The sequence below is a fragment of the Augochlora pura genome, chromosome 7 (genome assembly GCF_028453695.1).
Source record: "Augochlora pura isolate Apur16 chromosome 7, APUR_v2.2.1, whole genome shotgun sequence".
Lineage (NCBI taxonomy): Eukaryota > Metazoa > Arthropoda > Insecta > Hymenoptera > Halictidae > Augochlora > Augochlora pura.
In genome coordinates this window covers 37,682,805-37,754,893 of record NC_135778.1, presented here as the reverse complement: position 1 = coordinate 37,754,893, position 72,089 = coordinate 37,682,805, and the positions used below count along the sequence as shown (strand labels likewise).

The window sequence follows — 72,089 nt, the reverse complement described above, 5'->3', positions numbered from 1 at the left end:
ACTCGGTACCAAGGACGTGAAGAAAATCCCGAGAGCCAAACCTGTGCAACCACCAAAGATCAGAACCAAGGTGTTCAACGACACCTCGTGGGCCGTGGACTCCAGCTGGGAGTTTATTGGTTGGTTCCTTCACTTTAAATCCAACCATTTTGTCATTTAAACTTAACATAACCTTGTCATTTGTAAAATCATCTGCTATTTAATCTCATCCAAGCAGTTATTGTAGTTCCGACTGAGAATCTTTTGACACCTTTGCTAAATTGTCCAATCAATAACTATAAGCTGTAAAATACTTCTGCCTTTGTCTTCACATATTTTTGAAATATTCTATTCTTATAATTAAGAAATTGTAATGAAACCGATATTGATAGCAACAAAAACTAAATATTGATGTAACAAAAACTGATTATATTAAAATTATTGTTATAAAGTTCGCGAAACTTGCGACCAGAGGCGTCTCAAAGGCAGATTAGCTTATCGCCAATACTGTTTTTTAATTCATTCCGCGGAGGGGGCACTTGAATTGTTATACGTTTTTTTTTAAATTCATTCCGATAGATAATTTGTCCAATCTGAGTTTACTTTGACCTTTCGACAATCGTTAACGGTACATTTACACCGCGACAACGCCGTTATATGGACGCTTATCGGTTCTCGCCACTTTGAATTGCGAAGTAGCGGAGAGAAATATTTTAATTTTATTTAACGCGCGTTAAAATTGATTGATAGCTGGAATAACGTGATATACCGGTGAGATAAACGGTTGATTATCTTGTTTAGGGAACGAAGGGGAGGACTGCGATGCAGACTACGACTGTGATGCGGATTACGAGGGCGATAACGTTGCTAGAACCTTCCCGGACGAGGAGTGCGACAGGGACGTTGTTAGGAACACTTTGACCGTTCAGAGTATCATTCTCCAACGGTGAGTCGACGACGTTTCTCGTTTTGAAAGATCATTAGAATGATTTCGATACGGAGGGTGGTTTATGCTACTTATACACCTCCTGCGATTTCCAAAATATATATGTGAGCAAGAGATTTGTTAATGGAAAAGTCGCGTGGCATTCATACGTGCCACATTTTATTTTACTTAATATGTGTTAAGTAGAATACTATGCTTTTTATGTATATCTGAATATGGAAGGATAATAAGCCAGCTTTATTTTCGAACAATTTTTTATTATTATCTTTAAATTATTACATTAACTTTCATCTGCTCCATCTATTTTTTCTTCACAATTTACGCCACCGTTCCAATAAGGGGCCACAATTGGACGTTGTTTCATAATAGGTACTTTTACTTCAACAGAGTGCTAAATTGTCGCGATTGGCAGATAATCGCCGGCTGAAGTAGTTACTACTTGAACGGAACTTGCTATGCATCGGATATCACAAAGATTAAATGCGTTGAGTTGACAAAGATTAAAAACCTCTTGATAAAATAATAATGGTTGTTGACGGGAGCTCTAGCTTTTACAATATTCTCTGTTAAATCCAAGAGATAAGAGCATTGCGACGACTTTAAAAGTCACTGTATTTGAAATAATTATCTTATACGTTGTTGCTTGATACGGCAGGTACCCAGAGCTGTTGAAGCCACCAGACACGTCGGAGTCGCTGTACAGTGACAGAAACTCCTCGTATGATAACGTCGAGAAGAGGAACGAAAGGGAGGACCTCGCGGATTCTAGAAAGGAGCAAACCTACGACTCCTCTGAATGGGAAACGCCGCTGGAGACGGACGACAGCGACGTGGAGAGGATGAATAAGAGCAAGAGCATCAAAGAACGGCTGGACTCCCTCCTGTGTGAGTATCCTTTGAGATGATAATGCTAAGTAAACGCCGCGCGCTCGAATTTCCGGGCTAATTCCGTGGAAGACGGTGATTTTATTATTATTATTATAAAGTCGTCCATCCTTTGATACGCGCTAAAAACTGTCTTCTAAAATAATACATTTAAAGTGTATGCGATAAGCATAAAAGTAACGTGATATTTTTAAACTTGCAAAATGCTTTCAATAAGTAATATTATTTGGAAAATATAAATGGAAAAGACTTGGCCTTGTCGAATTTGTTTCATCAATTTCTGAGGCTATGAAGATAAACAGTTCTATACTAAACAATACATTCTTTAATATACATTTTTTAATTGTTTAGTTTTTCTGTATCTTAGCATTTCTATATTTGTTTTAAATTATTATCTTATATTCAATGTTACATTCTTGCTGTAAACATGGTGCCAATAGTTACAAACATATTATTTTCATCTTGCATCAAAGATGATGCAATGTTCGTCATAGTTGGGGTTAACAATTGGTAAACAGTTAGAAGTTTACAACGGAGATTTATAAACAATAAGGATCTATAAAAAGCTCTTGTTGTTATGTTTACTGTCACGTTCCAAAATTATTTTTAATAGATATAGCCAAAACTTAGATTTAAAAATTGCTAAAAGTGTAACTTTTGTGAGTTTAAGAATTTTGTTCTATGAAATGGAAACACTAAAAGCTACTGAAAATAAAATACTACATATAATAAAAAACTAGACACTAAAAATTATTTTAGACTTGCAGTTGAAATGGCTTCGAGTACAAAGGGTTAATAACCATAGCATTGTACATTAATAATGGTAAATAGTTAGTTATTGCTGTTCTCGGAAAGAAGCCTCGATTTATGAGAATTTCTCTTTCATCTCCCTCTTTAATAATCAAACAATACTTATTATCTCTATTACGAGCGCACAAAAGAGCAAAGGTAGACGAACATCACGCAGCACGTAATAACCGTCGAAGCCCCGATGACGCTTTAATTAATATATTGCACAACAGTTAGCTTATCCAATAAAGTTCACGGCCGATAACAAATGCAAATACACGAGCTAGAAGTCATTGTGTTCCACGTGTCGGACTCGTGTGGAAAACAACTTGACGCTTCTCTTACTAATTAATTCTCTGATAATAAATGCAACCAATACAACTATTCAAGAAAAACGATAATTTATATATATTTAACATAATTAAAATTGAAAAAACGACGCTTTATAGAAGAACGTTAGTTCCAACAGTCGAACAAATAAATAATTTATACATTTAAAAAGAAATACTGATTTTCTTAAAATATATAGTAGTGACAAAATCTGGTAACAATATTAATAATGAAAATAATAGTAATAATAATAATAATAATAATAATAAATCAAATTTTAACTAAAATCCGCGAAGAAAGAGAATCGATGGGGTAAGACCCTAACAAACCGCACGTGCTGCCCGATCAAAACATGCAAAACATATGCAATATGCAAAACAGCAATAGCCTAACGAAGTATACATTTGCATGAAGATCCGCAGTCTAGCCGCAATTAATGTCGATCGGTGTATCTGTGAAAATGGCTGGCCGATCCGAGGGTTGCGAGAGTTCATTAACAAAGCATACGACTGAATATTTGTCCGATCTTTCGAATTGTTCATCAATGGGAGCCCTCGTTCGGCCGATTCTCCGGTACACACAATCCTCGCATTGTTTACCGACAAGTGCGCTCTCGCGGTGTGTCCGGCAGCGTGTGATTCACTCGGGAACAACACAGCGCACAAGTGCATTGCCGCTCGGAGCGTATCGGCGACTTGCATCGGAGAAGGTCACGTCGAGCGATGCACGCGCCCAACAAACTCCCCCGTAATCGTATTCGGGAAGAAAGAATCGCTGCTGGCCGACACGAGCGCGTCAGACGAGAGTGCGAAATTAATGCGCCGCGATCTCGAAACGATGATTCGAATCGGATCGATTCCGACGGGATGACGATCGAACGTCCTCGTTCCCTGACGAAAAGAGACGGCGACGCAATAAAATACGGTCACGGTTTCGCTGCTCCGATTTTTACGATTACGCTACTCGTCATCCGTGGTATTACTCGAACGATTAGAGCCTAATCGCTGCTTACTCCCGTTTGCCGTTCACGGACCGGAACAAGCTCAGACGTATTAACAAATTATTAATCGCATGCAAAATATTCAATTCTACCTATCCGTGGTGTTCGTGAAAACTTAATAATGCTCTGATCAAGTACGCGTACGAAATTAAAAACGTATGTATATATATTTGAGATTCGTATTATGATGCAATGTTCTCAAATTTGTTGTAAAGACTGCACAAAAAGTGCATTTGATATTTGTATGGTATATAGGATATTTATACATTTACATCTATTCATTTTTCTGTTCCTTTTTTCTGATACCATTGCGTTAATTTAAATTATTATATCTCTCTCTATATATATTATATTGTTACAAATATTGTTCGAAAAGATCTTTTAAGAATATTAGAACAGAGGAATCCAATATGGCGTCACGAGAAGCTACTTCATTTTAGAGTTCCTCCAACCAGACCTGCAAATGAATTTTCAAACATTAACAAGCGTATTTCCCAAATGGTCAACAATTAATGCAGGGTATGAAGAAATTATTGCTGGAGTATTGCCGCCGTTATGTCAGTTTTCATCTTAGACCCACGGCGCATTATAAAACCCATGTAACGAAGGGACAGAACGTTGACCTGCGCCATCCTATCACGTGTTCGCCTCGTGACAGACCGTTGCCCCATGGAACATTCTCTCCGGAGCGCTTTTATTTGCCCTGCTACCTCCCTAGTAAAATCGTTCAATTCCTTTCCCCGACGCAAAATGAAATCGAAAACGACGCGACAACGTTACGACGACAGAAATGACAAAAGACTCGCAGCGGAACAATGTTACGTCTCGCTGCGAATGACGCGTGATCTGCACGACACGCGTCGCGGAAACGATTTTACGCTCGTACGCGTAGAACGGGATTTATCGGGCAGGATTCCGCCGGAGGATTCATTAGCGTACTACGCCGGCCCGATCGATTTCGATATCGTAACCTCGTTGCCGCGATTTTTCCGTCAAATTATCTGCTGAATGTGGCTCATCGGTATTATTAAGTTGCGAGGGTTACTTTCCGCGTGTTTTATGACGCTCGTTGCATGTCTTGTGATTTCTTTAGATCGACGAGCATTAGGCGAAACAACAAATTATTACGCGACGCATAAATGAAACTCGGATGATTTTTATTTTTCACTTCTGCAAATACGAGGAAACGAATTAATCTCTCCGCGATGCGTTAACCTTTTTCACTGTAAGCTATTTTAATCGTAAATCTAAAATAAAATTTCGTACGTATCTATAAAACAACTATTCGATATAAACGTTTAAAGAAAGAAATATACAGCACAATTAAGAAACGCGTCCGCACCAAATGGCCGAATATCCGCAACAGAACAGGCACACCCAACGGACTCGACAAAAGAAGATCACACAAACATAACCTGACAAAACACGATCGTACATTGATTCTTCAATTATGTTAATTTCTCGCAGTTTATATAAAAATTATCTTCGAACGTGATGGAACAATTTTAGTGGTACCTCGGAGTCACCGCTCGAGTGCAAAGGGTTAACAATTGCGAGAGATGATGCTCGGCAGAAAATTCGAACGGACACTAGACACGAGTCTAATATTAAATTCATCCCTCACGGCCCCGAAATCCACGGATCGAAACTTTAGGGATGATGGAAACACCTGGGGCAACAATGCACAACAGACACGGAGCTTGATATTCAAACGACGAACGCCTCGTAAACTATTCCAATTTGTTGGCAAAGCTGGCCATTACCGTTCGGTTTATAGCCTTGTTCCGACCGTCGTATTCATGACCGAAACCGTCGATCCGCGTGCGATGTCGAATATTCGTGAAAGTTGTAACGAGCCGGTCGAATAGTTTCTTTATGTTTGTAAATTGTATAAATTGCTGGGCTGCGGATTTTCTATGCTAAATAAAACAATCAATGGTTGAATAAATTTTATTAATCCTAATAAATTGATTAATCCTAGCGTAGGTAGGATAAGCAGAGCCTTTTTATTATTATAAAATAATAAAAAATTGGTGTGGAATTCATACCGATTCGCATATTCCATTTTGATTAAATAATTATATACCGTTGACCTGAGAATGTTAGTGACATCTAGTATACTCTCGAAGTCGTACATAACCTGGCGCGGAAAGAATTTAAGGGACACCCTAATATGTACTTACATTTTATACAAGCGTATAATATACCAGGCTTAACCCCGTACCGTACTTTAACGAGTTCGACTCGAGACGAAGATTTCTAACAATAAGCTATTAGGTATAAATGTTCGTCCGTTCTTTTAAGTAGCAATCTTAATAAAACCTTTCATTAGGTCTACCATAAAATTCTGTCTACTATTAAAAATAAAGAAAACAGTAAATTTTGTATGCACCCAATATTCATTGCATTATTATAATAATTTAATATAATCGTAACTTATACCTTGTCGCCAGTGTGACAGCTATTTCTGAATATCATTTTTTAGAAATATATGTCGCAAATAAAATGACATAACCTGATATAATTTTTCGGTAGACCTAATACTGTTCGCTGCACTTACAGTCTTTGAATCGTAAATGTTGTAAACGATAGACGTTCATTTAGATCGCATCGATGGAAGTCGGTAAAAATCCGCGTCTTAAATAGTCTCACGCGAGAGAACTAATCGGTAGCCAAGGTTATGTTATTCTCCCCGCGACGGTCTAGTGTTCCCCCGTGCACCGTTTTTCTTTTAATCTCACCGTGAGATACACGTTCCATAGGCTGTTCACGTGCCACAGCATATCAACGCCGACGGATATCTGTCAAGATACACAACAGCGTATTACAAATTGTCCCGTGTATCTCGCGCGGCGCGAACGACAATTATCGATGAACTCTTTATCTGAGCCATTCTCTTTCTCTTATCGTGAATTCTATTTTCTCTGTTGTCCTGGCGGCGGGAAAGTGAGTCGAGTAAAGAAATAGATGGGAGTTCAGAGGTCAGAAATATTTTCGGAAAATGGAATCAAGGTAGGCTGTTGATGGTTTGGAAATTCGTTTAACGATGAATTTTCAATGCAATTTATAACAAAAAGCAGAAAGTGGTTTTTTAATAATTGTAGACATAACGTTGTGTTGATAAGGTGAAAAGAATAGAGGATTGCGGATATTTATATAAATTAATTCGAGACTGAAATGAGAGGATAATCGAAGCGCGATTTTTTAACAGGGATTTTCTTTTCAATGTTAGGTTTAGGTTATGTCCGGTAAGAATATAAAAGCTACCAATAAATAATATCGAATATATGAACATATAACAACTATCTATTTGCTAATAAAATATCTGGTTCAATTATAATTATTACGATAAACTATGGAATAGATATACAAAAACTATCAAAAATCAGCGTTTACACTTTGACTTTCACGTCGCCCGTATATAATTAAAATATAAAATTTGAAACCCGGACATAGACTTAACAATTAACCCATCGAGAACAACGCAAAAGTTCCTTACTGTTTATTACTATTATATCTCCCTTTTCAATCTTTTTATTTTACATATCGCACTCTTCATTTGTCCTTTTATGGACGATTATAAAAACCACAATGCACGCGAGACTGTCGTTGCATTAATATCGTCCTGGAGGGTTCCGATTTACAGCGGAAACTATAGTAAAAATTATGGCCAGGTATTCCCCGGTTCACCTTTTCGGTAGATCCGTGAAAATTGGAGGTCGCCGTAAATCGGGGGATAAACGGTACCGCGTGCAGGTCAAAATCGGTCGAGGGTCGCCGGCGTCCAGACGTTGCGGCACCTACCAACCCCCCCACTCCATCCCCTGCCGTAAAATTACGAGCACGACCGTTTGGCATAAGCGAACACCTCCCGTACCGGCGGCCACTTATCGCAAGAGCGACAGAGAGACCTCGACGGAATCGTCTTCCCCGGTGGCTAACCTTTTTTACGACGGCGGCGACGATTCCTCAGTCTCCGCCAGTCCATCGTCGGTGCAGCCTCGCCGAGGTCCTCTGTTTCACCCGGCCCGTGCTCTCGCCCCGCGTCAGTCCGTGTTGTGATGAACCGCGCGAACCTTCCGCCGCGTTTGAAAGCGGAACCCGTAGAAACGGAGCATGTTGTATAACAGTGGTGCGCGCGTACGGATCGCTCGCGACGGGAACGTGTTCGTGAATCCCCGTGGATGATTCCGGTGACTTCATCGGCGAGCGATGAACAGCGGGAGAGAATAGCGTCGCGGGAATCGTACGATAACGCGCGGAATGCGGAAATCTAGTTGAATCTCGATAGAAGGAGCGCTTTGTTCTCTCTATTATTCGATCGAGAGAGCTTGCGGTGTCCGACACCCGCCAGGCATTCCGATCGCGTTTATCACGGGCGGGACTTACGATCCACGAAAGAAACAACAAAACGCCAAGGTCCGGTTACTTAAGCGCGGCAGACTGTCTGCGCAGAGGATCTCGCGCGATTCGATCGATAATTCTATCGTCGAACGGTATTCCAGAAAACGGCTTCGTTGAGCGACGAGCCTTCGATCTTAATTCGGAAGATGCGTGACAGCGATCGTTGCTGTATCTTCTTTTTAAATTCGCCGTGAGATCCCCGCGGCGACCGAGATAAAGCGATCGTCACCGGCGATGATTTAAACGTCGAATCTACCGAGAGAAAAGAGAGCTAGAAGACTGATTAAGGGGGAAGAAGAATTTGAGAGTCTCTGGAACTTGAAACTCCACCTGAAAGTTTCGAACAGTATTATAGTTGATAGCCGAGCGCGATTATATTTAAGAGATCGGAAATGGGGGGGCAAGTCGACGACGCCGAGTACGAGATGATTAATTGCTCAGTGGAGGTTCACAAGATGCGGCTGAGCTTCTCATCGAAGACGAGGGGCATCTTCCTCAAGATCGGAAGGTGGTTCCGGTACATTTATAGGAGGCTTCAGCACAGCGTTGCAATACTCAAATGTAAGCTACGCGACGAGTTCAAAATCCACGTGTTTCTATCATGCTCGATCGAAAAGCAAACGATTCTTTTTCAATCAACGATCTATTCGCGGAACGTTTCTTTACGCTATCGACTTCTCTTGACGAGTTATCGAACGAATCTCTCTTTCTCTCGATAAGGAATCCAAAGAAGACGCTAGAACAGATAACGCCCGTTTCCATTGTTCCCGTCGCGCTTCGTCTATTTTAGAATTCCACGCGCCAATAGTAGTTCGTTCTTGATAAGATAACACCGTGTGCACGGGCACGTTTGCGCATAGGCCAGGTTGAAAACTATCTGAATGGTGTTCCCGAAGCTTCATTGAGATCCTGAAATCTTCGTAAACAGAGAGACCACCTGAAGGAGATTAACATTTTAATCCTGCGTCTGAATGTTGTCCTAACTAACCGTTTATGTCTTTTCCAGCTCCGCCAAGGTTGCAAGCCCTTAAAAACCGAGACAACACCGGCACCGGGTCCACGATCAGGTCCTACGCCCTTCAGCTGGCTGCCGACAAGACCACCACCTTCTCGCAGAACATCGACAACTTCATCCAATGCACGAAGGAGGGCAAGGAAGCCAGCCCGCACGTGGTGATGAGGAACATGCGGCAGTTCATGTCCGGGATGAAGAACTACCTGGTGAAGCACGGCGAGAGGGAGTTCGAGAAGGAGGTGGAGAAGGAGAGGGTGAAGCTGAAGCCGAACGAGTTCCTTAACCTGGACGCGATCCTGGAGGGAGTGATGATGGGCCTCGTGGTGCGACCGCTCCGCGAACACGTCTACAGACTGTTCGTCGAGCATTACGCGACCACCGGGTCCCTGCAGACCCTAGCCGAGAGCATACAGCACGCCCAGGGGAAACACGTGCAGGATCTCGGCGTTCGAGTTAGTAGCCATTTGAACAAAACGATTATCGGGGACCCTGTTTTGTTAGAGACTCCATTGACTGCACCCTAATCAGAAGCGCGTTCTATACGGGGGTTGTTTCCATGGGGTGGGTATCGGATCGATTCCCGGGAGACGGCTTCAATGGGAATTGTTTGGTTATCGCGTCTGTTCTTTGGCAATAAAGATTCATTGTTTAACCGTCTCTTCAAGATTATTTGCGCTCAGAAGTTTGCGGTAGAAGAGATATCTTTCCGTTATCTGCGGTCAGCTCTCCTTTATCTTCCTCGAAACCTCGAACACGCCTGTTAATTTCACTTTCTGAAATTATTTCGGGATTTCAAGTATCGAGTCTTCCGATACATCCTACGCGGATATCGCGAATCGAGTCTCCCCGCATGACGAAATATTTCTCAATTACAGCCAAAGATCATACCGCCATCGGACCCGAGTCTCGAGCGGATTCTCAAGTATATAGACAGACTTCAGAAAGCGGATTCGCCCCTGGACAAACTGGAGAACTTGCTCGCGGCCATTTCCGCGATCTTCAATTCCGTAAGTATTCTTGGAATTGTTCGTGATTAGATTAACGCCTCGCGCTGTACAAAACAAACGAAAGTCGGGGCGAAGATTTCGTGCTAAATGAGAATATTATTCGTTGCCTCGTAAACGAAATAAAATTGAATTATTGCGGTGTTAAAATATAGAGGTGAATGTAAATGAAAAGACACGCGAGGAATAAAAATCGTATCGTTCTATTAGGGAATTATTAACCCTTTGCACTCGAAGCCATTTTAACTATAATTCATATATCATTTCCATTTTACATGACAAAATGTACTTTACTCGCACGAAATTGAATCTTGTAACTCGTGCAACAACAGTCATAGTTTTAATAATTTTTGAAATCCAATCTTTCATAATATAAAAATCGAGTCACTACTCGAGTGCAAAGGGTTAAGATCGAAAGAGCTTGATAATTGGAGCAATGTTTTTTTATATAATTTTTTATAAATTACCAGGTGAAACATGCAAACTCTGGGAGGCATGTGACGCTAGGAGCAGACGACCTTCTACCTCTTCTCGTATGGGTCCTCGTCCGCGGCAAAGTCGTGGACGCCGAAGTGGAAGCGGAGTATATGTGGGGTCTCCTTCACCCTTCACTTCTCACCGGCGAAGGAGGCTATTATCTGACGACGCTGTCCAGCGCAGTGCACGTGTTGAAGACGTTCAAGTCTAGTCAGGGAACCATGTCCACGTTAAACGTTAGTTAACGATGATCTCTATCGTATTTCTATGCGAGACATTTTTTAGGACTTTTTTAAAACATTTTTAGGACATTTTTAGAGCATTTTTAGGACATTTTTAGAACATTTTAGGACATTTTTAAGACATTTTTAGGACATTTCTAAGACATTTTTAGGACATTGTTAAACAGTCATTGCTCAACACGTTGACGCCGGCGTGGATCACCGGTTCGTTACACGTGTCCGTCCTGCGAGGCGGCGCGTATTCGCTTGTATTCCATAAAATAGGTTTATGTTATTTTATCTCAACATTGTAAATAAAACATTCGATAATAAAAGCCGAAAAACTCAGTATTATGAACTTAACATAATTATTTAATATGTTTAAATTCCGGGCGCCGCCTCGCAGAGAGGCGCCGACGTCAACGTGTTCAAGTAAATCTATGATTTTACCATATACATATGTTATACTTTATTGTATATTATACTTTTTACTGTATATTATATTGTACCTTTTTTACTGTGTTTATAAAGTAGAGCGACAAACGCACGAGGCGGCTTGAAACTTAATTTAACCCGACCAAAAGAGTCGTGTGTACCTGAACGAAATGTATAAAATTTGTTCGATGTAGTTCGATGAAATTTCCGAAAGAAATAAGAAATGAAATTGTTATTTAGTAAAAATATTAACCCTTTACACTCGAGCGGTGACTCCGAGGCGCCACTAAAATTTGTTCTATCGCGTCTCAAGAGAATTTTTATACGAACAATGTTCGGATGTAGAAGATTGTTACTAAATGTTAATTTGTAGATCGTTAATAGTAAAACTACTGGTACGAGGGATAAGAATCAATTTCGTATGCACAAAAGTGCACGGAAAAATTACGTCCGCTAGTGTCATTCTATTTGCGACATATATTTCTCAAAAATGATATTCATAAATCGGGCATAAGTTACGATTATATCAAATTATTATAACAACACGATAAATATTAGCATAGGTATTAACAGATAGAATGTTCCGGTAGACCAAATACTATGAGCTAGAAATTTGATTTCAGACGAATAGTTAAAATAGCTTCGGGCGCAAAGGGTTAAGAGAACAGTACTTTTTCAAGATATATCGTTGTTCGGCACTAGCAGTCGTTTTACATGTTGTCGTTACTTTGTTCAGGGCTGTGGAACACCGGATTGTTCATCCGTACTACGAATCTTAGTGCCAGATGAACTACACGGATCCCTGAACACTAGAACCCTGCCTGTGCGGCCCAACATGAACACCAGAGAGATCTGTCGCATCCTCGCCCATAAGATAAGATGTACCAATCCCCAAGACTACGGATTGTTCAAGTTGGTCCAAGGAGAAGGTAAATATTCGAGCGACGAAGCGTTTATTAAACTAAAGAGCATTTCACATAAAAATACAATAAAAATATCTCCAACTTTTGTTAATATTCGTTTACACATATTTGATAACTAGACCGCAGATTTTATTTCTTTACGACAAAAATGAGTACCTGTAATTCGAAAAGGTAATTTGATAGTAAGATTATAAATATTGATGTATGAATAAATTATCTGCGACCTAGTAATAAGTGTTCGATGCGTAATTATATAATTATTAACATCATATTGTTCTGTTACAGAAACTTTACTCGGTGACCACGAGTGTCCCCAAGAGCTCTCTCACTGCCTTTTCGCGTACAAGCGAATCGACGCCAAGATTGCCTGGCCAAGAACCAGTTCTTAATGTGTCTCATAATAAGAAACCATTTCTTAGGGTAAACCATGTCAGTTTTTTGTTCCTGTATCATCTCTCTGAAATTTTTCTAACGGGACTCGCATGATCGCGGACGGCTTCGTTAACCTCTGTAGATAATTTCTTACGTACGAGTTTTGCAAAAGTAAAAAGAAAAAAAAGAGAAAACGAAAGAATTTTTAGCAATCGTTCTAATAACAATCTTCAAGCACAAATTCGTGTGATTCAATCTCATACATCGAACACTGCCAAGTTGTAGACAACTATCGAACGAGAAACGAGACAAATTCCCGAGGCAACTTTCGTACTTAAAAAGTGGCCAAAGCATTAAGCGAAGAGCAATTTGAACCCTTGTATTCAGTATCGTTAAGAGTGATGCGTAATCAGTGTCACAGGATCATTATTCTATTTATCATCGTTTGGTCGTTTTTCATTTCGGTCGTGTATTCTACGTTTCGATAGGCTTCGCCGAGCGCCGGCGAAGCACGCGGAACATTTCTCGCGAAAAGAAAAGAAAAAGAAAAAAGATTCAATCCGGCTAAAAGGGATCAATTATCGAGCCAAAATAGCAGAGCACAGTCGGCCCATTAACATTCAGTCGGATTTAATTTACTACCGAGCAGGTGCTAGAACGGTCGTCGGCTCGGCTGAATGGAACTCGCGTCGTGCAATCGGTTCCGTTTATCGGCGGCTGAAACAATTTCGAAGCCTGTTCCCCCTCCCCGTTGCGATCGGTATAAGGAAAAATCGTATATTACTCAGTATTCAATATTTCGTGGAACTCTGACGAGACGCTGTTGATCCGATTCGGTGAGGCAGTATGAAATCGAGGATGTCACGACTCTGCCGAATCTTTGATAAAGCCGAGTTTAATCGGGAGAATCGTGGACGTCCTCGAAGCCAACTATGCAAAAGAACATAGTACATTTTCTACAGGATAAGCAACTGGAATGGAGTACCCGATCGTCTCCAAGAATACATGATTCTACGACGAATTGTCATTTTACCATTCTCTCTCTCTGTTCTCTTCATTTCCAATTAGTCGCAATTGTATCGGTAGACAAACGATGAACTTCTCGACACAATCTTTTAGACACTCGCTTCTAAAAAGGGCGATAGAAAAATTCCTTCGAATAAAGTAGTTAGAAATTCATTTTGAAAGACAGCGAGAATACGTTCAGGTGATCCCTTCCAGACAGCTCAAACCTAAGGAAGCATAATCGAGTATAATTGGTAGGAGACTCCTTGATACAAATTAAATTAGACTCGGAGCACGAAAGACTAGTTTAGACTCTATTTTAAGTACTTTGTACGAGACGTGGCGGGTTACTGAATAAGCAATCTGTACTTTTTAAGGCGAGCGTCGCATATTTATTGGAAGTTGTACACATATTTTAATATTTGTCAAAACATTTCCTTGCGCGCGTATCGCTTCGTCCTCGTCCCTCCCCTCCCCTTACACACGAACACACACACACACACCCTCTCTCCGTTCCCGGGAGTTTGCCAGGCTGATTTGGTACCGAATATTTTAAAGGCTGTGCAATATCGTCGGACGAGCGCGAAACTGTTTTGTTTGACAAACAAAAGAGCGAGCAACAATGATACTTTTTTTCGGATAAGGTGATATTAGGAGAAAAGCAATCGATGAACAAAAAAAAAAAAGAAAAAAGGATCGAGAGAAAGGGAGGAACGAAATATTTTCCTATTGATGAAACGCATACGAATCAGCCTTGCATGTCACATTGTCACGAAACGATGTTGTAACCCTTCGATACATTTACGTGTAATAATGATATTAGCGATCCATGAATGTACATTTCTTCTTGTCGTACCTAATTTATTACGAAAGCGATTTTTAATATCCCTGTATATCGTAATTTTACCACGTTCTCCTCGCCCTCGCCCCTCCCTCCCCCCAATCTCTGTCCCGCATTAAACGTGCTTTCAATCCTTCCCTCTTGATTACAATTTAACTGTAAACGTTAAATGCTTCTAATATGCTAGTCAAGCCGATACAAATCAGGAGTTTGTAAAAGGAATTTGTAAAAGTTTATTAAGTGTAACAGATCGTGATAGTTTTTATTTCTTGAAAAAAAGTATATAATTAATTATCATTACTCTTTCACCATTATTATTATTATATTATTATTATTATTATTATTATTACTATTGTAACTTGTAACACTATGCTCAATAAAAATTTTTCTATAATTCGAAGTAGATGGGGCAAAATGGCGTCCGTTCAGAGCGAACTCGCGAAGCGTCTCGCATCGCGGACATAATATTATCGTTCGTTTAATCGCACAATATAGAAGCGGGAATAGATGAATTCTAGTTTGAAAATAGATCGCCGGTATGATAACGCGTCTTGTCTTTCGCGCCGTCACGTTTCTCTTTTCCTTATTTACAAGGGAGCACACGCGGATTCGTGCCATCTGGCGAACAAGATGGCGGCCAAGTAGCCGCTAATGAACAGACTGTGCCGATATTTATAACGACTTTTTAACAACCGAAATAGCCGGTTAATCTTAGATTACGATAATGTTTCGATTTATCGGCCGCTAGAACGTAATTTTGATTTCCATGAAATTACAGGGACGTCCGGAAACGTGACACCCTCTCCATCGTTACTGGAAGACTTCGTTAACTTACTTTTAGCTTAAACATAATCACGATACGTTCTATAACGTTCTCTAAACGGCTTATAATCAATTTTCGTTTACACGCGCGGAACGTTCGAGAAATTAACGCTTACCATAATGTAGGAGAATATGGAATATACGGTGAACCGAATGAAAACATTTTCTTTCCAAACTTCTGATGTTGTACAAAGTTTATTCGATACACATTGTCGTTTCTATGGGGGGTAATTATGCAAGGGAATATCGATGTCTGAAATGAAAGCGAAGTTACAAAGGATAACGGAAATTAATAATTACGAAGAATGGACAAAAAATAAACAAACTAAGAACAATCAACTCGTGGGGGTGAAAATTAATATAAATATTACAGCAATGCATAGTTTTAATAATATCCGAGAACAATAGTACAAGATTATTTTCAAAATGATTTGTCTTTTTTTTTCTTTATATAGCTTTTGTCGGTTATACAAATATTTCCTTTCCTGCGCGATAGAAGCAGACGAATATAAGGTTCGTTAACCGGAATTATCGTTTTCTCGTTTTTTTTTTTTTATATGAGGTTTAGCAACAGGAAATTGTTTATTATACATCAAAACTTACACGTTATTTAAGTAATAGGTACTCGCACCTGAGAGCTACAATACCTCAAAGTTTTCTCGTTCTATGGGAAAGCAAACGGCTGCCCTTCGACGGTAAGTTGTGGACGCTAATCTTATTCCGATACTTATCCTAAAACTTATTTATCAACTGCTTATCCTAAAAAAAAGATGTGAAAGCAATCTCTAATAAGAAACGGTGAACTGTTAAAAATCGGAACACAAAAGAAATTACACAATAGGAAGGTGAAACAACGTGAATTCAATTGCACGCAATGTATCCACACCTTAAACAGTGCTCCTTAAACTGCTCGGTTATTAAATAATAACGAATGTTTAATCGGGCGCGTCGCTGCGCCCTACTAATAAATAAGTATTAACAAATTCTACTCGAAGCGAAATTAGAATTCCAATTCTAGGCCATCAAGCTCTCAGGCGCAGAATATGCATGTATTGATAAATGCACGGTCGAGGGTGATGAGAGCGCACGTGAAACGTAAGTGAAAAACTATGTACCGTGAAAACAAAAAGGATGATGAAGATATGGTGTGACCAGAAAAAGGAAGAATGTACGATCGAAGAAAATTAGGGCCGAACAGTCGAGTTTTACATTTGCTGAAGCGGACCTGCTTCGCTTTATTTCAGAATTGCGATAGATTTAAATCGTCGTAACGACTGCCAATGATGACTGTGGACGATAGTGCAATGATTTTTTTTTTTAGTGACATTAATAGAGGTAAGATTCATTGCAGTAACATGTGTGCAACCAGTACTGAAATTAGAATCTTTAATCGTTCGAACTAGACTAGTCCAATGCATTGTTCTTCGAGCTCTTTCACTGTAATTGATAAATGGTATGTCTGACGTGGACTACCTGCAACCATACCATCTTCCATTATGTGATTATAGTTTGTCTTTACTTAATATCAAAGTGAAGTAACTATAGTTTGAACACTGGAGAGATGGTCAGTGGTTGAGTATTTTTTAATGTTCCCGCTTGCTTTAATGACTTTTCGTCTACAAAAGAATTGTTTTATCCGTCGCAGCAAAAGGATCAGTTCATAATCGAACTAAAGATAGTAATTTCTTGAAACGTAGACAAGGACTCGGCTAATTCAAATGATCGCCCTTTCGTCAGACAATACTGGACTCGACGAATATATTTGTATTCACAGCCGGTTGCAATGCTCCTTATCTCAAAACAGCGGACGATGTACCGTGGGTAATACGATTGTAAAAAGAATTTTTCAGTATCCGCAGAAAAATTTCGCAATAATAATTTAATTAAATGCGTTTCTAAAACTCTTCGCGATTCAACACCGCGAGCCTATGATACATTATATTATATCCATCGTGTTTGCGCCCAGCATCAATTCAACGAATCGAAGGGCAAACATAAATTACATGCTCCGAATACATAAATAATTAATATAACTAATCGGAGAATAATACAGTTGCGTAATTCTAGTGTGCACGGTTGTGTAAAGAGTACATTTAATTGTTAAACGACAATAAACGTTCCCCTAACTGTTTACACCGACGCCTAAAAAACTGTTCTCCGGTTTCAGACACATCTCAATCCCGATATAATTAAAAAACATATTTTAATTAATAAAACGAAATACATTGGCGGAGATGTCAGGAATTTTTTCTCGGCATTCCCCTTACGATGCCAAAAAGGTCGTTCCAATAATGTTAGCTCGTGGAATGAATCCTGTCGTGTAAATTGATCATAGCAAACGTCAGCAACGAAAAGATATGTGTACCGAGACGTTCGAACGATTTTAGCCACTCTGCCGCCTCTACGGTGCAGAGGGGAACTGAATACATCGCGGTCGTTTAGGTCACTAACTTATAGTTTTTCCATTCCTCTGTTATCTCCTCTCTCTCTCTTTTTTTTGCTATTCATCATGATCCTTTTGATTCAGACAGTACATTCAAAGCAGGAAAGACCAATTTACCTGGCAATCATCTCTCTCTATACCAAATTATATATCAGTTTTGCGTACACAAAGCCGCAATCGTTGCCCGGTTAAATTCGGCAACGGCGAAGTACTCCATTGCAGTGCGCCTGATTAAAAGCAGCTGGAATGTGCTGTATACGTTTAACGATCATCCAGACAGATAGCGGACATCAGACATAGTTTTCTTGCGTGTTAAACAATGCAGTGTCCTGTACATCGTTTAATCTCATCGGTTCGCATATCGCAGGACTTGCGAGGAAAATAACACAACTCACGTAACGCGCGAATTTCCATTTATCGCTACAACGACGTTACACACGCTCCTCGACTAATTATGGAAATTTTTTTATTAAGTCATCTTCGTGATCCGGCCAGTACGCGAGCATTCGTGTCGCCTCTACATCCGATTCACGTCGCACTGTTTTCCGTATCCTACAAACACGTCTTATCGTTAGCCGTGTCCCGACTCTCGTCGCGAACAAGTGCGTATATTTGAATCTACGTTACGAGTTACAATTCTTCTTGCTCATTAATTTGATTAAGGTAACGGTCCGATCATGTTCGAAAAACAGTTTCTCGGCTCATCTAGAAAACATACTATTCTGAGTTGTGTAACTTTTCTCGTAGACGCGCGACACGTTTTTTACATAGTATCCTTTATTGCGCGCGTACGAAGTACTTCCTGTCCTGAAACAGAAGGAGAAAACGTTTCTAGAGAGACCTCTTCAGAGTAACATTGCGGATCTCGTGTCTTCAATTTCATTTCAATAAAATTTTATTCAGTTTGATTTCGTTAAGTTTTAATACAAAGAACTTATAAGCTCTGGAAATCATATCTGATCAATTTTTAAGATTTACCCTGGATTCTTATTAAAAAAAAAATCCTCCTCTTTTTATGACAAATTTATGTTATGAATTTCCATCGAAGACACGAGACACTTGGCTAATATGCTGATCAATATTATAGAAGCTGAAAAAACATTACATAAATTTCATATGTATAACAAGCAAATATATGATCTGTCAATAATATAATATTATAATACAATCAATTACTGCTCGTATCAAAGTGTGTTCGTATATATACAAATGATAATTGTTAAGTGTTTCATGCTCGGGAGCAGTAATCAACGTTTCACAAAGATGATAACGACTCTCACAACACGTGTGTTAACAGTTCAAATAAACGCCTGCGTATAAATAATATCTAAGAAAACAAGAACAAACGTGGGAAAACAGTGTCAGTTGGACAGTGAATGCGGTTTGTGATAAATAACAACGAAAAAGACTTCTCTGTGCATCGACACAAAAAACATTGAAAAAATATGTATACATATATATAAAATATAATCTACGTATATCTACGGATACGCACCTGTTGGTTAAATTACTTTTGTTCCGTTTCCGGTCCAGACGAAATCGTACTCCTTAAGGTGACATCCTTTTATCTAAGTCCCGGCCCGCAGAGTACTCAAATCAAAGCGAAACAAAACGAAAACACAGGATATCGAAAAAAAAACGACTGGTAACAATGAGATGGTTAACAACACAAATGCGTGCGAATAAAATTAAATGATGCAAACCGATTATACACATTCTCCGGTTTGTTCAAAAGAAGGTACGTATCTTTCTACACATAATTTATCAAACGATAAAACAACGATGACAACGAAAGTCGGACAGATGGTTGGTGAATAATGACGGTTCCCAATACGAGGTCTCTCATCCCCCCGCAAACAATGTGAATCAAATAACACATATGATACGTTGTCTCAGTTAGAAAATAATTTATTCATTCGCTCTCGTTAAAGTATCAAGGCACTACTTATATTAAATTATTCCAGTTTGTTACCGATTGCAAATTCAAACATTACAACATGTATTCATTAGCCTAACAACGTACTTGTTGTTCTTTCGTTTAAACGGGCACTCGAAGTGTTATCTGTAATAAGTAGAACTTGGGATACAAGGTGCCTCATATGTGGAAAAAGTACCCTTCGTATCTTTCTAAAATATAATAGTTACTTGTTATACAAATGAGACTCATTTAAAATAATAATATTAATATTAATAGTAATAATAATGATATTAATATTAATAATAATAATAATAGTAATAATTATAATAATAATAATATGCACAGCACAGACTGTAGATCTTTTGCATCTAAATTGACTTTGCAACAACTAGTACGAACAGAAAATTATCTTCGATACAATTATTCGAGCAAAAGGGACATGTGGGTGAAGGAATATTTTTAATTATACGTACATCCCTTCGAAAATTGAATAATCCCATATAAAACAATCTATCTGGCTTGTAAAAGTAAAAGAACAGTCCGTTTACATGCAAAAGATGAGCAGACCGCTGCAGATTCAAATAGTATAAATTGCACAAGATCTAACCATTCTTTACAAATATATATAATACTCTGAAGGGGAAACAGTTAAAATATTGCAATTAATTTAGAGACACCTCACATCACAATAATATTTAAAAAGTAAGACACAATCAACGTAACCTTAAGCCAGATAAAATGTCTTGCATTAATAATTTAAAATAAATGCATTATTACATAAAAGGGGTAATTGAATGCAACGTGATAATAACAATTATTGGAGAAATTCAGGAGTTTGTATATGATTGTGTACGTGTGTTGTGGATGCGTGTGTGTTCATGTGCACTCGTAGTAAAATCGGAATAAACTGTAAGAAACATTGTATGAAACATATGTCATAACAATAAATGCGTTTCCTTCACTCGTTCACCTGCCGATCGTCACAGTACTATTAATCTTTTCTGCACATCAATTATAAAATGGTCACCTTTGCAAATCTATACTGAGCTATATAGTTAAGCAAAGCTGCTGCTAAGGATCGACTACTCATAGTACTTTATGTGCGTAGCTTTCGCAGTATTTTTGGCTTCAGAAAAAAAGAACGGCTCGATTCTCGCTTTCTACCATTACTTTCCTCTTTTTTATCAGCCAAGAGTACCGCGTAAAACAGTAAACTGTACATTCTGTTATCAAAATAATGTTTTCTGGAAGCATCGTTTAGTCTAATCGCTTTCTACGTGTTGTCGTTATACATAAATAGTGCAATAAGAAGAACGATAATCTTCAATGAAAAGCACCTTCTTTGAATTCCGATTTAACATTTTAACAACGTGATATACAAATGTCCTCGACGTTTCATCTGATGGAAAAAAAAGAAGCTAAAAGAGTCTAATCGAAAGGCATTATTATCACAGTTTATGAATGGAAGTTTTTTGCAAAGGCTTCAGTATTTTCTATACGAAATATATTCTCGTGGGCGATTGGAAAGAAATAGCAAGGAACGTTATACGAAACACTTGTAAATGTAAAAAGAGAATGTGCAGTTACGATGTGCTTTTACCGGGGATACTTGGCTGCGAGAAACAGTATCAAATGCCCAGAATTGCCAATAAGGCCAGTTCCTATAATTCGACTACACATTTATGCCTCCCAGTGATACGCGCTATCACTAGGGTCGTCTCCATAGCAGTTTCCAATCCAGGAACAGTTTTCATGAAAAGACAATCATAAATAGGCACCGTTCCGATAAATCCTCATTAATATTCGTCAACGATTAAGTATCACCACTCTCTCCTTGGGAGTACAGACCTTGGGTAATACACCGACAAATTTTTCGAGTGATCAGGCATAATTGAACGATAGTAGCAATACTACAGACGAAAGATAATCCTACGTGGAAGAGTGAATCCCGAAAGCCTGAAAAATCTTGCTTTTAAAACCGGGTTTGTTAGAATTAGCGTCGTTGTGGCCAGACTGTCCTTCGTGTAGCGCCCTTTGTGCCAGCGAGCTCTGTGATTGTGTGTTGTATCGCCAATTCGTCAGAACGGGCCGGATAACGAAAAAAGAACAAAAAGAAAGAAGAAAAGGATAGTAGACGACTAATCGTGTGCTACTACATGCAGTGCAACTAATATGTATATCTCTTAACATCTAACACAACGTACCTCATCATGTTGTTCGTATTCGCTATTCGCTAAACTGGACCGCGAACCACGTCTTGTCGATCCCTTTCCTTCCCCTAGAATTTGCGCGACCTTCCCCTGCTTCACGAACTCCATTGTCTGCTTTAAAAAGAGATAAGCAACTTGAAGAACGGATACATTGTTTCTTATTTCAAACTAAATCAACGGCACGTGAATCATTCGCAATGCGAATAGAAAACGTAAAAAATTGTTCCAGGTCGATTGCTTTGGAGATATTTCTTTTGCCGTGCTACTTTAACAAAACTTTCACAGAGAAAAACTATCTCGACTGAATATAATTGTACAGTAATTTCACTAACCTCCTTCCCTGACCTCAGAGCACAATCATCCAGAGTATCCGCCGCCTCGTACTTCCCTTGTCTTCGATAAAGCGCACTCAGATTTTTCAGAGTTGTTGTAACTGTTGGTGAGTCCACTTTAGCTTGTTTGTGCCAACCTCCGTACTCTCCATAAGGAGTATTTTCTTTATTCTTTTGCTTATTCTCTTCTCTTTCCTCCGCAACCTGAACGCGCAAGAATCACCATTACAAATGCTTTTGTGAGTCCTACCCTATTTAAATGAGATTTACGGAACTTACATTACCTGCCAAATTGGTTTATTATCATTAGCAATAGCACCAAATTCCTTCTCGTGTGCTCTAGTCAACACTTGTTTGTACAGAACTTCCGCTTCTTTGTATCTCCCCTGTTTCAAGAAACATGACGCCAAGTTGTTTTTCGTTTTCGCAACGTTAGGATCGTCTGGGCCAAGTTTCATCTCGTAAATCTCAAGAGCCCGTTGATAATACCGTTGCACTTCCTCGTATTTAGCCTGATTCTGACAGAGTAATGCGAGATTGTTTAATTGTTTCGCAACATCCGGATGGTCACGTCCAAGAACCACTTCTCTGATCGCGAGAGCACGCTTACACAGTGGCTCTGCTTCTTTGTATTTGCCACGTTTCCCATATAAAACAGCTAGATTGTTCAAAGTAGCAGCCACTGCAGGATGGTTATCACCTAATGTCTTCTCTCGAATAGACAATGCATCGTTCAATAGATTTGCTGCTTCTTTGAATTTATTTTGGTCTCTGTACACTAAAGCGAGAATATTTAACATTGTGGCGACGTCCGGATGGTCGTGACCGGAAGTTTTCTCCAAATCCTCCAGCGCTTGCTTGCAAAGAGGCACTGCCACTTCATAACGACCTTGGGCTGCGTATTGAATTACCAAATTGTGCAATGTACGTAAGCGCGCAGGTATTTCATATCCAGCGTTCACTTGTTGTGCAAATTGCGATGGTGGTGTTGGTGATATTACTATAATTAAAATAATGAGCTTTGCAAAAAAGTAGTCCTTATTGCAATGACTTAAGTCGGTGTGAAAATAAAATTTGATTGCAGCATAGTACACTAATGATCAGTGCGACACCAGAAAGTTTGACTACCCTCTAAAAGTATACGAAAAAAGACAAAACTTGACGAAGAATGCAGTGAAGTTAGAAAATGACTTTCACACAGACTTAATGGAAATTCGAACAATCGACAATATAAATAAAAAGTGAACATACACTTACTATTTCGGTCATCCACATCATCATCTGGAAACAGATCAACTACAGGATCTTTACCTAACTTTAGTCTATCTTTAGAAGTCTCATCATCAGCAGGAGGATCAGGATCATATTGTCTCATACTGTGCATGAACTCTAAATGTTTATTAGCTTCCTCCAATGCGACTAACTAGAAAATAGTCATCAATACTATACGTATAATTCAAACATTTTGAATCTAATACGAATCGAATGTAAAGGGATTACTTACTGCTTGTTGACTAGCTTGCAATTTCTGCTGTGTTCCAGCCAATTCATCCCTCAACCATGCATTTTCTTGACACAGCCTCTTCACTTGTGTTCTAAGCTTTTGCTTTTCAGCTTCAACCTTTTGCAAATGGTTGGCAAGAGCTGTCATGACCTCAGCCTCGCCAAGGCCCAATTCTATCATCTCAATGTTTTTCGATAACAAGCTGGATTTGTCCCTTGCGGCTGGTGCATCTTGCGATTGCAGACCCTGTAGAAGTCCCTCGTGCTCCACACGGAGGGCTTCCAACCCCTGGGCCACTGTTCTGGCACCAGCCACAATTTCATCCTGACTCATGGCCGTCATCCTTCCAATGATTTCTATTTTTTTGCTGCGAATAAAAAGATTCAAATAAATAAATGAAATACGGATAAATATTGTTCGAATTTAATTTTAAAAATATTTATGTTTCAAGTATAGCAAAATATTAGAATTTTATGTGTTATTTTAAAAAATATTGTCTGTGATTCGAGTAAAAACTTTATTAGCGAAATATGAAAACTGTATTAACGTAGAAAACTTTATAGTATATTCCTTGTGAATTATTAGAAGCTCTGGGAAGAAAGCACAGAAAGAAAGGTAAATTAATGGTAGGCGATATTTAGAACGACTCGTTACACGCGCCAATAATTAACTGCAATCAAAAATAGGCATCGCGAAGTATTTCAGTCGAAGCAAGCAGAACGTATCCGACAATGGTTGCCTTGAGAGAAGAACGTTTTGCGAACGGATCCTGTCGAATTTTCAACGAACGTACAATTCTAATAATTCGATACATTTTCGCGACATGCTCGAGATATTCGTACACGTAATTCAGGCAGATTTTAACAAAATTATTACCAATTGAGACTTACCCCATGTTAGGGCCGCGTTAAACTCACAGAAATCAATGGTTTAACGCGTACAAGCATGCGCAAGTCGAGATGCTTCTTTAGTGTGACGCAGGGAGCAAAGTTAATTTTTAATAACAAATTCCGATGAAAGTTACCGTTGCTACAACGAACAAATTATTCGAACATTTATAAGTAACAATAGAAAAGCAACGGGCACAGATTAGAGAAATGGTATTCAATTTGGTAGGAAACCTGGTCCATGCCAGATCCCGAGTTAAACTCGGCAAAATCAATGGCTCGATACTTCGGCGCGTGCGCGCCGCGAGCGTGTTCTTTTATGCGACAGAATGTATATAGATATAACAGGCAGTAAAATTTCGAACGGAGAGAGAAAACGAAGTATTCATTAAATTGATAATCACTTTTTCGATACGTGGCTCATAACCACTGCGAAACAAAATTTCTAATATCATTGAACGAGGTCAGGAATTCAGAACTGTCTGTCTGTAAACCTTGACCTCGCGCAATCGTCCTTGATCTCGCTGAAACGCAACGGCCTAACGAACGACGCGTACGAGACCATTTCTAGCTACCACCATTTATAGACACTTCCTTTAACTTTAAAGGAATGGAATCCAGAAATACCGAGTCCACGTTATTATAGGTTGACTTTTTTTACGATATAAATAATAGCGAAGAGGGTTAAGTAAATGTTTGAAAGTTTTCTACCGATGCATCGATTTCTCACGGAACCTGCGTTTATGGTAAACTAACAGAGAAAGTGTTTTCCAGCTGATGGGAACGGAGAGCGACATGCAACGAAATGTTCATGCCAGTCTTTTTCGCGTGGAACTAGTAATATCGAGCAATTTGTTCCAATCGTCTCGCATGCACGCATCTATGCACAATTCCTATACCATGTGTCGCGATGAATGATAATTCTGTTAGACAAAAGGGATAGGCGAAGACACACCATGTAAGGTTTCTAATGAAAATGCTCCTGGTAATTAGAGCTTGCTGCATTCACGTAAATGCGCGACGTAAAAGGAAGAAATGAAAGAGAAGGAAATCGATCAGGGACGTGTGTACGTGTGTCTCTCTGTGTGTCTACGGGTACTATATAAGTAAAGTTTCGTAAGTAGGGGTGAACTACTCACATTCTATAAGCGTTCAGCGTTTTTGACATATCTGTTCTACCCATCGGTAAAGTTGGGCTCTGTTGGACCTACCTAATGTCGTACAAGCAAAAAAAGTTTCGAACTTTCTACTATATCGATCTGTCTACCGTTTCACGGGGGGACAGGTCGCGGACGTATTGTCACTTTCAGTCGAACGTAGTCTGTTTTAAAAAATTCATCTATCTCCTGGCTTTAAAAGTAGAAAAATATAATTTAATCCTATATGTACATGTGCACTACGGTTGCCCGGGATGGTAAAATTTAAAGGGGGGCACTTCGCGGAATCGCGTTTAATTCTTTACTGAGGGGGTTACGTTTGGCTTCGCACCCTCCGCATGAAACGGGGGTGGTATTCGAGTGGGGGTGGATTGCGCATGCGTCTCGCAATTCCGTTGGACCTGTTACTATATCGCATATGAAATACGTGCATAGGGACGCACGAATGTCCAGACGAATTTGCAGCAGAACGAGTATAATGCGTCTCCGCGTTAAGAAACGTCACGCGATGTCCATCGCTACGACGATGTACAAATATAGGCGTTAGTCGGTCAGTGGGAATAACTCGAGGGTGCGTAAGGGTGCGATGAATGAAGCTCGTAGAAGGTGACGCGTGGATGACACTTAACGCATCACAGGCTGGGGGGTGGAAATCGTTGTTCACCTTTTATAAGCACCCCTTCCAGAACCAAGAGAAAATACACGCCAGTGTACGTTACAGGGTCATTTGTGATCCACCTTGAAATTCTCGTAATACACACCTCTGCATCTAATTGCTTCGTTACAATTTTTATCTTTTTTTACATAGGCTAGGAACTTAACAAAACTTAAATATGAAAGAATTTATGAATATTTTGGAGCCAACAAGAATTTAATTCATAATAAGAATATAGCTGGGAAATTTTTTGCTACGAGAAAATAATGCTGGAGTAACTAATTGTAGTTTAGGAAGCGGGCGGTGACCGTCATTCAATGTTAGATAACACTTGTGTACATACGCTGTTTGCAATGTATGTCATTAAAGGTTTTCCATTACTACTTGGAGACTACTAAATTTCTGAAATAAAAATTTGATATTTATCCCTTTCGGAGCTTTTTCCTAGGGTCGTTATTCTGCGATTTTGTTAATATTTTATTGTATTGCGTTTATTTGCTTTTCAAAATTACATTTATAGAATTATACATGAAATCGTACGTACAGTGAGTCACAAGTGTATCGTTATGTTGAATAAGTCGCCGATAACTGTGTCTATACCTGAAGAATTTGAAACTTAGCTAGTTAATTTTTAAAGCGGGAAAAAGTCATTAGGGACGGTAGCCACCTAGCAGCAGATATCGTAAGTATAGAATAACTTCGTTCCGCTATGATAAAGTAAAACTACATTTTTATACCAACGATTTTACTTTTTCGCTTTTATTTTAACTTTCTATTCTACCAAATATGTGAACTCGTGACATTAAAGCCGACCAGATTAATACGATCTGTAGAAAAGATATATACGGTTAACAATAATACGAATTTCAAGCAGCATTTATTTATCAACTAATTAATTTCGTTCGATTTCACGAATACATTTTAGAACGACAAAAGGCCAGCTTAGGCTGTTTTCGCAATCGTTCGCCTTTAAGAGGAATAGAGTCCGGTAGCCGATGACTCATGGCATGACGACAGAACATTGAACGTACTGTACCATGTGCACTCGCTCGTAAAGAAGCGCACTACATACAACGATGTGTATGCATCGTACGATATTGCATTCCCAAATTTCGATCTTCCAATAGAAAATATTCATGATTTTCTCTAGATTTTATTCGAATAAAATAAGACCAAGAACTGTTGGTATAAATTCGTATAATTTTCGGAACATAAATTTTAGTGACATCATAATTCAATTAGATACACAAATGAGGAATCCAATGGTGGTAATCCGAAAGAACAGGTGCGTCAACGTCTGACGTCAACTGTGCAAACTATCGATGTATAACAGTTTACAATAAGACATTTTATGATGCAAGTATTTTGTACAAGCGCGGCAAGAACCGAATACCGAGTAATAAACAGTCCGTGAATGAAATTTCTGTATCGAGTTTTCGAAAATAGAAAGGGGTCAACGACAGGCCAAGCAGGTGCAACGAATTTTTAGACGTGAACAGAGCGACAACGTGATACAATTGACTGCCCATGTTTGTAAGATGTAACGGCTAAAACGCTGATTAGAATACGTATCGTATGACGACCGCATATCCGCTCTTGAGAATTCCTATAGCAAACCGTGTGAGCACAGTTTCAGACAGTGCGCTGTTTAAAAGTCGAAAAATTAAAAATTACCCCCTCCCTAAAAAAACGAACGATTTAATGTTCAATTACGCAAAGATATGAAGGGACCTGCTACCATATTGATAACCAATTCCGTTAAGTGTCTAGCATTCTGACTATCATATTCAGCTTATCTCAAAATCCATAATTTCTCGCACTTATCTATATTCATTTATGTAATAATATAAACATAACATAGAAACTATTATGTTAAACAATAAGAACGGTATGTCGTTTCTACTAGGAGAATTAGTGGAAATCCGTCGAAACGCCTACCTTTCTAAAGGCATCGAAACAGGGATAATTATCATGACAATCGTCGTCATGCTTGGTGATTTTTTTGTTATGGTTCCACAGAATCTCACAGAAATGTATTAAAATCATTCGTATCCCGCTGTGATCGGCTATTAAAGGTGTGGTGAAAAATATTGCAGGAGAATGACATCTCTTTCTTGTGCGCGTTAAAAAATGCAAAAAAAATTCCCACGGAGAGAAACATTTGCAATGATTAAAAAAATTTGACTCACTCTTCAGTACGGTCCATGCAGGGAAACTTCCTTCTTCAGTATATCATCCCACTTCCTTGAATGACAAAATTGTCGATGCACTATGAAAGAGGCGTCTCCGAGGTTTTTTTGTTCTTCAAACAAACGAGAAAAGCTTCACAGTTCTAGGTTGTAGAATGTTCTTAATATACGTCCGGTAACGACGTACGACGTCACTGTCACCGATAAAGTTGGAGAAACGAAAATTTCACTCACCGGCCACGAAGTTACCGTGAAACTGTTTTCACGACGGTACGAACAATCGCTGGCTTGTACTCCAAAAATTTACCAGTACGAATTCTACAAAACGGTAGAGGAAACATGCATTTTATTCCCGGACGTTTGATGACAGACAAAGATGGTGGGAACCGTTAAACTTATAACTAGTGCGATAACCACATATTTCGTATTTCGGACTCGTGTGAAACGAGCACTACTCGTTGCTTTTCGTTCCCGTTGCAATATAGATTTCCATAAAATCACGTGTAGGAAGAAAATATGCTTCCCTTCGAGAGAAAATCCAGGCGAAATCTTCGGAACACAAGGACCACCGTAAGGCGATCTTAAAAACGCGACTTCAGCGACACCTCGATTGTAGTGACAGTTGCCAGAACTTGTTATTAGGTTTACGGCGATTTCTATGAAACGAATTTGGACAAAAGATGACTAATATCGCGTGACCTGTTTGAAACATGTACAGTAACGGGTTCTACACCTGTAAACTTTTTCGTGCTCCCCAAACTGACTCGCGCATCCCTATCATTTTACTGTGCATCCGGCTTCACGGAAGTACTTTAGAATGAGAACGAGATACGATGGAAAAAAACAGAACGATAACCATCAATTCGTTCGGTTGGCGCGCCATCTGAGATATGCCTCGTGGAATTCTAATTGTAAAAGAGCTTCAACTTTCAAATAAACGAAATCTGTTGTCAATGATACTGCTGAACGTGAGCTTAAGTTAAGCTTATGGAAGAGTATAATAAAATATTATCAAAAGATGAGGAGGAGAAACAATATATACTATAAATTATATCGGAGTATAGAAAAATATTTCTTAATGTAATAAAACATAATTTAATGGAAGATATGTAAATTGATAGGTTAATTTGGTGGCATCTGGATAACATCGCTGTAATGGAGTTCCTGAAGCTCCATTTTTCGATGACAAAATAATGCATTTGGCCTCGTCTGTGATTAACTGTTTGAGTACACCAACACTTTGAGTGTTTGTTGTTCACTAATTTCTTAGAAGAAAAAAGAATTTTATATTTTTTATAGGCCAATATCTCTTGAATGTTTAAATATTGCTGAGAAGAGATTAAAATTTGATTTCTACTTAAAGGAACGGATGAACATTCATACCTAACAGCTTATTTCTAAAAATCTCCATTACGAGACTGACTCGTTGCAGTATGACAAAGGGTTAAAGATTAAAATCGGATAGATTCAACGTTACCGACTGTTGATTACGAGACGCGTTTGAAAATCTCTTTAGTTCGCACACGTTGCCGCCATGTTCGTGTTACTATTTTGCTACTTGCTATTGCTACATTTAGTCGTGCTTCGTGCTTCACACGTTGAAGTGTTAGGAACGAAGTAGAAAACATTTTTCTGACAGTTGAGATGTCCTGAAGTTGATCCAAGATCATAGTACGTAATTTTTTTTATAATAAATATACAAATCAGCGATCATGAAAAAAATGAGTCTCATATTCTATTGAAAAACTATATACCTTCGCGTTTGATCTCGGTTCATAACCACTGGTGGAAGTTGTACGAAGCATCTCATACAACGTATTTTTATCAATTTTTAGAGAACTTGTCGAAGTGCCACTCTCTCGCCTATTTCGACGAGTTTTGAATAGAATAATGTTGCTGGTTGTTTCGGTATGACCAATTGCATTTAGTTTGTTTCGGGCATGGATAAAATAAAATCTCTCCAATTGTCCCTCAGCTTATAAACAAAAATGGACAACTTAAGAAGAGCGGATACGCTTATTCAAGTCTCGCGGTTCGTTTTTATAGCTATCAATTTTTTCAAACTTTGCCAACTCGGAAAATTGGTATCTAAATTACTTTATTAACACTATAAGGATTTATAACATCAAATCATTATAAATAGTAGACAAGTTTGAACGTGTTAAAATATGCGGCACAATTAAAAATAATCGCAGCAACTAAATGAACATTATCGTAGCTCCCGAAAACTAGTAAAGGAGCAAACACTGTTACAAAAGGTTCTCAAACAGAAAATTCATTTTCTGCTTTGCTAAATATATATAGTCACGTTAGATGTTGCGTTTTTATTGTTTTTAGCACAACGTAATAATGGAAACGAGTGTCGGGAAACCGGAATCAAATAGAATTAGGAAACCCATGCTTTCGTTGGAGCAACGCTATGAGATCGCTCAGTATTTGGAGGGTGGAGTATCTACCAGGAGATTAGCAGCGGAATTCAACATCCATCCGAGTACGGTTCGACGTATACGGCAAACATCGCACATGGTGACACAGTTCCTCGAGCAGGGTGCCGGACGAAAGAAACGTCGAAATTTACGTAAACCGGTACACCAGGAACTGGACAATCGACTGTACACATGGATTTTAGAACAACAATCGCTTGGCCAACCGGTAACGGACACGATAATGATGCACAAGGCGATGGAGATCAGTAAAGAACTCGGCAGGTCGTCGGATTTCAAGGCTAGCAGAGGATGGCTTTGGGGGTTCAAAAACCGTCACCGTATACGGACGAATGCCTACAGTCGGAAAACCGATCCTAACGCAGCGATGGCGCAACAGTTCGCTGATAGCTTCGTTCGTCAGATAGAGGACGAGGGTATCGAGTACGAGAATATCTATAACATGAACGAGACCAGTTTCGTGTGGAATGCTCTTCCTCTGAAGACCAATGTCGAGTGGAACGACCGATCGACTAAAGTCGGCAGGCCGAACAAGGATAGAGTGACCGTCGGCTTTTGCACTAACGCCACCGGCAGTCACAAACATACGCCGCTGTTTATAAACAGATACGAAAACCCGAGGGTATTGAAACACGTGAAACATAAGCTGCCTGTGATCTACAAGTCTCACGAGGACGCCGCGTTGGATCAGAAACTTTTCGTCGACTGGTACCAGAATCATTTCAAACCGGACGTGATGAATTATCAGTTGCAGCTCGGGACCTGCGGCAAAGTTGTTCTTTTACTGGATAATTCTAGAGCGTACACCGTCGAGATATTTGAAGAGTTCAAGAACGACGAGAGGTTCCAGATTATTCTCCTGCCACCCCATACCAGCCATTTAATTCAGCCTATTGATACATTGATTTCCAAGACTAAAGAAGCATATCACGAGAAGATGTCGAATCGAATGGCAAGCTTCAGCGAGCGAATTGATAACTTTTGCGCTAATTATGACATTAAAGACTGCATCACCTTGTTGCACGAGGCATGGTCCGAGATTAATGCTGCCACCGTAAGAGAAGCATGGAAGTGTCTTATTAAAGAAATGCCTGAATCAGTGATAGAAGAACACAGAGATGACTTTTTTGACTTCGATAATTGCGAAATGAAAGACTCGGCGAAGAATGAGGAAACGGAACCCGTTGATAATGTTGAATTCTTGTCGAATCCGGAAACTGACGTCGATTTGGACACTAACGAAGTAACGTCGATGTCCAATCCTGGAACTGACGATGAAAAAATTTCGAGGGCGTTCGCAACATTAATGCTGTGGTCTAAACAAGAATCGGATATTATTGAATTTAATATCGAATGTTTAAGAAATTATTATTACGGACAAAGGTGACGCGCAATGATGATGATAGTCTACGAAATTATTCCAAAGATGATAACGACTAATGGACTGAAGATTTTGAAATATATTTGTATACTGGTTCTAGTTTTTCTTCGGCCAGATACCAAAATGCTATATAAGCACAGCCTCGAAACTGCTTATTAAGGAATTATAGAAGAAATGCAAGATGAAAAGGACTATTTTGCGTTCAAAATAGAAATATGTTAGTGGTATTCTTTTATCTGTATTAAATACTAATACTGTATTGAATCAAAGTATTTAAATTTGATACTTCACGATTTGTCAAAAAACATTTATGTATAATGGCAACTTCGGTTCTTATAAAAGTATCGGTCAGGCACCGATATTCCCGTAAAAGTATCAATATTTTAAAATATGTATTGTTTAATTTCCTACATCTTTGATACAATTCAGTATTGAATCGAAATTTGTCACCTGGTATCGATAGCCATTGCTGCGGTATCAATCTCATTGCTATTTACCTCACTGGTATCATTGGATAATACCGCTAACATTAGTTTCGAAATTTTTCGCATTTCTACGCCGGCATCAGAATTGAAGAAATGTTCGTCAATCACCGTGCTAACTAAAACTTATTTCATGTTAAGTTACGAAATTGTATCGTTTTAAGGATTTAAATTTAAATTAGAAACACTTACCAATTGTTGTTGAATGTTTGGGAAACACGTTGGAAATGATAAGGGCATACAAATCGGTGGTTGTGTATCTAACGATATACATTGTTGGAGAATAAAAATCGTCGCACGAGCTTTGGAAAAACCATGTATTATAGAATAATAATAGATTACATTGTTCGTGGTAATAATGACGTAATAAATCAGAATATACCTGACAATAGTAGTAAGAACCTAAAATAACGCGAATACTGAATACATATTATTAACAATAATGAGAAGAGGGACTTGGGGGGGGGGGGGGGGGTGCGTTGGGAAAAAGGAAGGGGCCAAGCCGCCCAGAACTGCGTCTCAAGCAAAAAAAAAAAATAATAATATAGCTAAAGAAAAATTATAGCGACAGTAGATTCGATAAAAACAAATAAGATCATTAGATATCGAAAATGTTAACATCATTCAACGATGTTATCGTAGCTTGAGCATTCATTTTGATTTCTTCTAATTTTGTAAAAAACAAGAATCGATCAAACAGTCAACGACGCGAAACGATTTCATTCACGCACACGAAATCCGCTTCTCGTCGGCAAAAAATACATGTTTTCATTTCTCGTACGCGAAAATAGATATGTTCTTTCGATTAGAAGTATGGTAACAGACAGAAATAAAAGCGAAGGACAAGAATAAAACGGAAAGAAAAACATATCGTATATTAAGGAATGATAGACAGGCGGCCGTTCGTTAAGACTTATTGCTAATGTGATCACGATGAATCGCCGAGCGGTCATTCAAGAATCGTATTTGTTTAAAAAAAGTAATCACGCACCCGCGGCGTTGATTCGTATAAAATGTGTGACACCCTTTCTTTTTCTGGAAAAAAAAATTAATAAAATAGATAATTTACTTGCGTTCTCTCCGGGTCGGGCATGAAATTCGTAATGCTTCGTTACGCGCTGTCGTGTTAAAACAAAGAAGAGAATAAGACAAAGGGAAATAGTAAAACAGAAAAATAGAGCGGAAGCCCGTATGTTCTCGAAATGTATGGTAAAACACGTGTGTACGTTATATACCGCGTATCGTACGCAAAACGTGAGAACGCTGCGTTTTGTTTAACAATTTGCCGTTCGGCCGCGCGAGATTATTTATCGCCAAACGAACAACGACCGTGATTCTTTCCCTCTCTTTTTACGTGGCGCTGGAAAAACGGAAAAGAAACGATTGGAACATTGTGGAGGGCAACGGGAAAGACAAACGGAAAACAAAGAGACTAACAATAAGAGAGAGAGAGAGAGAGATAAAGGAGGAAGATCGAGTAGAATTTCCATTTTTCCAACCGAGAGCCAGCTCGTTTTGGGAATAATTCGTTATATCCAGATATCTGGAAATCGTTTGGTCGCACCCCTGGTCTTGCGGATTGGTCCTTTCCCAACGGTGCCACATGGTTTATCAATAATTACGCTAATTTATTCATGAGCTGAGATCTTAACCTTATTAACGAAAGCACCTCGAATACACTAAACGAGAATAACAAAAACAAGGAGAAAAACAAAAGAAAAAGAGTAGCGTTTCGTAATTAAAAAAATAGGGACCGACTGAAACGAGTGTCGAGGTTACGATTGGCTAAGTTTCTTATGGACAGATCATGCTGATGTTCTCTTGCTTGCTTCACTTCTTCTTTCTTTTTTTTTTGGTTTAGATTTTGTATTTTTTTTTCTTTAAATGTCAATTACTTAACGGCTGTAAATGATCCACAGGAGAGGTGAGTATATTGTTTTTCCATTTTTTTTTTCGTTTAAATATCAAAGCATGCAATTCATGAGTCGCGAGAACGCACGGCACGAGACACTGGTCTAAACAACGCTAAATAATAAATCGGTAGGACGATGTCGTTTCGCGTGGCAGCGATGCTTTTTCTGGCTTTCCTTTTTTGTGGTTAGAATGCAAAACGGCACGTCAAATTTTACGGAGGCCTCGCGGTAACTCGATGCAGCCTACTGCATCGAAATGATATTCGAAGCCAGAGTTCATTAATTGACCGTCACGTAATTTCTATTATCCTAGGGTCTAGGATAAGTAGACCAATTACCAGAACGAACTATTTCCGTTTTATAGTGTTTACGAACCATCGAAAGCTTCTGTTAGACAAAGCTCGAAAAAGAGCTGGTCAATCAACAAATCGTTCGAGTCAACGTTCCTCCGTGACGCACCAATTTGCAGCGAGTCACGAAGGTTTGACAGCCCTGTGTCCCTGTTTTGCAACTAACAGACTATGGCATGTGTTAGAGCTTACAGCTATTAATACCGAACATACCTGAGCAGAACAAATTATACTCATGAAAAATTGTTGCATGCTGATTGCATTGCAGTCGCGTACCTTTGTATGAAATCAGAGATATTCGCATGAATAAGAGGAATGTTAATAACGCTAAATTATATGCCAAATGAGTTGGTGTAGAACATGGTACAACCATTGGAAGATAGTGGAGATGAACAAAACATTATGCTTTGAAATGATAAAGTATGTATTGAGATTGCAAAATGAGGATGCAATGAAGAAACTTATAGGAAGTAGAACGTTAATATAATATAATGTTCGAGGAAGTTCTTAGAATTTACGAGACAAAATTATTTCTATATGAGTGTTTGTGACTCAGGCTGTAAGAAACAATTACACAGAATAATTAACGATGACGTGTCTGTGTTTTAAGTTTTGAAAGAGCAAATGGAAGAAGTTAAATGCTACGAGATAGGGTCAAAGATCCATTTTCCTTCTCCTAAAAATGTTATAAAGTTCTTGACTTGAACGAGAAGGTTATATTTAATTTTGGAAAGTCTTAAAACAGATCTAATTTATGAGTTCGTCAAACATATCTTAAAGAACCAACGTGCAAGTTTATGTGGCGCCATCTTCGATTAAAAACGAATACGTTTAGAACTATTTCAATCTTGATCGAATCAATAAGCACAAGGTAGTTCTATAGTTCTCTAAAAAATGCATTGGATGGACAAGTTTGACCAGTACTTCTAAGATAGCTCTACATAATTTAAGACAATAAGTTATTTAACATTACTCATTGACGTGGCACATAACGGTGAATAAATTTCATGTTCGTACCACTGAAGAGAATTTGTTCTCTCAGGTATCTTAGGTACTTGAATCAAGTTGATAGCTCCAATTAAAATGCTGCGACAGAATCAACGGGTATATTGAATGGTCGAAACACGCTTTCTTTTCCGTTAACTTTAAAAGTAGTATTCGAAGTTTCATTTCACACACGAGATCTTATCACGAGTATGAAAAAATAAAGAAGGTAAAAAGAGTCACCGCATTGAGAGCTCTCTGACACACAGATGAAACCTCGAATGTACCAAAAGTCTAATTCGTATTATGATCCACAATTAGAATACTGTACGTGTGCCGACTTGCGCCACCTGATAGAATTCCAAAGACGTGTTCCATTAACTGTTTTATGGGAAAGTAAATACGCGATTACCGACCATTACACAATCTTGAAACAGTTTTTCTCGAGCTATCCTACGGAAACGATTCAGTACGTTGCATAACTTACATACGTTACTCAGATTCAAGATGCACTAATTGGTTTCTGAATTTTCCCTTAGGTAAATTCGAAACTGTATTCATTCCCAGATGCGTATCTAATCAAATCCAAACTCGAAAGTTGCAATTCGTGTTCAGTACATCCAGCGTAGGAGCGTTGATAATGTCCCGTAATCTCTCGCTTGTAACAACGCTGTGTATTGTAGTTTAACAATAGTTTTCTTCACTCGGAGATTAATCGGCATGCGTTACTGGAAATAAGAATCGGTTGACGGACTTCGGCAAGCGAACATGTGTGCCATGACTTCTGGTCGCTTGAGTTTATAACTCCTTATATGGAAAATTATCACCGAGAACACGTTTTCTTGATTCACACAGTATTTAAAGCAGTCGTTCTGCTTTTTTAAAAATCCAGTTAAATTAAGATCATTAATTAAAAACTTCTTCGTGGTTGGTTCGTATCCGGGCATCTAATGAAAATAGATACCGTAACTTTTGTTGGCGTTTTGGTTGACTGAGCTTCAATGTACGAGCAATTCTCACTATGATCCGTCTTCATAAAGTTATGCGAAGGAAGACGAATGGATTCGTCGGAAAAAAAATAAACGGCGGTTAGCAAAAGCACGACTTATCGTTTTCTCAGATGTGTTGTGATTTAAAGTCCCCCTCATCAGCATTTGCTTCATCCTGACTTCATTTTTATTGGTTGACGATCTATCTATTTACATGGGAGTCATTGTTGTATAGCTGTAAGCCAGTATATCATACCAGCTATATGCTAGGCTATCACGAGAGCACAGGACTAACTTCGGTTGCGTCCTTGCAGTCTTGAATAGATATCTGAGCTAATTCGTGTATTACCTCTTCCTGAGTAGCTGTCTCGGATTTCTTTAATATCGTATATCCCTGTTGCACCTCCTCGTTCTCACAATTAGACTTAGCATTACTCTTCGCTTGTCCGTTCGTTCTTCGTTTACCCGATGTCTCTTCACTCGACATCCCTGGGTGAATTTTGAAGACGCTCTTGATGATGCTGTTCACCGTAGTTTGAGAACGTTTCGGACTATCGTTTTTCTGGTCGGAAACAAACCTAATACGAATCGTTCTATTGCTCTCTGTATTTTCTTTATGTTTGTTTCCCTTCATAACATTACTTTTTGACTTCGAATATTTCTGTTCGGGTAAATTCTGACCGTTTGGAACATCGACATTCTTAGTCTTCTGCACCTTTTCCTCCAAAGGAGCTACGTTCTCGGAAGAGTTCGGGGTATCTCGTCCGATAGTTGCCGAAATTGAATCTACGGTATGAGTATCATGTGGTTTCCTAGATGGCTCGAATCCCTCATTTTCGGAATCGTTGCTTTTCTTCACGTCTTCATCCAGATCCGTCACTTGAACGTTTTTTGGCTCTTCGATCGAACCTCTTTCCGTAGGTACTTTGTTATTATCCGCAAGCGAATGGTTAACCGTATTATCTTGCCTATCGCTTAACGGTAATTCCCTTTGTAACACCTTTACGGGACTTTTCGGTTTTGTGCTATTGTCGGAAGCATCTTTGTTTTGACAGTTTGTACAGGAAGATTGTTTGGAATGAGTGGGAGAATTCACTTGTCTTTTGCTGGCGTTATTTTTTTGAGCTATACCCATGTGCGGTCTGCCTAATCTCACAACGTTTATCGACGTGGTGTTATGAAGATTGAACGACGTTGGTGGTTCGTATTGAGGCATTAATTGAGCTCGATTTAAATGTATCTGTTGCTGCTGCTGTTGCGGCTGCATTCTATTATGTAAATCGAATTGCATTGTGTTATCCATTCGTTGCTGATAATTAATGTACGGTTGAAAAGGTGTTCCTAAATTTGTGTTCATATTTGGATTCATATTCGCGTTTGTGGTTGGGCCGTAAGAGTTCACATACTGGGGCACCATTTGTCTTGGCAATTGTTGAAACTGATACTGTGGACCTGGATACGCAGGACAGTTCTGTTGGGGGATGTTCTGTACTATGTTCTCTCTACCACGTTCTCTGTAGTTATAACGATCTTGTGCAATCCGTGGAACATTACCGTGATATTGCTGTGGCACTATTTGTCCAGACTGGTACATTTGGCAGTGCATACTTTCATTGCTCATTGCCCTACCATATGCTACGCCTGTATGATACTGAGGAGGCTGTGATGTGCACTCTTGCTGCTGATGATCCTGATACTCAGGATATAGGCGGACCATAGGTTGCGTATCGATCCAGGTCTCTTGTTGAGGAGGAGACTGTTCTAGATCCTGCCTAGCTTGTACCGCGTTCCAAACTTCTTTTAATTCGCCGGTAATATCTCGGTCCTTTAATATTGTATATTGTCGTGTGAAAACCACTCCTGTGTTCACTGTTTCCACAAAGTCTAGTAAAAGCTCAATTAAACTGGAACGCTTCTGCAGCAAAAATAAAGCCACACTAGAATAGATATAATTCTAAAGATTTATAGGGATGGTACCTTTGGATCTGGAGCATTTTTCCCATTGATTCTAAGAACTTCCGGATTAGCCATCACTGCAAATACAAGCGCTTCTGCTTTTGTACGAGGTGGCCTAACTCTCATCCCTCCATAAAGTGGCACAGGCTGAGAAGGTTTCAAAGGCATAGCAATTTTCTCCCAAGATAAAACATTTACATAACATGGGACTGCAGTACCCTAAAATAAAACACAATGATACAACTTATAAAAGCATGTCTACATTTGAAGTTTATATAATCTTTAAACGATAGATGCTTTGAACAACTGTGCAACAGCACACATTTTTCATCTTTCAAATAACCTGTACAATATAAATATACCTGTATAAAGTCTTGTATACACATATGAGGTTGAGGTGGATTTTTAAATAGACGAGCGCCATTGCGCTTCATTCTTGTGGTACCACCCTCAGTCATTTTGCAACTGAAAATAAGTAGCTATTGAATTATATATGTATAACTGCAATGAAATGGCCAGTCATTGATATTTCTCACAAATGCATTAAAATTCAGATAACGCGACACAATTACATTGAAAACAACGTTTAATATTAGCACCTTTACAACACTAAAAAAATCACGTATTATTTTTAATTTATTCAGTTATAATATCGCGTACGATAAAACTTCGCGACGAGAAAAAAAAACAACGCCAAACCAAAGCTTTTACAGATTCGATTCGAACAAAGAGTAAAATTACCAAAATATCGGCAGATAATTCGCATTACGGCATTACCACGCCGTGATTAGGAATAGTAGACGGGGTGGCTGAAAATTCTTAACAACAAATGTGGCGGAGCGAATGCGTCAAATTGCATGCTGGTATGTACACATATAACGCGTTGCCAAGTTTTTTAAATGAAAATAAAAAAGAGAATTTTTAGAATAGATGATCCCGATTACTAATTCGGTATTGGCAGTTGAGTTCGAAAGCGAGATAATTTGTGCGAGATCTCAGATCCATTAGAGCCCTCTCCCTGGCCTATCAACGTAGATTGTCAATATAACCTCAAAATACTTCAAGTTTACACACCAAATTTTCGGGCCGATCTAAACGAAAGGATTATTCGTGTGACGAAATACGTAACCCGAACACCATGTAATGCTCAATTACGTAAACTCACCCTACGAAGCTGTTTCACAAGTAAAAAACACTCAAACAACCAGGGACACGACACGATACATTATCGGACAGTTTCTGTGGAAAAGATCCATCGCTCCTTTTGTTTATTATTTTTCTGGAGTCTGCGCGATTAAAATGATCATAGGCGCTATGTCGCTCTATGTGTACGGCACTGGAACTAAAACTGACCAACATGGCCGAAACCGGAAATTTTACCTCTGCACTACTGTGAATCGGTCGAAAAAGTTACTAGATTCAATCTCAATTTTCTGTACGTTTAAACATTCGTTTTGGCCCTTATTACAGTGAACGGAAGCTTTTCTCTTATTGTAACGGTCATGTCGAATCTTGCGAAATCTTACGAATCCTGCGATTCAACTACAAAGGTAAAGTAGGCGAAATGTTTTTTTGTTTCTAATAGACTGTTATGCAAAACGTCTAGCACATTTATTGAAATGATTCGTTAATTTGTTTCGTTCTCCTACAGGTGTAATTCAGTTATTAAGTTCTGCGTCGTGTAAACATCTTTCTCAGCATCCGCTGTAATGGATCGGTGGCGAATGTGCATGTATAAATTACCGTATATTTCGCAACGCGTTTTTATTTCAATTACGGATCAGGTTACCACAATACGTATTCCACGATGTAACATGTTATTATTTTTGCTGGTTTCCCGTCGAATGATTCACCGACGTTTACCGTCCTCCTCGCATATTCCTATTTTACCATTCCACGATAACACGCACTGCGAACGATGTTACGGTAAGCAGAAAAATGTATGTATATCATTACGCAGATTACATTTTCACTGATCTTTATTATCATGTTTCACAGTTTGATACACTACTTTCCGCCGACAGTGAAATTCAGTACTTGTGTGGTACGATTTACCGAAAATAAAATAAATGCGGCGCGAAACCTTAGCTTGTGTCATTTGGAATAACGACCGTTTTTTTTTGAGTAACCAATTTTGGTGGACAAATCGTTTATTTACGGCTTGTTGAACTTATCTATATCATTTTTAACTTCATATTTGTTTACGTAATCTTTATGATTATATAGGTAGTAAAATGATTTTATTGACATTTATGTTATAATGTTTTTATCCTCACTCAATTGCAATAGAGAAAGAAGATAGCACAAAGGTTATGTTCTGGGGATAATTATATCAAAAACATTTTATAAATTACTTAATTCTTTCAGATAACATTTCGATGAAATTGTCCTACGTTGGACTACTTTTATAAGGAAGATTTGATGCGTTTCGTGACAAAAACGAGTAGGCGATGTTTAAAACGATGGAAACAATTTTTAATTTATATAAAGATCCTCATAGTTTAATAACAGCGAATGCCATGAAAAGATATTGACTTTTGCGACTGGTCGTGAGACAGTCATTTAATTAATATTTTCAGCAACGAAGCGGATATTATAATATTATAAAATAATTGTTGCTCATTTCACGAACTATTTGCAATTTTTCAGGAAGACGCGTTATAAGCGATCCACCCGGTGAACCAGTCCAGGACAATATAATCATATTGATGGAAAAAATAGGTACGACGGAGTTTACCAACCCCATTTTTTGTGGGGTTATTACGACCACGGCGAGGTCCGAAAAGAAAGAAGGATAGAAATTTGCTAAAAGTGTCTCGGCCAAATGACGAGACTAAAAGGCTTCAGTCGTAATTGCCAGCAGTTGGTGTCCCGCGAAGCCTATAATTTATTACAGAAGCTCGTGAAGTTTTCCACCGCGTCCTTACCCCTCCCATTTCGCCCCCCTCGCCCATCGTCTCGTCTTATTACTAGCAAATTTATTTATGGCTCGATTATCGCGGGGCGAGCACAGTGAGAAACACGCGCGTCGATTCCGTGGTCCCATGAGCGCGGGCCCGGGCAGAAAAAATCCAGTACCAGGTCGGGCCAGGCGCTGGAACACGCTGTAGAACGCGAGCGGCATGGAAGACTGTAGTTAGCGACTATTAATATCATCGATCGGGATCGATAGTTGCCTTCGAGGCGTCATAATGATACGGTGGGATCGAGACCGGACCTCATCCCGATGCTCTTCCGATATGCCACGTACACGCGTTGGTAACCGACCAGCACGAGTGGCGCCACTAACAATCCGCAAGACTCTCCCCCGGCGGAATAAACTAACGATAACTTATTTCGAAAACGTTTAATTGTTATTCCATTCGTTGATCCGACGGACCCGGTGCACGTCGATTCCGGTGACTGCGCGTGCATCGCTACCAATTAACGCGGAACCTGTCGGGGTAACAATGTACTTCGGGCAACTGACTGGTTCCAATGCTACACAGTTCACTTGCCAACCCCATTAACCACTCTTAGTACCACCTACAGTTCTCATAATACGAGCCAACGTTCGGAAACAACTGTGCTTGACCAAACAATTCCGAGGCAAACATTCGGTTGCTTGTGGAGAGTCGGTCTATTTGCGCCAGCGTTTGCCGAACGCGAAGTACGCTAAATTGTAGTTTCGATGATGGAGACTCGTTCGGGTTCCGTATCGTTGACACCGAGCATCGAGAAGGTATTCTAACTTGGAACTTTAAAAGAATCTCATTTTTTACAACACGTATAATATTATTTCTTACAATAGCTTGCGTAACATTAAATATAATTATTTTCTTATTATATAAAATAATAAATACATTTATTAAACATAGTCTGATAAAATTTCTCAGCATCGACGCAAATGCATATTGTGAGAAATTTATGCCGCATACACTTGGTATACATCTTGTACACAGTTCGCATACCGTCGCGTATAGTCTGATATATTTACTACATATCGCAATTGCGTGAACTTTTACAGACCAGTGATCTACGAGGGAAAGAAATGAGAAGGACGCCACCTGCAGCAGCAGGCTCCCGTCATCTCTTGGGGATAGACGGTCGCGGCACCGGTATCTCGACTCTATCTTCGGTTTTAATTACGGTGTTCGCGCCTGCTAAACAATTATCTTCGAACGGTCGGCGTGCAGGGTCAGTTCGGTACGCGCGCGCGCGCGCGCGCTCGCGCCAGGCCTCGCATCGTCTCTCCTTTTATTTCAACGACGTGTAGGCACTGTAACACACAGGCCCCCATCGCGTCGGTCGGCGAACGAAGAGAGGCAGACTACGGCCGGCCGAGGGCCGCAGTCTCGTGCAATTTTCATCGAGTGGGTGGATACCCATTATTTCGCATTACAGACTCCTTACGGGGCACCGATCGCTCCGGCCCCGAATCGCGGCCTATCGCGACTTTGCGTTACATTCGCGCCTCTTCCGCCTGTTAACGCTTTCTCGCGCCGCAGCTCCAATCATCCGCGCGACGGAGAGGAAAGCCGGGCGGATTTCTGCGGCGACCCGTAAAACCCCGCCCGTGAACCGTAATTTCGAGAGCTCGTTTTTCATGGAAACCGACTCGTTAAAAACGTTCGCTCGATGCGCGCCGCGTCGATGTTTCTATAAAAAAAATCGAACATCGTCTCGAGCGGTTATTAAATGCTCGAACGACGGTCGAGGTTTCTGATGATTAATCGTGATTTTCACGTGCTTCGTTAACGCGCTCGCGAATTTAATGCGCGACCGCTATGGACCGAGACATTCTTATAGTAATTTTTATCGAATTTTTATAGAATATTTTACTTGGTTGATTTGTATGTAAAACGCAGCGTGTTGTAAGAGTTAACATTAAATTTATCTGAAAACTTTTCATAGAAACATTTACAATAACAGCGAAAAGGTTCCAGTCATTTTGATTGGTTGATAGTTCCAGAGTTAACAAAGTCTAATCGTTCGTAACCGCTTAACGATAACTATGTCCATACGCGCGAACACATATTGTCAGCGATCGAATGAAAACAGGAATCATCGGATGTGGTATAAGTCAACATCGATAAATAAACATTGTCTATGCGGACTGGGCGCGTGGGTGAGGAAATATTGTCTGCGGAGTTCGTTGCGAATGAAATTATCTCGGCGAGGAAGCGATTGTCGATGAAACGAGGCGAAGGTGATCCTTTTCTAACCAAAAGGACGGGGAATTTGTTTGAACAGAGAGCTCCGTCGCATCGGTTCAACGATTTCTCGGATGTGATCCGTGCGAGATCGAAAGAGAGGCGAGTTAGAAAACGAGCATGCGAAAGCAAGAAGAAAAAAAGTTGCGAGGGAAGCGAAACCCCAATCTAGCCAGGTGCGCCGAGCACGATGGTGCGCGCGTCTCCCTCGGCCGTTCAAATGAACCGTGGGACTCCTTATGAAAATTAATTAACATATCGATCGGTACCGGTGCGCATCGGCTCGCGAGCAGCGTTGAAAAACAAAGTCTGCGAGAAAAATCGTGACGGTAGAGAAGCGAAAACTGAAGCGGAGAATCGCACGAAATTGAATCGTCGACGGTTATGGGATCAAATTAGAAATACTTTATTGGAATTATCTCTGTTTGCTAAAAATTAGAATTTAATTTATTTACTATAAAAAGAACTGAAAAGAACCGTGATTGTTTGCGAAATGACGAATTTTCGTCGCGCGGACGAACATGCGTTAACGAGACTTAATTGTTTTCAAGCAGTAATCGGAGCCCATGAGACGAAACTTGGTTACTGAAATTGACTATTATATTGAACTTGATCCCATTCCTATCGACAGCGTCGGTGTTATGTATGGTATTATGTAACACGATCTTTAATCGCCGTATGAAATCAACGAAACGAGCATCGACGCGCCCGTTATGTTTCCGTGACACGAGGCGGACCGATTCCCGTAAAAGTCGAACCAGCCATTGTAATTAATTCACACCTACGAACGGTGTAAGGTAAATCTTCGTGATCGGTAGACGGTGAACCGATCGAGACCGCGGCTACAAGTTTGCCCGATGAGGATCGAACGGCGCCAGTGATTAATAAACAAAACGCGCGCGAGTACATTGTTGGTTCGAAGTACAATGCGGTCTTGGCAATACGAATTTTTGTTAATGCACAGTGCTGTCTGGTTATCAATCTTGGTATACTACGACTGCGACCTCTTATTTTCAATAGGATTGGTTGTTGATTTAGTTAAATATGTCAATAGACGATTCTAGTTTCAATGGAATATTTAGTTACTTAAAAATAATAATTCCTGCTATTCTATTCTATTTCGAATACCTTTTAAAGTCTTTTTTTAATCGAAATATTTATTTGAATTAAAATGTTCATTTTTATTTCTTTTCGATCCAACATTTCGTACGAGCTTATTAATTTCGCGTTCATCGAAAAAACGAAATATTGGTACAATCTTACATCTGATCTCGCGTCCAAGGAATCTTTAAATTGTTTATTCGCTGTATCACTTTGGAAACCGTCGGTAGACGATCGTAAACTTCGTCGATATTACCGTCAACGTCATGAAGGAAATTGCTTCTTTTCACGAATACCGCGCATTCTTTAATGAAACGAAACAAATGGCGGTGGGTAAATACTTCTGAATGTCAACGTATATGGAGGGTGTCTTGTAACAGGTGGTGTGGCTTCGAGGCGACGATGCAGCACGGCAATAAAACGAGCGAGACAAAAAAAATGCTTCTTTCGGGGCCTTGGTGTTCGGACGAGGTCTCCGAGACCGAAGCTTAGCTTCGATTTAATAATTAAAGGAATTTGCACAACAGACCTCGACAGAGGAATTTATTTTTAGGAGACCAGTTTGAATTGTTTTATCTGCGTATTTAAGCTGTGTATTGTTTCAAAAGCATTTGAGAAAGAATTTTCTTCGCGCATAAAATCTCGTCATTGCCAACGAGAAATTGTTTAAACTTTCAAACAAGTTTTGTACCCTAATTACAGCGGGCCACTTAACTCTAAATTATTACAGATGTAATAGAACTCATTTACTGCCAAAAACAAGGTACAATCTTAACTAAAAGAAGACCTTGCCAACAGCGAGCTTCACAAACAACAATGTCTAAAACTTGCACGAAGCTACCTTATACTTTATACTAAAATTTTATAATTATTACACAACAGTGAAAAGGCAATCATAATTTATCAAACCTAAAACAATATTTACAACTTTTCGTCGTTATGTAATAATTATAAGATAATTTATTAAAGAAGCAAAATTAATTTATACAATGCAATTAACGCATTTAAAATTGTTATTTACAGAAACAAAAGGATAACAACCCTCGGACTCGCGCCGAAAAATTCGAGGTGGTACAGCGCGCGCAAAAGAGCGGAAGAAAAAGAATCGACGTCCCACGATTCGATCTCGTTTACATTGTTTATCGGGTTTCGTGCGAGCACCGCGGGGACAAATATATCGGGCATGCTCGGCTACGATTAGGAAGGATGTCTCGGATAATATAATAACGAGAGGAAAAAAGGAAAGAGAGGCATGTAGAATATAAAAATAAATAGTCGGGGAACGGAGAACCCCGACGTGCCACACGCAGAGACCACGCGAGACGTGTTTATAGTAATGAGCCTTGTCGTTATTTGTCCAGCGAAAGGGATTTATCGAGATACCTTGTGAGATCTTGTTGCTCGATCTTCTTCTTCTTCTCCTTCTTCCTTCTTCTCCTCCGCCTTCTTCTTACTCTTCGTCGCCGTCGTCGTCCACGTCCCTTCCTTTCTCCCCCCCTCGCTTCCACCGGAACGCGACGTCTCCTTATTTTCTGCTTCGTCCCTTGGACTTTCTTTCCACCCGGGTCCCCGTGTCCGACTGACGGCCATTCAATTCTTCCCGCGGCGGGTTTCGCAAGCGATCCGAGTAATATGAAAGGTTCGATGTCGCCGGCAGTTTTACTCGCGTTTGAAAAATCGCCGGGGACGCGATCCACCGCGGAATTTCGTCCATGGTATTCGCTATGTAACAGAAACTACGCGCAGGGTTGTGAAGATATGGTTTTTCCGCGGCGCGAAAGTTATGGCGGTTCTTTTGATTGGCGCCTCTCTCTCTCTCACGGCGGGGACTGGTCGATTTTATAGTGCGCCGTAGCGGTGTCTACGGAGACGTTCGAATTATCCTCGAGCGTGGTCCGCTGGCGGATCGTTGCGAGCTCGGACTCGTGGGACGAGATTTGGAGTTACTAGATTTTAATTTTTCTGTTCGCGCTATTGGAGAAACAAATCGCGCGTTTTTGCAATGATAACCGTTGTAATTTTATGGTTTTTATAGCTATTTTTAACGTTCGGTTAATTTATAAGGGGATTCATTTTTTGCAATTCGAGTGCTGACTCTGTCGATACTAATCAAAATTGTTGTATCGTGTGGGTAAATAATGTTTACATTCTCGAACCTGTTTTATATTTAAAAAACAAGGTTCGATTTTATATGTACCAAATGTAATAAGTGATATTAGTGATATTAAAACCATAAGTGATTTATTTTGGATTTAGGATTAAAACCATTTCGAATACAGTGAAACCAGAATGAAAATGATTTTTTAATTTCTAGCAATTTTTAAACACGATGTTATCATATTATCTTTAATATAATTTATTATATTCTGTTTTGGAATTTATATTTATCATAAGAAAATATTATTAACGTGTCAGTATTATATACATCTGGTACATTAATAATATTCTACTAGTATTATATCTTTACATAGTTAAAAATAGGTATATTGTAATAATAATAATGTAACAATAATAGCGTAATATTAATGTAATAGTAATTTATATATTGTAATAATTAAAAATTTTAATGGATTGATGCTCAATATTATACGGGCCAAGTAGCGTTATCTGCTAAACTGGTATCTAGTGTACTAGCTATAGTATCTTACTTTAGTATTTTACTATATATCTCACTATAGTAATAGATACTTCTATTAGTCTACTAGTATCTAGCGTCATATAACATCGACTATCTACTATAACAATCTAGTATAAATAAATAAATTCTGCTGCATAATTAATCTTAAAAGTAATTAACTACTTGGCCGACAGATCCGGTAACAAATGTTTTAAAAATGTTCAACTAATTAGCAACGGTCGAGGATTATTTCGCTCGCCGTTTCGAACGAAGGATGAAACAGAAAACGTATAAATAAATGAACGCCTCTCGATTCATCGTTCACCGGAATGATAAAGCGCCGGTGTCCCGTTTTTCGTGGATCTTGCGTATCGTCCGGTCCCGAGGGACACAAATCATCGGAATCGTCACGCATTAAGAGCGTATTACAGTGATTGGAAAGTGATAACCGTAATAACCGCTCCGAGATCGTGTAGCCGTGGCCAGTTCACAGATGTGTGCGAGAGTATATAGCGAGTATATAGCGAGCGCGTATATGTGTGTGCGAGAGCATGCCGGCCGAGAAGGCGTCGACCGATCAGAGAATCAGCTTTAAATCGCCGATAATTTCTTTCTCCGTCCTCGTCCGTCGGGACGGCAGGACGTGCCTCGGGTATCCAGTGTGCCAGGTACACCGGGTGATCGGCTCGTAAAATTTTGTGACATCCAAATTATCCGAATGCAAATCCGTACGCCCATGCCGCCTAACCAACGGCGATTATTAGATATTTGCCTTGTACGCGGCAACATTGTCCGGGAATCTCTGTCCGTGTACGAAAAAGAAATTGGCCCCGCAAAATTTATACGGAACATGTTCGCGAAATACTCGATCCTTTCGCGGCGATCGGACATTGTTTATTCGTTTTGTGATCGGGGATGCATATTTATTAACCCTTCGCGGTCGCAGCCATTTCAACTGGAAATCCAAAGTATTTGCTTTAGACTCGCAGCGTGAACATTTTTATATAACTTGGAGCAGTTTATACATTATGGAGCTTGTGACTTGCGCAACAGTTAACAGCTCTTGACAATTTTTCGAATACGAGTAAATGTGATAGAAATTATTTTGAAACGTTGCATAATAGTAGTAAACCAGTAAAAGCAAAGTTTTAATTATTTCTCAAAATTGCACTGAAAAATATATTTAACAAGTTAAGTAGTTTTTATATAGATTTTACAGATAGTGTCAAAAAATGGACGAATGAATATTTATTAAAGCAGAATCTGTTTGAATCGAATAATACAGTTAACCACTTCCATTATTATATTTATCCAGTCGAATTAACAGCAAAGATTTTTAAACGGATTTATCAAATACAACGGTCGGCGAGGTTCTAAAATAATTCTGTAAATTGAAGGAAATAGAAATATGCCTGTTAATTAACTAAAGATAATAGCATTAACTGACAGATGGCGAGAATCGCGAGTTTCGATAACTGTTTTCAAAACTATTAGCTCCGAGGTGACAGAAAATTTGTTATTCGGTATAATCTCAATGAAAGTCCATTAAGCGAATCGATACATTAGGCGCGTAGTATTATAAATACTAATTAATACTTTGTGTCCGTTTCAGGATACAGCCAACTAAAATATTATACAATATATAAATTAGCGCGTCAACTGTGGTGACCTGCTTTAAAATCGTCAGCTCAAATATCTAGCTTTCCCATTTTTTTTCCTTTCTTTTATCGTATTATAGGTAACGATGACGTCACCGAAAACGCGTATAAAAAAAAAATAATAAAAAAAAATTATACTTTTAATTTATTTTATTTAAATCTATCCCGGACTATGTACATGTACATAACCTCTATGTAACACAAAAGAGCCTTACCAGCCTGTTAAAAAAGAATAATAACAATGTAACCCGCTCGACTCGCGATATCCTCGGAGAGGAAACATTCGGCCGCAAAAGGGCTCGCAAAGTTGATTTTTTGTAAAACGCGCTATTTTTTAATAAATAGCGAACAGCGCGAAAGTAGAATGTGCGAAATTCAAGGGCCGCCCGTCTATACATATATACATTCCGCGGACGAGCGCGATACCTATTCACCTGTGGGACTTCCGGCTGTGCCGGCGCAAATCACCGGAATTGTCGCACATTACGGGCGTATTACAGTGATTCGCCCGACGAGATAGCCTTAATAACGAGGCAACAAAGTACATGTGTGTTGGGGGGCAGGGCGGGGAGGCGTCGACCAGGCAGAAAATCATCTTTAAACCGCCGATAATTTCTTCGTTCGTCCTTTCTCTCGCCCTCCGGCCGGACGACGGCCGGGGGTTGCTGTCGGGGGGGGGGGGGGGGGGGGGGGGGGGGGGCAAGGGCCGGAGTGGAGAACGGAGAAGGAGATTAAGAGAGGGAGAGAGATAGATATAGATAGATAGAGAGATATAGATAGCTAGATAGATGATATAGATGGATGGATAGATAAAGAGAGAGAAGAGGAGAAAAAGGATGAGGATAGATGAGAAGAAAGGAGATGATAGGAGCCTAGAGAAGAGGCAAGAAGAGTGTATAAGAAATGAAGAAGAGAGACGGACCCAGCGAGCACCAAGGAGCGGAGAAGAGGACAGAGAAGAAGAGAAAGAGAAGAGGTAAGGAAGAGGCGACAAGAGAGATGAGAAGAAAGGAGTTGATAGGAGCCTAGAGAAGAGGCAAGGGAGACGGAGTCAGCGAGCACCGAGGGGCGGAGAAGAGGATGGAAAACAAAAGAAAGAGAGAAGAGTAGGAAGAAAGAAATGGAGAGAAGAGAGAGGAGAAGAAAGGAGACTAGTGAAGAGGCGAGGAGGGCGGTTAAGAAGAAAAGAGAAGAGGCACGGAGGGCGGTCAAGAAGAAAAGAGAAGAGAGAGACGGAGTCGTCGAGCACCAAGGGGCGAAGAAGAGGACAGAGAGAGAGAGAAGAGGAGAAGAGACGATGCGAACCTAGAGAAGAGGCGAGGGTAAGAAGAAAAGAGAAAAGAGGATCAAGAGAGGGAGAGAGGGAGAGACGTGGTCGGGTAGAAAGGTGTCCGTAAGTATATCGCAGGCACGAGGGTCACGAGCGGCTCGTTCGGGGCCCCGGTTACGGTGTGATCTTATTATACCGCAAACCGATGATGACCGTGTTTAGGTGTTGGCTTGCCAGATTTAAGAATACACCGGGGCGCCCCTTCTGCATCGACGATTATGGTAACGAGGCCTCTTTAGTCACATTGACGTACACCTTATTCGCGCGTTCGCCCGTTCCACGGGGCGCTATCTCATGCGAGCCGCTTTGCACGGGGCCCCGGCTTATAACGCCGCGCGCATACCGGTTCCGAGCGGTTTACCCGGTGCGCCTACTCTTATTGAAACTTTGTGGTCAACGCGACGACGGATGCTCACCGCGGCGGACTGTCAAAAAGCGTTAGGACTAGGCTGCGCACCACGTGCGAACCTGTCGAAACGACGACGTGGAGTCGTCACGGGAAATTCGGAGAAAGGGATCTGTCGAGGCGTCGGTCGGACCCTTGAGCCAACATGGCCGAAGGTAGGATTTCTTCTAAGTACCGGATGTGAACGGCTGCACGTGTACGCGTCCGCCGATTGCCATTTTACACAACTTATGATGGTTGAGGCGAGGATGATAGTTTTATCAGCGTTAAATTTATGCGACGCGTTCGAGACAAAATGTCGGTTCCGCAGTTTGTACTTTGAAATTGTTGGTTATGTATATGTTAGGTATATAATATGTATGTGAAAATGTTATATAGTATATGATGTATGATCTGTGATATATTCATATTATTTAACGTATAAATAATCTAATGCTTCTGTGATCTCTAGCTTGTAAAGCGCCGCAGGTTAGTTTTAGTTTGTTTAAAGCAGTTTATGTGGTAGCTAAAAAACGCTACGAATATTTTCATCAGAGAACTATAGTTCGTGACGAAATGAACCACACACCCCCCGGGAATTTGTTAATTTTTATTTAACCCCCTTAGTACCCATCGATGGAATCATCTGTATCTAAGTAAAATATGCTAAATTTTAAACACTTAATAGAATTTTACGCATTTAATATAATTTGGTAAATATCTGTTAATTTACACTTATTTATATGTAATAAATATACGAGAGCTCTACTGTACTTTATTATACATTTTCAACTGTACAGTTGAATTTTTAATAACATAACCTGACATAACCTGGCATACTCTGAACTAGATTTACGCGAACTTACAAGTCTCACAACTGCATTCTCAGTACTTCCGAAAGAGTGTCTATCGTGTTCGCGGACTAAATAAATAATTTATCACTTTTTTTGAAAAAAAGCACTTGTATCGGTTCGATTTCGCTCTCCATTGTACGTGCAGCGTATCATGTGCATGCTTAGTGTATACAATAACATCCTCGCGCAGGTATTTATGCCGGAAATGAATACGTTTTATTTTCGATCTTTCTTCCTTCAATAACGGCGATATTATCGTTATTTAAATTTCGAGTAAAGCTAAACAACCAACACAATCAATTTTAACGCACATGCGAAAAACATTGTTCCGAATATCGTTTCCCCTATAAAATGTTTAATTCTCTAGGCCGCGTGCGCCGGTGAAACGGAATATTCCGCAGCCTGATTTTTGTTTATTTATTATCGGGTGATACGGAGAAACGAATTTTATTTCACAACATGTTTGCCAATCGGAAGCCAAACTCATCAACTCTACGTTTTCTAAACTGCAGCATGTTGTTGCCCAAATACATGCCGGGTATTAAGTTTCCAGAAACAAATAACTTCGTACGTAACTTTATTTATTTATTCGAGAGATGTAAGTATAGCGTATGCGTGTGCGTTTGCGTATGTATATATTGGGTTCAACGATGCACGTGTTTCCAATAATTCAGGTATGTTCGGCGCATCGTGTTGTTCGAGTTGAAGGCAAAAATTAAGTAATTGTACCGAGAAGTTTGTTAACGTGGATTAAAAGATATAGGAAATTGAAGAAATGCTATTTTGGAATAGAAATAAAACATGCGATTGAATTTAGAAATATGCGTAACATATATATTTCATCAGTTGAAAAATGACGTTGGATATAAACAATATGAAAACCTTATTATGTTCATATTTTGATCGCAAAATTTTGAGAAATTGTTTCCTAACATCTCTACTTTTCATCTTATCAAATTAAGAGAAAAAATTATTAACGTCCGAGAAGCTCAGCTATTTTTTAAAACAGTGAATTCATCTAACCTTCTCTATCAAATACTATACACATACTATACAATACTAATTGAACACCTAACCTTCATCGACTGTACTCGTTCCGAATAATGGAATCCTAAACATTGAAAGAGGTTCAGGATACTAACCGTCGTCGATTTCAGCAACGTTGTTTTCTAGGTTGCAGGTAGAGCGGTGCAAACGATTCGATCGTTATCGGAGAAGGGGTCACGTGTACATTCGAGTGTTCGGATAAATTAAAAAAAATTGATTTGCACGGAAATCAGACGCGGGAGCAAAGGGGCACGCTGGTGGCTTCACGAAAACGGGGGAGCTTTTGTACTTAATTATCGGTGCAACCAGACCTAGCCGTCAGAAAACAGACCAAATTGAATTACATACCCCCCCTGCACGGAGATCAATGCAATTCTATGAGCGTTGTTCACCGGGAACATGCGTAAACAGCGTGCACGAGTTGATTACTATAGCGGAGGAAGTATAGGAATATTAACGTTCTTTCGTAAAAGAATTTAAATATACTGATAGCAAGGCTAAATAAACAAGTAATAAGTTAATAAAATTATAACTTAACAAACCAAAAAATTCCTCTTTTATTTTTGTAAATGATATAAAATTATAAAAAGCACGTAATTATACATTATAAGTTCGTAGGAAATTAAAACAAGACGCGAAATATTTCGTACATAATATTCTGATATTTAGAATTTTTTCTGTGATGCGGCACCCTAAATAAAAAAAGAAAAGGAAAATTAACTAATTATGTTAAGTTTATAATATTGAGATAAAATAATATAAACCTATTTTGTGCTAACTATTTTGTGAAATACAAACAAAATAAGCACTTTCAAAAATTATGTACTTTCCTAAAATTGTTGAAATTGTTACTGCGACAGTCAAAGCGTTAATTGTATATGTACTTATTATGGAAGCACTTGTGAAACAACTTTTCATCTCATTTAGACTCCGACTAATTACCGACATAACATTTCCGAATACTTTGACGAACAGCACTGTTACGATGCGCACGTGACCCCCGGCCCGACCAATCGGCTCGCGGTGTATAGCGCAACTCGGTATCGTGAGATTTCTCACGAATTGTCCAGGCATCAGTTGCCGTGGGGTTGGCGTCGACGAGGGTGGAGGAGGTGTTCGACGTTTGTTGCCGGTACGCGCAGACGCGTTAATGGCCGCGCGAGGGCCGAGGCCTCGATGTCATTCTCTTGTTTGCGATGTGTTGTTGCCGGTATGAGATATATCCGGCCTAATGACAGGCCACGCCGTGCCGCCGTATGCGAACCCCGTACCCTGCAGCGGTGTTCTTTCTATTCCGAATCTTCCTTTTCCGAAGAGCCGTGCTGCGGCCGCGACGCCACAAACTTTCCCCGCGTCGTCAACGCCATTTTTCTTCTGCACGGAACGAGTCTCGTTGACCTTGACGATTCTTTGCTTGACCTCGTTGATTATTAGACTGCTACAGCGGCGAAAAAGGCCGATTTATCAGTTTAGAAATTATAAAATATATAAATGAATTATTTGGTATTATTTCTTGAGCTGGACTCTAGTTGGCACAGGAAATAAAGCAAATTTTTATTCGAAGGGTTAATTTCAGTACAAAAGTATTTGTTACTTGGAGGTTTAAATAAAAGATTTATATAAAATATTTTTATATTTATATATATTTTATTACATTGTTATCCATCCTGCCGTACTTTGACGAGTCCAACTCGCGATGGAAATCACTAGTAATAAATTATTAAACATAGATGTCATTCTGTTTTTTAAAACTGGAACAAAATTCTAAATCCCTAGTTATTAATATTTAAGTATTCGCGTAAATTCAGGCACGGAATATACATTAACGTTCTGTCCCTTCTAAGAAATTATAGCAATTGAAAAATTCCAAATCGTAGCGGCTGCGAAGAAACTGGTACGGCAAGAGGTTAGATGGACTCGTAAGCACGCACCATCGTCGCTACGCGGCACGCGTTACAGTTTCGTCGATGCTCGCGGTACAAAATATCGACGATGTCCAAGAGAAATAGGTGTTCTCGGCACTGCGAGCAACGGCGACAGCCTTAAATTGAATTCCGTGCAACGACGTCGTGGCGGCGCGCAAAGAGGCTGTTTCCAAGCCGTGGCTTGGCGGCCGTTCCTTCACATCGATCTCCCAATGGGGCAGACACCGCCGCCGCGTGGAATATTCCCCCTTGACAAAATCGGGATTTCTTTTTGCTAGAGCAACGGGGAAGAGAGATCGCCGCGGAAGATCGTATATCGCGCGTTCGGAGTGGCAAAGGTGGTGGTGGTGGTGGTGGTGGGTTTCCATCCGTGGGTCTCTCCCGCAACAAACCACAACGGCACACAAGAGAGGCTCTCTCTTGCCATTTTCCAAGGTGGCTGCTTTATTATTGGCACGGAGCCTTAAATCTCGTAGGCGCTCGTAGGCCGTGCTCGTCGAAGCCTCCTCCCTTGGCAGTCGAGTTGTTGCCGGCTATAATACATTATGCCTACCTAAGGCTGTTAGTGGCCACCTCGTGCTGGCGCGTTAAGTTATTAGAGAATCAATTACTCCTTGCTATTGTTTATGACGGCCCAAGGGTCTGACGCGGTCCCCATCCCCCGTCCTTGCCTCAACCCTGCTGCTGCGCTGCCCTGCCTCTCCCCTCCCCGGCCCGCCGCCACCTCTCTACTTACGTCCCCCGGACCCCTCTAGCCTCTTCGCCGACTAGTCCCTTCTTCCGTCTACTTCTTCGCGTTCGCTCTCGTCTCTCTCCTTCTGCCCTTTTTTTCCTCTCCGTTCGCCTACCTCGTTCTCGTTTCGTTCGCCTGTGCCTTCCTTTCTCCGCGGCCGTTCATCGTACTGTCGGCGCTCTTCCGACCGTCTAAACAGACCTCGTTTGCCTTCCCCTACTACTACTACCACTACTACCACCATCGCCACCACCACCTTCGCCCAGCCGAAGGAGTTAACGTTCGGTTGTTCCGCTAACGAACGCTCGTCGATCACGATTCGTTTCCGTGACGATCGTTGCCACGTTCCAGACCGGGATCCAATTCGCTCGATTCCTACCCTCGGCGATGCTTCTTCTCGTTTCCGTTTCGGTGCTACCGTATTTTTGAAATTTACCCGGGATGGGGATGACTGTCGCCCGTTGGGTCTAGCGAGATTTGTTTTATTGCTTAATTGACTGCCGATACCTTGTCGCGTTTTGTTTAGATTTTAACCGCTTGGCTGCGTCGATATGTTTGGAAGATAAATTTTGTTATGAATTTTATCGATTATATAATACAAATTGCATCTCGAATTAGTACGAACTGAATTTCAAATTAATACAAATGGCATCTCTTCGTAACCTTAAAATGATTAGCAAGTTTAAAACTATTCACAGAAGTTGAAAGTATTCCAATATACATAGACAACTTCATCCACTCAAATCCACTCAGTTATTTATATATTATTATGATGATAGTGTTTGCCAGTTTTCTGGCACATAAAAATGTCGTAGAAGAAAGCAACGGGGATTCAACGATTATAGTAATATATATATAGTTATGTATATATTTTTAGAAATACAAGTCGAATCTCCAAGCAGCAGGACTAAAAAATTACTCCCACACTTCAACTTAAATAATTAAAATCCTCAAAAAATTTACTAAAATAGAAATCAAAAGAATCTCCAAAGTCGTATTACGAAATTTGAATTACAACAATTAAAGCCATTTATAATTTGCAGAAGTAGCAGTCGAATTCCAAAGCGACGAAAGTATTCGTGCATCTAACAATTTTAATAAAATAAATATAAGAAAGAATTCGCTGCCAGATGCGAGAGAGATCCTACACCGCGAAAATCCGCGAGACGTCTACCAAAATCGTGAAGATCTGGAAAATCGTTTCGCAGGTCGAAGAGTTGGTTATGTCAGGTTATGTTTCGCAGGTCGAACAGTTGGTTCGACCTGGCTGTCGATGGATCGATTTTGGCAACGATCGATCCGGGGAAAAACGTGGGACGCGCGGCGAGCGAGAGAGAGAGAGAGAGAGAGAGAGAGAGAGAGAGAGAGAGTGAGAGAGCGGGGGGACGAGGTGAAAACGGGGCCCCGGTTCGCCCATCCGAGCGAAAAGACGAAGAGCTGCGATGGGTGGTCGATCGTGCATGAATGTTTCATGGCTCCTAACTATCCACGAAACATGATCGATGGCCGGTTAGCACTCCACTCGCCGGCCCTTATGGCTGGGCCCCCGGGTCTGCTCCGTGCGTGCGTGTGATTACACAGCCCCGGCCGCGCGTCCCCGTCCGTACGTGTCTCTGCGGTGTGGTTGCGCGCGAGGCGTAGTTCATAAATACGCCGCCATTTGGCAGTAAATCTTGGTAGCCACCGTGAGCGGCCGAAGGTGGTCTCTCTCGTCCTCGTCCGTTCCACCGCGGCGTTCTTCGTTGTTAATTACCGTGTTTTAACACCTAGCCCCACACCAGTTTCGCCCGCGAGGGCCCCGCTTCTTCTACTTCCCCTCCTCTCCCATCCTCCCCCCCCTCTCCCCACCTCGCACCCTCTCGCTTCCACTCGGAAACGACGTCAGGGTCGTCTTCTATCAGCTTGTTCGTTATGTTTTTCAGCTTCTTCTTCTTCTGCGTCGTCGTCGTCTTCTTCTTCTGCAGCTCCCTGTGGCTCGTTGCACGTTCACGATCGACAGCTTTTTGCGAATTGAGTGGCATTTGCCTCTTCGACTTTGACAGATAAGGCCTCTTTAACGCGGTAATACGCGCGTCATGGTGGCCGTAAATTTCAGGCGGTGAATTTCCGTTTTAGTTGGACGATTTCGGTGAAGATTTCTTTTTATTATACCTCCGTTACGTCTTATCTTATTGATATGTTGTTGTAGATGTTCCGAGCGTCGAGTCGACGCCTGTCCGTCTTGAGATCAGTACAGATTCGCGGATCAATCATTCTTTTTTTGCAGCTAAATTCATTTCCTAAGAAGTTTTTCAAATATCTTAACCCTCGTAGAGCCGAGCAAAAGAATCGCGTGCACCTGAACGAAATTTATAAAATTCTTTTGATATAGTTTAATAAAGCTTTGGAAAGAGATTGCAAGGATTTTGCGAAAGGTTTATATTTTATAAAATTTTATATTTTACTTCATCTAATTTGGCAATTGTTTTGTACCACGCATGCGTAGCTTTTATGTGCTAAACAGTATGTAAATGGAGACAGTCTGAAAAAATCTATACTATAGTTTATCGATCCGAAAAATCAGAATTTCTTGAAGACAGACATCTATGAATTAAACTCGCGTTGGGAAAAGTTATTATTAATAAATTATAAAAGTTATTATTAAAAATCCGATATTTCATATGCACCAACCTAACAATTATCACCCGAGTCGCCAATGTCTGCCGCTACAGCCATCGATCTATAGTCCGAGCGTGCACCATCATAGGTGAATAATAAGGGTTTTCCGATTAAGCGGTCTCCTTAAAGCCTTCCATCCATCGTGCCAGTATCTTTTATTGATCCGACGCCAGCACGGATTGATTTCTAGCGTTCGCATTGTTATTGAACGGTACACGGCAGCTTACCGCGCGTTTCATTGATCATTGGCAGCAGGTAGGTGGAACAATCGATCAGCGCGGATCGATCACGGAATGCTACGGCCGGGGCCCCGGAGGCGACGAAATCACGCGTCCACGGGTGCGACCGCGCCCAATGGCAGCTCGAGTTTCAGCATTTTTCGAAGCACCCTGTCCGGGCCACCTTTAATTATACATTTGGCAGATATTACTGCTACCAGTTCCTCGTAAATCCCTTCCGGTCCAACGATTAGGCGTCCCCCTTTTTAAAATTGCCCGAACCCCCTACTTTATACGTTTACGCATACTTGGCACGGTGTTTCTCAAATTGTTGTTTTTATTATTTTAATAGAGAACCTGGTTGCAAGTATAAGAACACGAAAATCTTGGTTATGTATTAGACTTTGTCAAATATGAATTTTTTTATAAGTTTTTAAAATGCTCTATTGTCTGTAACTGTTTAAATAACCGCAGAGTAATAATTATTTTTCAAATAATTTACGCATATTTTATACTTGTTTTATAAGAAATATTTATATATTTATTTTAGGCTAGTGTATACGATGATTGACTATATAATGACACGTGTAATGGAATTGATAGAAAAGAATTATTTATCGTTAAAATAGAATAGTAAAAGCTGCTGTTATCACCATAGAAAAGACTTAAGAAAGAATACAAAAATGCAGAATTTCTATAAAACACGAGAAGAAATATAAAACTAGTTAATTATTAATAGATACCTAAAATTGCAGTTATTGATTGGAGAATATTGCATTCTTACCTATCAAGAACAGTAACAGCGTTCTTCACCATTCTTCCCCGCTTCTTCCAAGCGAATAAAAAATCGATATTCGAATAAAACACAGTAATAACCTTCGATTAAAATTACAAGGCAACGCAGGTTGGCGCGCAACGAGCGACCGTAGTAAATTCGAGAAAACGATTACCAACAAAGTAACTCCGATCGCGGGAGATACCGCAACGTCGCGGAGAATGTTGCAAAAAGGTTTCGCGCGCGGATGCACGTCGGCCCGGTCGCTAATTAAACAGATTTCACAAATTTATCTGAAGGTGGCATCGACGCGGTCGGCCCTCTCGAAAGGCTTCTCCATCAAACCGGGAGGTAAAGACCGGGGGTAGACAGCGCTCGTTCTCCGTCAGCGGCCATAACTCTTTATCAATTTGTGGGTTAACCGATAATTGCGTAACGCCATTCATATTCCAACCGGGCGCGTATTAATTCCCCCCCCCCCCCCCCCCCGTCGTAATTCTTGCCGCGCGTCCGAGCCGCCACACGAGAGAGACCGGCCGACGATCGGTAACCGTGGCGGGCTCGCGAGGCGGTTTCGGTCCCGGTGGCCGGCAAACCCCGATCCTTATCTCTTATCCGGGCCCGTGGTGGAACCCGCGAAGTAGAGACCTTCCTCCTAGGCTCCGCCGCGATGCACAGTTCTCGTTCCCGTCGCCGCCGCCGCCTCTCCGCGCGTTTCACCCTCGCCCGCGCAATTAGAGACGCGGCCACTCTACTCGGTTATTATCCGTCGGCGGCGGCGGGGCTCGCGCGCGAATTCGTTGCATATTCCTTAACGAGACTCGCTCTCTGCTGGCGCGGGAAGCCTTGATAAATGCCGGGTGCCGCGTTTCGCGCGGGGAATCTCCTTCCAGCCGGTTCTTTTACCACGCGTCGGACTTCGGGAGTTATCAGCGGCGGAAGCGGGAAACCGCCGGGACGCTAGATCATACGTTTTAGAGGAGCCCGGGGAACGGTCGATGTTTATTGGTTGCGTGACGGCGGTAGGAGTTGAGCTTTTTTATAAGCGATTGTTAGGTAACAATATTTAGAATTTTTACTTTCATCTGCTGTATTTATTTTTTATTGTGCTATTTGTGATACCGTTCCATATTGGGTTCACAATTGGACTGCGTTTCATAATAGGTACTTTTACTTTAATAGAGTGCTAGATTTAGAATTTTTACATTCACTTTTATTCGCTGTATTTATATACGGAATTTCTTTTCTAAATTAACTTGGAAATTGTCAGAATTTTATATAATATAGTATAATATTAATAACCAGATATTGGACAAGTTTAGAAAGTTAATAGAGTTTAGAGGTTTAATTAATAACGAAATTTTTGAAAAGTTTATAAAGTGAATTGGAGGTTTAATATCCTAGTCTGTTACCATTTTATGAAATAATTAATAAAGTTTAACGTAGCGATAGGAATGCTTGAAGATGACAAAATTAATGAAATTCAACGATTAAAAAGATTAAAGAGATTTATAAAGAGGAGGAAACGAAGAAGACGATATCTCCAGCGAATAATATTCCCACGCGTTCTGAAGCATTCAGAGAATCAGAGATTGTTATCGGACGGTTTGAAGCATAGCACGTGTAATTCCTTTGGCGCAGCTAACTGTGGAACACATATGCAATTTAGTAGCTCGGCGAGACTAATAAACACGATTAAAACGCGAGTCGATCGATTAGCTCGAATTGATTGGTTATTTAATCAGTTCCGGCAATCGCCGTCATTCTCGATGATACTTAAATATCTTACAATGCACTTTTCTCTTCTCTATACATGTGAAAACGTATTGTAACCACGGAAAAAGAATGGTTCAACCCTTTCCACTACGATTTCTTTCACAGCTACGTTGACTATTACTTTTTGTAAATTAACGCTTTGACTGCCACGTCGCTGTTGGCATTAATATATCAATTAATTGTTTTTAATATTGTTAGGATTCACAAAATGTAAAAATGTTGAAATAGTATTTGATGATATAGAATTTAACTTTTCAGTTTTAATCTGTGATATTTATCTGTGGTAATATTTACAATAAAATAAATTCTAAACTTATATAAATTAGTTAATTCGCCAACATTGGAAGAAGATAACCTAACATGGGCAAGTGAAGATGAATGGTTTACTACCATTAGAATATCCACTGAAAAGTCAAAAGAAAAATGGAACCCCTAAAAAAACGTTCAAACATAACTACTTTGTTGCTTATCCAAAAATTCTGGATATCCTTTATATAAAATATCTAGAAAAATTCGTGGAAAATATAAATTCCAAAAATCCAGTACTGGCCACGCAAGTTTGACCGGAGCCAGCACAGTGCTCCAGAGAGGGGCACCGCGAGGCTAGACCGCGGAAGAAGAGGAACCGGAAGCAAGCGGGCAGGATGACGCAACCGCAGCGAAGAAAAGACATCCGGGTCTCCCAAAAGCGATCGTAGGAAGGGCGGTTTTGTTGCCTGTGTGGGGTCGGGGCCCGTGCATCGACACGGGGAACGGTGTCCGTCGTCGTGGTGCGCGCGAGAAAAAGGGCGTGACGTATGGTACCCCGGGGTCCTGTGATACGAAAGCGCGCCTCTTCCCCCAAACGGCACCACCACCACCGCCGCTTGCCGCTTATATTATTACCGGCATACATATTTATGCGTGGAACACGCGAGACACGCCGGTGAAGGTGTAGAGAAAGAGCAAGAGAGCCCGGACGTTCCGAGGGAGAAAGAGAGAGGTGGGTGGTGGCAAAAGGGGGGAGGCCGAGAACTCGAGGAAACGAAGAGGGAACGTGGCGAGGAATGCGCGCGAGAGGAGGACTCACGTTCGCTCGGTTGAGTTAGTTATTACTGAATCAATTACCCGCTCGTATTTATAGAGTGTACCGTGTTTCTTTTCTGTTTCTCTCGACGCTCGCCACTCGAGCCCTCTCTCCCGTCTCTCTCTCTCTCTTTCACCTACCTTGTCTTTCTCCTTCACTGTCTTTCTTCCATCCCTGTCTCTCTTCTTCCCCGTTTCTCTCCTTCCCTGTCCTTCTTCCTCGCTCGTTCCCTTCGTTTCTCTCTCAGCGCCACGACCTCCTCCCTCTTCCCCTGACGTTGTCTTCCCGCGAGAGTCTTCGACCGGATCGAGAAGAATCTCCTCCGCGAGCACCGCCGAGATTGCGTCGAGATACGACCGGAAATTCACGGCACCACCTTGGAATATACGGCACCCACTGGCGACGCGAGGCGTCGCTTTTTACTCTAGCTAGAGTGACGCGGCTCGGATACTGGAGGAACACCGAGACCACTGGACCCGATCGGACACCCTGCTATTCAAGGCTTATCTTGTTACTTTTATTGCACGGGTGTCGTTGCCGCGGTTTAACCTCTTGACCTCTTGCCGCGTACTGTTGTCTTGTCATCGATAAGTGTGTTGGATAATACGTGTTGCGATGACTAATAAATAATCTATAATTATATGCAATGATTAATAAATAATCGTCGTGGATGTTTGGATTCGTGATAGACTGTTCGCATCCCTTTTCGCGTAAAGTATCGCGGATGAATGATGTTAGGGTACATGTGAGAATTAACGCGCTTCGTAAACCTAGCGTCAACTTAATGGACCTAAAGTTAACCTTAACCTCTTAGGCACGGCTGGATTTTACGCAAATAGAGTTTTTCCTAACTAAATTACCATTTTTTCTTAATATATATCTTTTCCGTATATCTATATATAGTATTAATTACATATATTCTTGGCTTAGTTTATTGTACATACACACTTTCACTTAAATCGTTTACTTTAGTAATTAATGTTACCGACGGACGACGCGCGTCTTTAACAGTCTTATGTTTCTGATGCGCGCGATCCTAGTCCCGCTGTGTTTTGTCTCTCTTCCACGCGGCGTCCGCTTCGCATTCGGCGTGCACACGAGACAGTTTAGAATGTGCATTTATAATACGTTTGTTAACTATTAAATTATATTTATACATTACGCGTGCTCGTATCTTCCATTACGACTAAGCTCCCGCTAACAATTAATAAAATAATTGAGTAAACTACGAAACGTTCACGAAAGCCATTATAGTGGCGCGTCGTGGCTAAGAGGTTAAGTTAATGGACTCGCACCGATCGACTTCCGTAAACCGTCCGCCGCAACATCGACTCTTTTCTTTTGTCATCGATCGGAGAAACTAAATGTCAAATAAAAACTCTGTCGACTCTCGTGTCTCGAGATTTTCCAGCATGGATGCATGTAGGTATCGTAGCGTGAACACGAGCGATATGTGTGCCACGGGAGTGTGAACTTGTCAAGCATCCCACTCTAAAACCGAGTCCTCTCACCGGCGTATCTAATTTTCACCGGTCACTTCCTATTACAACCGGCGATCGAGCAAACGGCGTTCGCGGGCGACCAAGATTTATCGCCATCGCCGTCATATTATTCGACGGTTATCGACGGTTAAACGAGCACCATGACCAAATCCGTGGGAGACCGCTGACGGACAGCGGCGCGGTGCGGTTCCTCCGATGGTGTGGAGCCACGGATGGTCCCCATAACCAGCAATAACAACGAGGCCAAACGTTGGCAAAACAATTACACACGCGACTTTCTCTCTCCCTCCGTTCATCCTTTCTCAGGTTAGGTCGGTTTATACTGAATGGCGCGCCGGGTTGTATCGAGTCGAGCGGGTTGAAAATGAATTTTGTTTTATTGATATAGCTTTTATATTTTTGTACGTCGTCTTAAAGTCGAATACAAAGAAAAGCGAAATATTTTACATAACCTTTCGCTCTAAAATGATATAATTGCAATATTATCGATTTTATTACAACTAGAAACTGTTATTATCAAAAATGTGTATAGCTGTTCGATAGATCGATCTTTCTAGATAATGTAATGAATTTTCTTGCATTTATCTAATACAAGAAAATAATACGAATAAATCAGCGAAATACAAATCGGGACAACGAGCGTCTTAAACTTCGCATCATGTCCTTATTAGGAAACACCAAAATATAAATCTCCGTGTTTCATAAATGGGAACAATGAGCGACTTAAACATCATGACCCTATTAAAAACAGAGATATTTTAACAAAAGTTTCTCTGTAGCATAACAGTATCATCATAATCGAATATTTAATGAACAACGTTGAAAACTATTGTTATAACTTTTACGTCGATTTTTATGTGGTTTATCTACTTTTTATCGCACTATTTGCCCTATCGTTCGAAGGAAGGATTACAATTGACCAGCGTTTCATCGGACACTTTTACCCGAACCGGCCGATAAGAACGAGGCCAACCGTCGGCAAAACAATTACCGCGCGGCTTTCTCTCTCCCTCCGCGTGCCCTCTTCGCGGGCTAACTCGCGTGCGCTCGCGCGCGCCTCTTCTCCGAGTAAGTAGGTAGCCGGGCTATTTACGACTATTGCCTCCTCTTGCCAGGCTCGTTTCATTACCGATGCATTGCCGGATGCCAACGGCACCACCGGTCCCCAAAGTCACGCGACCATAATGCTCCGCGACTCGTAAATACGCGCGGAGAGGAAACGAGCCGCGGCCGGCCGGCGGAGACGCCATTGTGCGATCGCTCGCCGCGCGCGCGTTTCACGATCCTCCCCGCGCGCGCGCGCGCGCGCCCCGCGACTAGGAAATTGGATTTCAGATTACGGGCTGGCCTTCCGTGTAGCCCGGGGTTAATTACCGGAGCCGGGAGTGGATTCGGTCCCGAGGAACGCGGCGACGCGATCATCGGTGTCCGGGATCGATGATTTCCTAACGGTAGACGGTTCACCGTTCGACCGTACACGATCCATGAATCATCGCGCCGAAGGGATTTGTCGTTCCGCGAAGGGACACACACGCGTAACGATCCCCGGGGCAGAAATACTGGGCTGAGATTACCATTTTCAATTTAGCGCCGGGACTCGTCCGCGGCTGCCGGCTCGAGGAAATTGACTAGAAACCGGCCCGGAGACGGAGATTAAACCCGCGGCTGTTACTTCGGCTGTTTAAATCAGTCAAAGGTGAACTGTGAACCGTGTTCAGGCGCTATCGCGGCGATGCGGATAGATGGAAACGGTCAGTTTATGGCTGTCGCGGGGGCAGCTTTTTCACGGCCTCTTCTCTGAGCTGCGATTGGAGGAAACCTTTACCGGTGCGATCGAAATATGTTTGAGCTTTGTAGGAGAGAAATGGATTCGTCCAGATGGTACTGATAAAGTCAATATAATATTCTTAGTGATGGAGACGCAAAGGTTTCGCCCTGATTCGATAGAACATGGATCACGTTGATTTAGATGGATCCTCGAATGATTTATAATATTATTTCCAACTTTACTTAAAAATGACGTCATAGAAAAAAGTGTTGTTCTTCCTATTCGATTTATTGATACGTTCAATACCATCCTGAGAGAGTAATTAATTATCTACGAAACACTTTGTGCGCAGAATATTTTATCCAAAGGCTAGACAATATTTTTATAATTTGAGTAATTTTAAATATGGAAATATATATAAATAATATATATAAAATATATAAATATATATATAAATAGTATATGCTAAATATAAAATATATAAATAGTATATATCAGATATAAAATATATAAGCGCGTATAAATCAATAAGTACGCTGCGGGTCGAGAAAGACCCGAGCTTCGCCGTCGGAGCGTTGACAGTGATCGGGTTGATCGAGTTCAATAATTTTTTGTCCGTGAAATTCGGTACGCGAAGAGAAGTATTATAGGGAAAAAAAAATGAACAAGCCTTGCCCCCGAGGAGAAATTCGGTTACGAGTTCCCCGTGGACCTCCGGAATTGTGGAACAATCATCAGGTTGCAACGATGTTGGCATGGTCGCCGTTGATGGGGGACGACTCCCGTTTCATGGGACCTGCCAGGGGCTCCCATGTCGTGGGACACGACAGCGACCACCCCCAAGTTGTGGAACCTAATATAGCTGCGACCCCCGAGTCGTTGGACCCCCCGATATCGATGACCCCGAAGTCGTGGAACCCATGATTATATAATCAAAAGCGTTTCGATACTGTTTCGATCATTTCTGGACACGGATGGGTTAACCCTTTGCGCTCGAAGCCATTGTCATCGGAAATCTGAAATGACTTTCCTAGCTTATACTATTTTTATTGTTATAACAAAGTGCATTTTATGCATATAAAATTGACTCTCGCGATTCATATCAACAGTTTCGCTTTTAACAAATTTTTTAACGTAAACTTTGTTAGTATAGGAATTATTTAGAACGCGATAGAATAATTTTAGTGGTGCCTCAGAGTCACCACTCGAGTGCACAGGGTTAACTCGTTGTATTTTATGGAGATGAAATAAATAGACTCTTACTTGACAAAGCTATTCCATAAATCGAGGTTATGTTGTATGTTTTGCCATAATCTTTTACACAAAATATGCTAATATTAAACACTATTTCTCATTATAGTACAGCGAAAAATCTGCAAGAAGTATCGTTTATTATACGTTAGAGTTAACATTATTGTTAATGTTTTGCCATCATGATATATAACTCTGTTATCAGAGACCATAAAAAGTAGAACATAAAGAAGATAAAATAACAAGAAAAGGATAGAAAGAGCGAAAATGTGCAGATATCAAACACCATTTCTCGTTATACTACAGCGAAAGAACAGCAAGAAGCATCGTTTGTTACACGTTAGGGTTAACAATATAACAGAGTACGAGCCCGTGCGAATAGAGAAAGAGATGAATGCGTAAGCGTACGAAAGGAGCAATTTGTTTGGACACGATAATGAGGGGATCGTTAAGACGAATAATGATCCGCGTGTGCCGCTGTCCTCCCTTCCACGTGACCCGTGCCTTCGTGCTGCTCGCCCTTTTATCCTTTAATACGCCACGGAAGGCGCATCATCGGGATTCAAAACCGATGGTACACGCCTCGCGCCACGTGCCGCTAATGTGATAATGCTCACGTGCTGTGTGAATCAGATTCGATCGTCGATGATCCGTGACAGGTATTTTTCTATCTGCAAACTCGTTATCGCGTTTTCGTGATTTTTTAAGGGGAATTTTTATTCAACCAAGAAAATATTTTTAATTAAAATAGTACAATAAAATATAAGTAATTTAATTCATCTTTTAGTGATTTTTAGATATTTTTCTGCGATACTTTGACCTATTTAACTTTTTCTTTGCGTCAGGTTAGGTTATGGAGTTCGATTGAATGATTGTGTATTAATTTGACAGCATTATGCGTCCAAAATTGTTATACTTTGTGAAAACTTGCTTCAAGAGGGCAAAGCGTTGCAGAAGAATATTTAAAAATTCTGTAAGAGGTTATAGAGCTGTCGAATTAAAGCACAATTATTTATTAGAACGCCGCGTCATAACCTAACGCATATAAAGAGTTAAGAAAACAAAGCGTTGCAGAAGAATATCTAAAAATTCTGTAAAAGTTTATAGAACAATTTTGGACGCATAACACTATCAAATTAAAGCACAGTCATTCAATCGAACTCTATAACCTAACCTAACGCATATAAAGAGTTAATAGGTCAAAAAGCGTTGCAGAAAAATATCTAAAAATCACTAAAAGATGAAAGAGGTGTTTCGGTGATCGCCGATCTTCGTACAAAGTCTTCGATCGACGACGAACAATGCCGCGGATCGTTGCCCGCGTCTTCAAGGAGCCCGATTAAGGCGCGCGTATATCCCCGAAGCGCATAACGCTGTCAAATTAAAGCGCAGTCATTTAACCGAACGCCACGACCCAGATCTTCCCTCGGACCTGTTGTGTACCTGTTCACACCGCGACCCTCGTACGTCGTACGTGAGGACATACGACGTCGTTAATGCGTGCACGGAAGTTTTCCTCGTAACTGATACTTGTCTCCGTTCTCCAGTTACCACGGAGGAATGGTACCGCGCAGGGTACCATGACCACCTCAGCCGTCGCATTCGTTGCGCTCGAACGTGCAATTTCGAGACACGGTTGCCCTCTCTCTCTCTCTCTTTCTCTCTCTCTCTCTCTCTCTCTCTCTGTCTCTCTGTCTCTCTTTGCTGCCACGTTCTCCGGCTGGCCCCGATAGTCTAGAGCCGGCTAGACAACACGCTCGGCGAGCCCCGGCAGCTCTTTCCTACAACCTTGCCTGCCGATCCGATCCGTCCTGTGAGAATCGCGCGACCGTTTTCAACGAACCATTCAATACCGTCGTCGACGCTCCATGCCGCCGCGCTGCTCTGGTCCCGTGGGAGGTCACCCGAAAACCGGAACCGGCCGAAAAGCGCTCGCCCGTCCCGTTACGTGTAACAGGTTGCAACAGCTTCGCGAAAGTGGATCTTGGAGCGATTTCTGGACGACCGACGAAAATCGGACGTCCGCCTTCTGTATCGAAATCATGGCAAGAGAGCGAGAGAGAGAGAGAGCGAGAGAGGGGATCGCAATTATGTTGATAATATAGCATACAATAATGTGGCAATTCGCAATTTGTTCTAATTTCTTGTCAGCATCGCGTACTGGCGCAATCAAAGTGTCAAACAATCGTTTATTCTGCTCCGGCTGAGAGGGTGCACGCGTCGCGATCCCAGTAAGGGAAGCCGCGAATTAGCGCGAATCAGTCGAGATGATAGGCTGTCGCGCGAGAGCTACCCTCTCGGCGCTATGATCTCGTTAGGCGACACCCTCGGCTGTTAGCATCCCCGCAGCGGCTGTTTGCACCCTTCGTATCATCTCCTGCTCCGCATTGTGCACGGAATTCGCATATTGTTTGCTGCGCCTGTCTGTACTCTTTGTGTCTGTTATGTGTGTCCTATGTATGTTTATCTCTGTCTCTATGTATGTTTATGTTTTTCTATGTATATCCTATGTCCTGTCTATGTCTATCTCTGTCTGCCTAAGTCTGTCTATATTTGGCTCTATGTCTGCTATGACTGTGTCTATGTCCGGCTGTGTCTGCCTATGTCTCTAATATGTCTATCTCTGTCTGTTTATGCCACTTCGGACATAACCTGACAAAGCGAGTTCGTAATAAAAGAAGCCTTTAGGCTTCCAGAACTTTATTATTAAATAAACTTCTAAACGAAAATATACATAACGTGATATAGACATAACGAAATATACTAACGTAGATATTGTTTTTTAAATATTATTGCACTTCTTTGTTTTAATACATTTGTAAAATACAACATTTTAAGATATTAAATACATTTACCATTTTAAAATCAATATCTTGGCCCTCTGTATCGAAATACTTTATTCTATGACTTAGTAAGATCAATATTAGTAACTAAAATAAAATATTTCATGATAATAAATTGAATAAATAATATATATCTGAATCAACATCACAAATATCTGAAGTATCTTTGGAATAAAATATTATTCGGAATATTATTATGAACATTTTTCCTAACGAATAAAATAGGTTACTTTCAAAAATATATATATAATCTGATATAACTTATTTATTTATTATTTGCCATTTAAAATACTATCTTGTCCACCTCGGTTCCTAAAAAATTCTAAACAGTCTTCCAAGGGTTACAGACTGATGATAAGGGAATAAACAAATGCCGAGCTCTTATCGCAGTGAAAATATAAAAATAATTCTGCTCGTCCGAATTACAGGGCCATATACTCAATATTTTCCCAAAGTCACGTTACCTAAAAAAGTTATTTCCCTCCCATCGAACTCTTCGCCTGTAATCTCAACACCCTCCCGCGCAGGATATCTAATCCCGTTTTTTCGACAGACTGTTACACGGCCCGTCAACGCAACCCCCCGTAAAATCATCCGAGGGTTCCCGGCAACAGCCGAAAAATGTCCGCATTCCCGGCATAAACGTTCCCCGTTCCTCGAATTACGATATTAATTATTTTTATCGCGGTCTCGATCACACCGGTCGATGGTACACATTGTTTTCTTGTCCACGCCGTGGAGAGCGGGCCGCGGTGCACGCGGTGTACGTTACACGTAATTAACCTTTCAGTGCTATTTGTCACGTCACGTTTTTCGCAAGAAAAGGTGATCGCGGCCGACAAGCGGCCCCGAAAACCTATTATCGTGACCATCGCCTCTGGCCACGTGTTGATTCACGTGCGCCCCGAGAAAATCGCGTATTACGTGCACGCGCGCGCAGACATAGTAGAGACATAGTGGAAACATAGTGGAGATGTAGTAGAGACATGGGAAAAGCATAGTAGAGACATAGTAGAGGCATGGTAAAGACATAGTCTAGTCATAGTAGAGATATAGTCTAGTCATAGTAGAGACATAGTCTAGTCATAGTAGAGACATAGTAGAGATATAGTAGAGGCATAGTAGAGACATACTAGAGACATAGTAGAGGCATACTGGAGACATAGTAAAGGCATAGTAGAGACCTAGACAGACATAGAGACAGACGCAGCAGGCAGATATAGAGATAGACCTAGAGACAGACATAGACAGAAATAGACAGACAGAGATAGACATATTAGAGTCATAGACAGACATAAAGACAGACATAGAGACAGATATAGACAGACATAGCCAGACATAAAGAGAGACATAGACAGATATAGAGACAGACACAGTAGACAGACATAGAGACAGATATAGACAGACATAGACAGTCAGTTCTGTCCGAATAATGAATGCACCTAATTAAAAAGGTGCATATAATATAGCATCAGGTACATTAAATGAGGCTCATCAAGTTTTTCAATCAATCGGAAAACAATCTTTTCTCAGCAGACGACAGAATGGAAATAAAAAGAAATATTCGATGAATAAAAGTCAAATAAAATTTGTAAAATTGTCTGCCTCGATAATGAAACGATTATTATCGCATAATTTTATTGCGGAAACGTGTAACCACGCCCATAGAATTATATAGATGTTGTAACAACATTTATGTACGATTAATATTGTTGATGTGGCGTGCGTGATTTCGTGAAATCAGCTATTATTGCGCTTGATCCCGCAGCAATAATACTGCATTTTACTAACATTAATAACAGCCATTAAACTCGTGAACACTTATGTGTATGCCTGTGCAGTAAGACGCAAGAAACTAGACGTCTACCGTAGACGTAACGCAATGTTAATTAATTCGAGATTCATTAAAAGTCATCGACGCTTCTTCGAAATAACATAACCTTATTTGTTACACAGGTTTTGCGCTTCAAACTGTGCTTCGCCTTTTTTCAACTTAAACGAACCCTTTTCACAGATAAAAATCAATCTCAATTTTCTAATTCAATACACATTTATATACTTGTTCGTGAATATATAATAATTAATCTCCGTTGATCTTCGATAATTATAAATAAGGTCAATCCTTTGTCAAACTTAATTATATTAGAA

General features: G+C 40.5%; 3 protein-coding genes and 1 long non-coding RNA gene across 26 annotated transcripts in view; 2 read left to right on the top strand and 2 right to left on the bottom strand.

Moving 5' to 3' along the window:
- The window catches only part of Spri (Src homology 2 domain-containing protein sprint), a 268,054-nt gene extending 253,054 nt beyond the window's left edge, over nt 1-15,000 (top strand). For 9 of the 11 annotated variants that reach the window (XM_078187233.1, XM_078187237.1, XM_078187241.1 and 6 more), the window contains 8 exons: nt 1-119; nt 781-925; nt 1,581-1,810; nt 9,340-9,800; nt 10,224-10,355; nt 10,823-11,065; nt 12,222-12,414; nt 12,694-14,985. The exon at nt 1-119 is cut by the window's left edge and continues 352 nt beyond it. In XM_078187233.1, coding sequence (XP_078043359.1) covers nt 1-119; nt 781-925; nt 1,581-1,810; nt 9,340-9,800; nt 10,224-10,355; nt 10,823-11,065; nt 12,222-12,414; nt 12,694-12,797 — 1,627 coding nt within the window. In that variant the 3' untranslated portion in view covers nt 12,798-14,985. Of the gene's footprint in view, nt 120-780; nt 926-1,580; nt 1,811-9,339; nt 9,801-10,223; nt 10,356-10,822; nt 11,066-12,221; nt 12,415-12,693 lie in introns of all 11 variants that reach the window. The other 2 variants (XM_078187231.1, XM_078187232.1) reach the window with 1 other exon arrangement.
- Nucleotides 15,001-17,916: 2,916 nt separating this feature from the next.
- Nucleotides 17,917-29,338, bottom strand: Klc (kinesin light chain). 10 transcript variants are annotated; one of them, XR_013494556.1, is made up of 8 exons: nt 25,882-26,198; nt 23,856-24,222; nt 23,603-23,774; nt 22,636-23,351; nt 22,352-22,555; nt 22,014-22,133; nt 19,387-20,018; nt 17,917-18,698 (listed from the first exon to the last, which is right to left on the bottom strand). XR_013494556.1 is itself a non-coding variant. In XM_078187246.1 (8 exons), exons 2-8 carry the CDS (start codon nt 28,758-28,760, stop codon nt 21,739-21,741), a joined length of 1,716 nt encoding a protein of 571 aa, XP_078043372.1. In that variant the 5' UTR covers nt 28,761-28,856; nt 28,978-29,338; the 3' UTR covers nt 20,030-21,738. The 10 variants fall into 10 exon arrangements, 7 of the variants coding, with proteins under 7 accessions (XP_078043374.1, XP_078043375.1, XP_078043372.1 ...); XM_078187246.1 differs by lacking the exons at nt 17,917-18,698; nt 19,387-20,018; nt 25,882-26,198 and adding exons at nt 20,030-21,858; nt 28,744-28,856; nt 28,978-29,338; XM_078187247.1 differs by lacking the exons at nt 17,917-18,698; nt 19,387-20,018 and adding exons at nt 20,030-21,858; nt 24,746-24,884 and having other exon boundaries at nt 25,882-25,896.
- Nucleotides 29,339-34,983: 5,645 nt separating this feature from the next.
- On the bottom strand, nt 34,984-40,518 carry LOC144472224 (uncharacterized). 3 transcript variants are annotated; one of them, XM_078185137.1, is made up of 4 exons: nt 40,408-40,518; nt 39,605-39,707; nt 39,264-39,461; nt 34,984-39,198 (listed from the first exon to the last, which is right to left on the bottom strand). In XM_078185137.1, the coding sequence occupies exons 2-4, from the start codon at nt 39,698-39,700 to the stop codon at nt 37,561-37,563; spliced, it is 1,932 nt and encodes a 643-aa protein (XP_078041263.1). In that variant the 5' UTR covers nt 39,701-39,707; nt 40,408-40,518; the 3' UTR covers nt 34,984-37,560. The 3 variants fall into 3 exon arrangements, with proteins under 3 accessions (XP_078041263.1, XP_078041261.1, XP_078041262.1); XM_078185135.1 differs by having other exon boundaries at nt 34,984-39,201; nt 40,408-40,516; XM_078185136.1 differs by lacking the exon at nt 40,408-40,518 and adding an exon at nt 39,984-40,061 and having other exon boundaries at nt 34,984-39,201.
- Nucleotides 40,519-40,639: 121 nt separating this feature from the next.
- On the top strand, nt 40,640-45,504 carry LOC144472225 (uncharacterized). 2 transcript variants are annotated; one of them, XR_013494401.1, is made up of 4 exons: nt 40,640-40,792; nt 40,894-41,168; nt 41,610-42,963; nt 43,249-45,504. It is a non-coding gene; the product is annotated as an uncharacterized LOC144472225 (long non-coding RNA). The 2 variants fall into 2 exon arrangements; XR_013494402.1 differs by lacking the exons at nt 41,610-42,963; nt 43,249-45,504 and adding an exon at nt 41,241-41,361 and having other exon boundaries at nt 40,641-40,792.
- The last annotated feature ends 26,585 nt before the right edge of the window (nt 45,505-72,089 follow it).

What these genes read in the sequence shown, in the direction of transcription:
- Klc (XM_078187243.1), bottom strand. Translation starts at nt 25,925, where the DNA reads ATGGGTAGAACAGATATGTCAAAAACGCTGAACGCTTATAGAAT. An exon ending in CTCTGAGGTCAGGGAAGGAG is followed by an intron (nt 22,134 to 22,351) that starts GTTAGTGAAATT and finishes CTCTTTTTAAAG; the next exon opens with CAGACAATGGAGTTCGTGAA. An exon ending in AATACGAACAACATGATGAG is followed by an intron (nt 21,859 to 22,013) that starts GTACGTTGTGTT and finishes ACACAATCACAG; the next exon opens with AGCTCGCTGGCACAAAGGGC.
- LOC144472224 (XM_078185135.1), bottom strand. Translation starts at nt 39,700, where the DNA reads ATGACTGAGGGTGGTACCACAAGAATGAAGCGCAATGGCGCTCGTCTA. An exon ending in GTATACAAGACTTTATACAG is followed by an intron (nt 39,462 to 39,604) that starts GTATATTTATAT and finishes GTTTTATTTTAG; the next exon opens with GGTACTGCAGTCCCATGTTA. An exon ending in AAAATGCTCCAGATCCAAAG is followed by an intron (nt 39,202 to 39,263) that starts GTACCATCCCTA and finishes TTTTTGCTGCAG; the next exon opens with AAGCGTTCCAGTTTAATTGA.